At 43.4% G+C, this 59,431-nt stretch overlaps 1 protein-coding gene across 1 annotated transcript; it reads right to left on the bottom strand.

Moving 5' to 3' along the window:
• Positions 1 to 32,871: 32,871 nt before the first annotated feature.
• NDUFA9 (NADH:ubiquinone oxidoreductase subunit A9) lies at positions 32,872 to 50,597 on the bottom strand. Its single transcript, XM_027715342.2, has 11 exons — positions 50,507 to 50,597; positions 47,552 to 47,722; positions 46,613 to 46,710; positions 43,887 to 43,978; positions 41,175 to 41,316; positions 40,201 to 40,303; positions 39,422 to 39,489; positions 39,211 to 39,287; positions 36,802 to 36,897; positions 34,834 to 34,900; positions 32,872 to 33,148 (listed from the first exon to the last, which is right to left on the bottom strand). Exons 1-11 carry the CDS (start codon positions 50,583 to 50,585, stop codon positions 32,981 to 32,983), a joined length of 1,161 nt encoding a protein of 386 aa, XP_027571143.1. The 5' UTR covers positions 50,586 to 50,597; the 3' UTR covers positions 32,872 to 32,980.
• Between the last annotated feature and the right edge of the window lie 8,834 nt (positions 50,598 to 59,431).

The following is a 59,431-nucleotide window of genomic DNA, read 5'->3' as shown; positions in this document are numbered from 1 at the left end:
GTGTTGAAAGGGACCTTAAAGCTCATCCAGTTCCAACCCCCTGCCATGGGCAGGGACACCTTCCACTATCCCAGGCTGCTCAGAGCCCCTTCCAACCTGGCCTTGGACACTGTCCCTATACTACACTTTGAATAGGATGTTTGTGCCACTGTTGACTGATGGAAGACTTGCTCTTCCATGATAAGTTGAAGATGACTGCATCACCCTGGAGTATTACTGGAACTCTGTCTTTTCTGTGCATCGAATAAGGACAGGTTCTTGTACTGGGAAAAGCATACCACGGTGTAACTAAAGATTTTGCCACAATCCTGGAAATAAAGGGAGAAGGGGAAGGGAAAGCAGGTTGTACTAGAAACTTTATTGTACTAGAAACTGTATTTCCTAGCTTTCAAGGACTTACCTCTGTAAAGTGCCTTCAACACTGTGTTTGTCTTGGGTTTTCAAAAAACTAAGATCGAAAAGAAGTTCCCCAAACTTCTATCTACAGTTGAGTAACTTTTAAGCCTTTTTTAAACTTCTATTTAAGTTTCTTAAGTATTTTCCATGTAAATATGTTGGGTTTTTTTAAGATGCCTTTCATAGAGACATCCTCTAGATGTATGTCAGGGACTTCAGGTTTCGATTTATTACAATATGAAAAACTTCCTGGCCTCTCAGACAGGCACAGTTTTTAGGTTCATAGCACACTCCTGTGCTGTATGAGCAAATGAATGAGTGTGAAAGAAAATAACAACAGTATGCAGACCTATCACCAGAAAATGATGGAGGGTTTCACAACTACTTGTCAGGCACCTTAAAATTCCTGAGTTGTACAAACACTGTGTCAAGTCCTGCAGTATCAAACGCAACTGCTTTGAGGTCCCTGTTCACCCTTCAGCTGGACTTTGTCCTCTTTTGGGTCTGTTCAACCCCTTTTGCTCCTGCAGTCTGTCATTCAATATCCATCCTTTGATTTATTTCCATCCTACAGTCCTTGAGCTGGTCCCAAGTGTTTATCCTGCCATCCTGTGCCTTGGCTCCTGCCCATGTCCCATCCTCCTGTTCGCATTTTCTATCTTCTCTCAGCCCTTGCAGTTCACTGTTCCATCCTTCCTCATTTCCCATCCCCTCCTGCTCCTAATCCTTTTGTTTAACCTTGGCTCATCCTGAACCCAAAATATTTCTGCAGAGCCCCACCTGTACACAAGAGAAGGGCATTATTTCCAAAATGAAAAGCAATTATTGAAAACTCTGGCATTTGATCCGTCTGCATTTGTGCACAAGTGACGTTACAACCCTCCCAGTACTTCCAAATGCACAGTGAGGAAAATCATTTCAGCCCAAGTTCAGAAAGCCCTTGCCAGGAGTCCTGGACTGAGATCAGGTTGCACATGCTGCTGGTGGCACCTCTAATATTTTTAACTGGAGGTGTTTGCAACAGGAAATTTTATAGTAGACTTGTGTTTGTGTGTATCTGATGCAATGGAGGTTTGAGAGAGCAGTGTCATACAAAACATCACCATTAGCAGCAAGTATGGAGCTAATATTAACAAAGTGAGGATGTGGAGCTGGATGTTGTGAAATAGAAATAAGTGGCATTGCCTTGTAAGAGACCCTATAACGCTTTCCTAGGTGGTCCAGTTAATGATCCACCTCAGTGCCTTGTATCCTGTGTGAGGGTATGTGGAAGAAGAAAGCATCTGTTTGACTAAAGTAACCCAATCAAGGACCCTTTCAATGCAAAGAGTAGTGACATGTAGTGACAGGAAAAGGGAGAATAGCTTCAAGATGATGTAGAGTAGGTATAGGTTGGATATTAGGAAGAAATTCTATACTGGAGGCACTGGAACAGGTTGCCCAGAGAAGCTGTGGCTGCCCCATCCTGAGAAGTGTTGAAGGCCAGGTTGGTTGGGGCTCTGAACAACCTGGGATAGTGGAAGGTGTCCCTGCCCATGGCAGGGGGTTGGAACGAGGTGATCTTTAAAGTCCCTTCCAACCCCGGCCGTTCTATGATTCTATGAAAGGTCACATGCACTTGCAGCCTGTTTAAAGGTTATTAAAACAAAAAACAAACAAACAAACAAAAAGACCCCAAAAAAACAAACAAAAACCCAAACAACCAGCAGCAACAAAACAAACAAGGAACACCCCAACTGTGGAACTTTGTTACAGTTCAATATTGCTTATTACAAATTATAAGAGGTGAGATGTTGCCTGCATTGTAACAGAACTCCTTTATTTTATGCCACCACTGTATGTCACTATTGAGAGAGAACAAAACAAAAAGGTTTTAATGAGATTTGTGTTGCTCTGATGTAAAGGGACCTCTGTGTCCAAGGTAAGCCCCCACCCCGTGTGTGTGTCATGTGTCCATCCTCCCCCACAGACAGTGCCATTAGGAATATCCTATCTGGAAAACCTTCTCCCCATTCCATGGTTCCACAGAACTCATTTGTCCCCCACACTGCACGTCTGTGTGTCTCTATAAAGGTCACATTTCCATTTTTCTCAGTCATCAGTGTTAGTGTGAGTGTAGGGAGTAGACTGACCAGGTGCACTCAAGAGGGAAAGTAGAAGGGAATACCACTCCTTGGAGCAACACAGCTCTTCCTGCTTGCTCTCCCTGTCCCCCATCCCAACCATGAAGAGGAGGGAAAGAATTTGGCCTTTCTCTAACTTCTAATTGCCCTTTACAGGGATTTCTGTTCATTCCTGGAGTGGGAACCATAAAACTTCTTGAGGTCATGTGGCTAAAATAGGGCCATGTCCCTACCTGTGAAGGCACAGCTGGCAGCATTGTGCTCCTTCTCTCAGGCTGCCCCTCCCTTCATCCCATTCTGTGAACGTCTTCAGCTGACACATTTGGCACCTTCCCACTTCCCCAGTGTCCTGCCTGTGGGCACAAAGAGCCCTGGAGACACAGCTCTCAGGTCTGCCACCTGTTATCCCACCCATCCTGCACAGACAGGAGCAGCAAGGGCTTGGCCAGCCAAGATCCCTCCCACTGATGTGGAAACATCTGGTCTAAGAAATCCTCAGGGATTTCAGTAGTAAATCTCTGACAAGTCTCTAAAGAAATAAATCTTGGAGCAAATTTCTTCAAGGATGCCAAAAAGCAGCACATAATGACGTCAGAACAGCCTCCCTGTCAAAGTCTCTGTCTCTGCTCAAGAAGTAGTAGAGCTCTGTAGCAAAATGAGTGTAATAATTTCTGACAGGCAAAGCAAAACCTTTTCCACCAACTCTGTTTCAGACACAGCCAAATCATTTTCCCCCCTTTGTTTGTTTTAGCAGCAGCTTTCCGAATAAAAACAAACAAGCAAGTTAGCCCTGGGATAGACAAGAAACATGAAAAACATCTTATTTGAACAGTCTTAAGATCAACAAGAAACCTTCCAGCTAGGACAGAGAAGGCTTTACCAGACTCCTTGAGGATAACAGTAGTATCATCACTGAGCTTAGTGACAGTATTTTGGGACTGTCATTACTGAATACAGACCAAACAGACACTAAATTAAATCTCAACAGAGGAGCCTGACATAAAAAACCAGCACACAGACAAATTCCATTCACACAGTCCTCTCGTCTTAATTGCTATAAAGGACAGAAATAACTTCCCCTCTTCTTGACCACTGGAGCAATAAGTCAATCTTGAAATATGAAGCAATAAGGAGAAGATGTAACACAAGCCACCACCTCCTCTGCATTAAAATTGCTGAAAATCAGTGGGGCTTTGCAGAGAAGCTGAATAAAAAGCATGAGGGTCACTGGTAAGGTGAGGATGAAAATGTCTGGCAGGAATTACCCGTGCAAAGTCATCTGTGTTCTCTCCTGGGCTTTTTGAAGACCACTGGAGAGCCACAAGTTCTGATTCTTGCAGTCTGAGTCAGATTTCAGGGCTCCATAAGTAAACAGGCAGAAAATAGAAAGCTAATACATAAATGACCCCATTGCTCAATGAGACAAGGGAGATGGGGACAAAGGACAAGAGAAAGTCTGAGGCGTTCACTGTTGGGGTTTTTTCGGTTGGTTTGGGGGTTTTTTGATAGTTGTTCCCAGCAAAATTGGGACCTCTTAGGACACAAATAGCAGAGTCTGTGAGAGCAAAGCAATATTCACAACAGAGGAGGATCAAGTTAGGGAACATGGAAGTCAACTGGACATGCACAAGGCTCTGGGATCAGCCAAGATGCTTTTTATGGTGCTGATGGAACTGCCAATGCCATTCAAAGGCCAGTTTCTATCATATCTACAGTTCATGGTGAGCAGGGAGACGTTCCTGTTGCCTGAGAGGCAAATCCAGACCCCATTTTCAAGACTGGACATTGAGAAGGCTACAGAGCTAATCCTGCTCAAAGTCATTTCCAGCCACGGAAGGGATAAGAAGGTGGTTGGGAGAAGCCAGCATGAATTTATCAAAGGCAAATCATGTCTGACCAACTTTATTCCCTTTTATGATGAAAAGGCTGGTTTACTGGAAGGGGAGAGAGCAGTGAATGTTGCCTACCTTGTTTTATCAGCAATACAGTGTCCCCTGGTGTATATAATATACATTATATAGGAAACAAAAGCCTTTACACTTCCTAAGTACACAATGTGCTACAACTTAGTGCATTCTGAAACGTATGTTAAACAACAATGGAATAGAGCTATACTGCAGATCTGTCCTCCAATTTTAGGCTTTTTCAAGATCTGGAGCTTGGCAGAGTCACAATTTTAAGTGCTAGATGCAGCCTAAAGCCTTCTGTGTTAATCTGGGAAGCAGATCTGGGAAAACTTTGCTGTAAAACAACTTTGAGAGCAAGGAGCTCCAATGAAAGCATATTTCCTCCAAGCTCCAGCTGCTGCTTGCAGAACACATCTACGGCACTGCTATGTAATTACCTCGCTGGAATATGATCAACCCAAGACACCCAGGAAAGGCTCCTCAAAAGGGGAAGAAGAGTTTCAGCATCAGCAGGAGAAAAGGAAAAAAAAGCCCTCTCTCCTAGTGTCAAACAATAGATATGCAGTTTGGCACCTAGCACCAAATTACGCCAAGTATTGGAGCTCTGCACACAGTTCAAAGCAATGACTCACACTCTTTCCATGACATCTCTACTACAAGAGCTGTCTCGTCCACTTACATCCAACAGTTTCCCAATGGCTGCCAAACCATTTTGTGAGGAGGAACAACAGCAACACCACTCTTATTTTTTTTTAAAAAAACAAACCCTGAACAGCCACGAGCTGCCTGTAAAATAAACCAGGGACACTCCTGAACCACCCTTCAGAATTTAATGAGATATACAAAAAATTAACCTTGTGTAGCCTTGCCAGGTCAAGGCTTGCTGTGAAGATGTCAACACTCAATGGGTTATGATTGTAAGGGACAAATATCACACAATCTTGAGCTCAGGAGAAGCCTTATATAGTAACTTAGGTACTGTTGGAGGGACAAGCATGGGAGCAACTTTCCTTGGCTGGTGGAATCCCTCTTTTGGGATCACTTAGAGGGAGCCTGGCATGCCAGGCTCTAACTCTGCTGAGGGCTTTTCTGATGAACAGTCTTGTAAAATACTGTTCCAGCACAGGGGATGTGCCCATAAAGGTGTCAAACAAAATTCCTTAATTACAATGTTGATGCTTAGTTCTTTAGAAAAAAAGAAAAAAAAAAAGGAGTGGGAACATCTCCTTCAGGCTCTGTTCTGTCTCCCAAGACTGAAGAAATTTTAACTTTTTACTCTAATAACCAGAACTATAAAAGCCTTTTTCCTCTCAGAATATCGAACGTCTTTTTAATAACATGTAATGAAGAGGATGTGGTTGAATAATGCAATTCTTTTGCCCCAGTTCTAATACTTTTTTTTTTATAGTGCTCATCTAAGTCACTAAAAGGAATTAATATTTTATTGCTTTCTATGAAAAATGCATAATGCCTTTCCCATAGCAGGGTTTCAAACTAGTTGCTGCAGTTCAGAATGACATCTCTTTCTGATTTTGCACTAACTGGAGTCAATAAACCTCTGTGGGAAAATACCTAAATTATTTGTTAAAAGATTAAGAGGAGCCTCAAAATTCTCATGGAGATTGGTTTTGAATTTTTACCATTAAGCTACTATCCTGTTTCAGTTTCACAGCCCTGAAAAAACAGAAGTTAAAGTTTCTGCCTGTACACATATATTAACCCTTTCTAGACCTCTGGTTTGAGTAGCCCCTGATGTTAGGAAAGAGGCTTTCTTTGCAAAAAAATATAATCCCCTAACCTTTTCCTGTTATATCCTGTCTGTGCAATAGGCAAGTCAAACCATGAGAACTAAGTATTTGCAAACAAGCCTTTTATCAGCCTAACACTGTCAATTAAACAAGCATAACCAAGCTGACAGGTCTGTGTAATCAGAACTATTGTTGGCATCTTGACGTTGGAGGAAAAATAAGGAACCTCACTTGGTTCTATGAAGAGCTTAAGCATCCCTAAAGCAGCCAGATTCATTGCCAGACATCTAAAAATAATTGATGTATTCTGGGCTCTTAAAAGCAAACAGAACCCCTCTCATTTCCAGTAGGTTCTTGGGAACAGCTTCTCCAGGATTTTTCCCCAAGGGAATCGTTTCACCCCAGGATAGTGGTCCCAATCCTGCAGGTTTTTACCCTGTTGAGAAGTGCTCTTTAGCATAACTAGCACCTAACATGAGGAATGGCTTGGCTAATAATTGGAAAGTGTGGAATTCTGAACTTCATATATTTTGTAGAGACATTGCTATTAATATTTAAGAATAATAATTAAAAAAAAAGATCAACTCAGGACAGAAATAGCATTAACTATACTTCATTTTGTAAGGCATTTTGAGCTGTCATCAGAGCCAGCTATTGGAGTGGAGCCTTAAGGATCCCATCTATTTTCGTGAGCCCAAACTGACCAACAATTCTGAGGTAAATCTGCAAATGCTGAGGTCTTTGCTGCACGTGTAGAGACGATTGTAGCCCAGAAAAATGCTCTGTGTGTGCTCTCTAAACAAGAAAAACATTTCCCAAGCCCTCTGAGGAGGGCTCTTGCACAGATTAGTTCTTCTGCAGTCAACCAGTGCTCTCTCCTGAGCAGGGATACACATCCCACAGGAGCACTGGAAGGATCAGGCTGCTTTCCACTCCAGTGGGCCCATTTGGCAGAGCTCCTGCAAGGTGATGCAAGTATATGTTCTGAAAAAGGTCTGCTGCTCCTGCAGCCTCCTGGGCATCTTCTGTGGGGCAGCATTGAGCTGAGGGTCGTTCCTCTGCCTGTGTTATTAGAAGAGCATTAGTGCTACCAAAAACCCATTTAGTGGATTTGCTTTCAGCATTCCTTCAGTTACATGTAAGCCTATCCAGCTTGTACCGATAGATTCAGAGATATTTTTGGCCACGCATATCCTTCTATGAGGAGATGTCTTATCTGCTGTTTGTCTCTGAGTTCCATGGAAAATTGCAGCGGGATCCAGGTGAGGCAGAACAGATAGCAATGAAGCACTATCGAACCGCATGGCATTCCAGTACCTGAAGGAAGCCTACAAAAAAGATGGAGAAAGACTATATTTACAAGGGCCTGGAGTGACAGGGCAAGAGGGAATGGCTTCACACTGACAGAGAGGAGGTTTAGATTGGATATTAGAAAGAAATTCTTCCCTGGGAGGGTGGGGAGGCCCTGGCACAGGTTGCCCAGAGAAGCTGTGGCTGCCCCATCCCTGGAAGTGTCCAAGGCCAGGTTGGATGGGGCTCTGAGCAACCTGGGATAGTGGGAGGTGTCCCTGCCCATGGCAGGGGGTTGGAATGAGATGATCTTTTTGAGATCCCTTGTAACACAAACCCTTTTATGATTCTATGCCACCTCTTACCTCGTGTCAGATGAATTCACTTGACCTATGACATCCAAGCAAATGACAACCTGAAGGAACACCATGTGTCTGTCTCCCATTTTTTATTATTTTACTGCATCAGAAATATTCTAGTGGAAATTCTGGATGCTTGTCATTAAGGGGTTTGGTGCCTTATCTGTGCATTTACTTCTGCATTTTCCCTGTCTACTTTTAAGGAGAAAGGGAATTCAACAGTAGTTCTGTGTAGGAACCAAAAGTCTGAGCAGCATATTCCTGTGCTTTTCTGCTTCTCCCCTTTCCCAGTGCTTGGCTTCCAAGGATGCTGCTGAGTGGGACAGGCAGGAGGGTGGTTGCTTTTCATCCCCACTTGAGAATTGCTTCTGAGTTTTACTGTTTCTCTGAAGCTGTAACCTTGCGAACAGGTAACCGAGGATTCCTCCTCTAGTCATCCAGGGGGAGAAAGGGAGAAGTAAAAAGCTGTTTTCCTGTAAAATCTTGGTGTCTGATTACATGCATTTCCATCAGAAAACTGTCCCCACAGAGGATTCCCAGTCAGCCCTGGTTACAATGTAATTCCCAAATCCTTGCAAATAAAGAAGGACTGTTGTCTTCAGTGTTTGAAAGAAGGTTTGTCTGATCCCCGATTTTTAATTCACAGCAAAAAAAAGTGAAGGACATTCTAGGAAAGAATCACTGTTTCTGAACCCAAAGTGTTATTGATTCTCCCTGGACATACATGCAGAAATTTCCTGGCAGTCATTGGGATTACATCAGGATAACTGAGGTCCAAGGGACCCACAGGACACTGGGGTTGACTCCTCAGTTCCCAAATGGCAACTGTATGCAGGATTTGATCCTAGATCAGAAGGGAAAATGAATGAACTAGGATCTTTTAACAGACATAGATTTAAATTGAAAATATAAACTTGATAGTTATTTAAAACCTGGCAGGGGGCTTTCTCCAGAGCCCAGCCACAGCAGCTGCTCTTTTGAAGGTAGTACAACAGGTAAAATTCATGGCAAGGTTACCAAAAACCTAAACACTTCTGAGGGCCAGCATTTGTGTGCCCCAAAATCATTGCAGAGGATGTACTGCCCATAAAATCAGAGGCACAGACCAATATCACAGTTATGATAATTGGGTGAGGAACAAAAATTAGAGAAAATAAAATGCATTTCTTTCTCTGCTGTTTCCAAGTGATTACCATTATCTGCAAAAGCAGGACCACACTAGGGAATTCCATAATGAGTTCCAAGCACTACACGTTACTGAAACATCTCATTGATTTGAATCTGGGCCACCAAGATGATCAGAGGGATGGAGCAGCTCTGCTGCAAGGAAAGCTTGAGAGAGTTGGGGTTGTTGAGCCTGGAGAAGAGAAGGCTTTGGGGGGATCTAACTGTGGCCTTCCAGGACCTGAAGGGAGCCCACAAGAAAGATGGAGAGAGACTATTTCCAAGGGCCTGGAGTGACAGGACAAGGGGGAATGGCTTCAGACTGACAGAGAGTAGGGTTAGATTGGATATTAGGGAGAAATTCTTCCCTGTGAGGGTGGTGAGGCCCTGGCACAGGTTGCCCAGAGAAGCTGTGGCTGCCCCATCCCTGGAAGTGTTCAAGGCCAGGTTGGATGGGGCTCTGAGCAACCTGGGATAGTGGAAGGTGTCCCTGCCCATGGCAGAGGGCTTGAGATGAGATAATCTAAGATCCCTTCCAACCAAACTATTCTTTGATTCTATGATTTCTTAGGAAATATACCACTATTTCCACAGGGGAAAAAAAACCAGAACAAAACAAAAAAACCCCAAACAACAACAAAATCCAAGCAAAAACCCAAAAGAGACTTACTTTTTTTCCCTTCTCTTCTTATTACAAAGGCACTACACTTGTTTTCAAATTCAAATTCTTATCCCAGCCACAAAGAATGATGTTTCCAGAGAAGCTTGGACTTAATAATGATGAGCATGTACTCATTATTCTGTTTCCACAAGGAACTGCTGTGTTTGTGTATTTTTGGTATGTGTTGAAAAAAGGAAGCCTGACTTTCCAAATAGCTTCTCACCACTAGTCAGGACCACTGTCAGGTGCCTGACTTTGGACATTCAAAGTTAATGCTCTTCTGAATAATTAATCCTTTTTTAAGAAAAATGGTGCATAAATGTTCCCAAACTGACTTTAAAGGAAACGTTGCGCTGAGTACAAAGATCATCTGATCAAGTTATAAAGGAGGTAAAACACTTCACCAGTAAAGTGACAGGAGGTGAATACCTCAGGCTTCATATAAAACAAAAGGTGTATTAAGCTCGAGTGGTTCAGATGAAAGAATCCTTTTATTCCAGGGTAGTTTGGGTACAAATTATGTGAGTAGGCTCTAAGAACAGAACTATCTTTTCTGTATTATATCCAGTCATGTCAGACTCAGTGCTGAAAGTTTTCTGGAACTGTGTGTAAGTCCCTATTTTTAAGGGTCACCTTAGACATCATAATTCCATATTTCAGTAATGCCTTCCACCCAAACTTTTTGACTCATCTTTAGAATTGCTGTCAGAGTCCCCTTTACTCTGCCCAGACATGTGGGTAGTCATTAAGCCAAATAAGTGCAGGCTTTGTACAAATCTTTAAGTGTATCTGGGCATGTTTACATGGCACACGTTTGGTTGCAAGGCTCTTATTTATAGAAATACATGTCTTTGCAAATTTATGCGTGAAAATGTTCTTGAATCATTTAGCAAGCTTTTGCACAATGCATCTGGAACTGCACCTTAGAAAGTATTGCAATCACTATTCTCTCTTCATGGGTTATTTTCTTGATTTAGTGATTGCAGACAGCAGAGAACAAATGACTGATGCACAGCAAGAACAGGGAAGGGGGCTTATTTTAAGGCAAACAGTTCAGAGACAGACTGTAGAATAACATGAATTTACATCACTGCAAAGTTTCAAATATTTATTTCAAGAGAAATCAGGATCGGATGGCTCCAGAGACTGAGGTAAATTTGTTCTATAATTTACTCACAGAAAACAGCTCAGCGAGCTTTAAATCAAGGCTTTAGAAGATGAGCACTCTTAGTTTTGGTGCAGGGATGCTCAGTATTCTCCATGAGTTATCCCTATTGGAATCTTCTCCAGACAAACTCCTAAACCCTAGATGTTTCCCTAAAAAGCACACAGCCTTGGAACAGGCCAACCTTAGAGATGGGCTCCATTTTGCAGATGGAGAAAAGGCACAAGAGAAGTGCCAAAGGACACCAAGCAGAGCTGAGGTTACCTTTGCTTCAGTCCGATGCTCTAAAACAAGCCCCCCAAGATGGGCATCCCAGATGCCCTTTTCTCTTCCTGGAGATGCCCAACTTGCATCTGTCTTTCAGGAAGGGAGAATGGCAAAATTATGAAACTACAGAAATCTTTCCCACCCATCAGTGTGACCAGGGAAAGAAATTATATGTTAGAAGCGAGGTCTTGCCTTCAGAGAAAGAAGCAGTGTTTTTCTAACATCACAGAGAACACCTGCTCGCTCAGCACCAGTCAGAAGTAATTCACCTGCAGGGAGCAGGGCAGAATAAGTGCTGAACCCACTGAAAACAGGATCAGGCTCTTTAAAGGACGTACACAATATATTCTGGCACTGGGCTCCCATTTCACAACAGGCGGATGGGAGGAAAGCGAAGCCTCCAAGTCTGCCACACTTCTCAGAGCTTCAGAGACACTGAAGGGAGTGTGAGAGCACCAAGTATAGGTTTGTAATTTAATTTATGTTTATTTTGGTCCAAGGTTGAGGTCAATGCACAATGAGGAGGTTATCAGATGACTCATATTAGCCTGAGCTCTGTGCTGGGATAAAGTTAGTACTGTGCCTACTGGGAAGATGTAAGATTGTCAGATGGCCAGGGTACAGCCTTATATAATTCATTTCTATTCCTGAAGTAATTTTCTTGACCAAGTCTGAGAAGGGAAAGAACATTCTTTTGTAGTGGTGTGGCAGGGTGGAAGTCTGGGCTTTACACATAATGTGCTCTGCTACACTGACAGGAAAATTCATCATTAACATGAATTACTTGCCCTTTTTAACACTTACCATGATAAGACACATACAGCATTATCCAGTTCTTTTTTCTACCTGGAAATGCACATATATTCATTTCTAAGAAGCAGTTTCTTGCTGGTTTGCCTAGTTAATGACACAAGCAGTAGGAGTAAGACAAAAACTGAAAGAAACCATTTTTTTTTTCTTCATTTAAGTCCAAGGCAAAACCTCTGTATTTTCCCCATGGGAACAGAATAGGACTCCTGTATGTCATGGGAGAAACACAAAATCACAGATATGGCCCAGAGAGGACGTCAAGGAAACATGAAACACGTGCTCTCCTCATGTACTTGAACGCAGGCCTGAAAAAAAGCCAGTCAGAATGTTTTAGCCATGATTACTCAACCTTTTGGATGAAGCATAAAAAAATCCTCTTAAAGCATAAAGAGGGAATTTTTAGAAGTAATTTAATGTAATCTTGAAAAAATTCTTGCAGCTGAACTGAACTAAATTACCTGCTAAGGGTTGTTTGGCTTTGAAAATGAGCCAGAGGAACCAGTGTCCAATCGACTAAGCAGAGATCAGCAGTGCCCCTTGACAGAGAACAAAATGGGAGACCAAGGCCATGAAAATTTTTTCTTGAAACTGTGCATCCATGGTGGAAAAGAGACTGTTTCCAAGGGCCTGGAGTGACAGGACAAGGGGCAATGGCTTCAAACTGACAGAGAGCAGGTTTAGATTGGATATCAGGTAGAAATTCTTCCCTATGAGGGTGGGGAGGCCCTGGCACAGGTTGCCCAGAGAAGCTGTGGCTGCTTCATCCCTGGAAGTGTTGAAGGCCAGGTTGGATGGGGCTCTGAGCAACCTGGTCTAGTGGAAGGTATCCCTGCCCATTGCAGAGGGTTGGAATAAGATGATCTTTCAGGTCCCTTCCAACCCAAGCCCCTCTATGATTCTATGCAAATCCACATTTTTGGGAAAAACACTTGGGCTTTAAGGCTTTCAAAAGTCAGGGAAAATTCTTAGCCCCTCAGTTTCTAAATAATTAACTCCCCTAACCCATACTGCGTGTCCTGATCTCCAGTTTGAGGCTTCATTATCCTAAGGATCAGTGGAACAAAAGCCTTTTAATCTTTTCTAGAAGTGTAGGTGCTAAATATAGATCTGGCTTAAACTATTAAAGTATAATACTCCAATTCATTTTAAAAGCAACAAAGCAATTAATCTTTATTTCTGCAGTTGTAGACCCAGCCTCTTCTTTAGTCATGGATTCCTGCAGAGCTGCTTCTCCCTACCTTTTGTGGGATGATTAGTTAACACAAATGGCAGGGTATCATTTTCAAGGGCTCCTGTGTCACAGAAACTTCATCTCCAGAAGTCTTGAAGATTTAGAGAGGCAAAGCCAGGACTGATGTGCCCTGGTGTTGGCTGGCTGTTTGCCCTTGCAGGAGGACAGGCTGGGGATTCCAGAGGTGCCCTCCAGACAACACTTCTGTGATTTTCCAAAAGCCCCTCAACATGACTCTGGTAACTCATTGGTCATAGAAAAGTCTCACAGAATGGACCTTCTCAAATCCTCCAACTGCTCCACTCACCATCCTAATGCTAAAAGTCCGTTTCTCCAACACCTGAATTTTCCAAAAGCAACACAGGGAATGGCATGTGCATGGACAAGAGTAAACTCTGGAGAGTCAAAGGACTGATACCTCTTCCTGTTAAAGAGCCAGACAGAAAAATTACTGTGTATGTCAGCTAAAAAACAAAGGTCTTTTTTTGCTAACTTCCCTAACTATACCTCAATGAAAAAAAGAAATATAAAAATTCTCTTGGCTACATCTGTATAAAACAGATTATGCTTCTTTTTCATTAACTTCAGATCAAAGCTCTTCACTTTTTAAGTATGGAACCAAAGGGATCAGGTAAAGCAAATATCATCTTCTCTCCAATTTCATGTACAAACACTGAGTTCTCAGGATGAGAAGACATGATTTAGTAGCATTACTACAAAAGAAAAATCTGTATTCATATCCTGATTTTCACATGGATGGCTGGGCTCTCATTATTTTTTTAGTGTGATGATTATATTTAACTACAGAGGACCTGGCTGACATTGTCCTGGAGATCTCTGCCAGGGACAGGCTGAATAGGAGTGAGGGGAATAAGCTTGTGCCTTGGAGCAGGTCTCATGTGAAGGGGACTAATGGGGGCATAAAGTCCCATCCTCACATGCAGGATGTACTTCTCCCCCTCCATGCAGTCACATGAATAAGTTTCTAAAAGCAGGACCAGATGAAGTGTCTTATCTACCACCATTAGACATGTTGGACTAGATGTACTATTCTATGACATCTGCAAAAATAAAGTGACTAGATACTTCAAATCCATATTAAAACGTGGCCCAAAGGCAACATCCAAGCTATATTGCGCTCCACTGCTGTACAAACACTGACAAAGATTTTTCCTGCCCAACCCAGTCATTCAGATTTAAATCCCACACAGCTGAGGACTGTCAGACTCTTGTTTTGAAACTTGTCTGCTGATGAGAAGTGCACAACCAGCTCTGCTCCCATCAACTGTATTAAAAATAAAAGTTTGATCCTGAGGTTAGACCAACATTTATGTGCCAGCTGCCAAACTTAAATGAACTTTCCTAACCAAGGCAGAAAGGCCAAAGCTTTGTGCTAAGAAACCTATTATGAAATTTTATTCTACAAATGGATGGCACTGTTCCCACCTAAAAGAAGGGAACTGTACAAGTGCATGTTTACATCTCATACCCTCATTTGAACACTATCATATGGAGCTGAATTTATTACTGGGGGTGGGGAAGAAATACATTTCAGACATGTTATCTATTATCCAAGTATCTATTCCTCAGTTTTTTACTATTTTGATAATAATCTGCTAAGGAGAGAGACTATTTACAAGGGCATGTAGTGATAGGACAAGTGGGAATGTCTTCAAACTGAAAGAGGTTTAGATTAGATATTAGAAAGAAATTCTTCCCTGTGAGTTTGGTGAGGCCCTGGCACAGGTTGCCCAGAGAAGCTGTGGCTGCCCCATCCCTGGAAGTGTCCAAGGCCAGGTTGGATGGGGCTCTGAGCAACCTGGGCTAGTGGAAGGTGTCCCTGCCCATGGCAGGGGGTTGGAATGAGATGAGCTTTGTGTCCCTTCTAACCCATGTCATTCTGTGATTCTATGATTTTTTTTCCCCATATATTTGCTTCCAAAATTTTCAAAAACTATCCACAGACAGGATCATGGCCCTGTACACAAGGTAACATACTCCACTGAGAGGCCCTTTGAGTGATTTGGTAAGTGAAATGTGGCAATCCTGGAAGTTACACAGCAAGAGGAAAGCAAAGATGATCCAATAAGCCACAGATTCTTCAAGTTCACTCTACATAGTACAGCTCTGGGAGAAGGCAGGTCCAACCTTCAAACTGGCATGGTTTATGTTAGTATAAACTGGATTTTAAAATAATTGAGCCTATGTTGACATTTTTAGACCAATTCCCCAAAATTACTAGGAGTGAATGCAAAGTTACCATTTGTCTGAGAATCTTGAGGCACCAACCACTTGCTACCAAGCTCCAACAGCTTCTCATATCTGTGGGATGAAAACAACTCCCCAGGAGCACTGGTGCTCCCACATGGGATACAAGGGGCTCCTGTAAGACACTGAACAGCATCGGAACAAAAACAGCCTGAGAAATCCTCATCAGCTTTTTTCCTGGCAGCTCTCACGCCTGCACATCTCCAAACAGGTCATAAAACATGGCCTCAGAGCAAGACCTGTGCTAAAAATGTCCAAGATCTGTGATTTTCTCAAGTGCCACCTGATTTATCTCTGCCCAAACAGCTGCCCTTGTCTCTCTAGCAGTTCCACCACTGCCTAATTTCAACAAAATACAACAGGAAGACATAAATATCTGATACAGCAGGATTCCACAGAGGAGAGAAAGCCTAAAAGTTTCCCTTCTGAAGAAAAAAAAAACCAAACACCTCAATAGTTATTAACAGGGAGAATTCTTCCACAATTCATCCTTGAATGCACGTATAGGAAATAAGATGTGAAATATTCCAGCCCTCAAGTGGCTCCTGATGTGTGCCATGGGGTGTTTGCCCATGTGTTCCATGGGAAAACATAAGGTCTGTAGTGGTTCCACAAGTGGCTGGTGAGCAAGAGAAGCAGCACACAGAGCCTGCATTTTGACCTGTGTTTAAGAAATTCAGCAAAGGGTTTTCCTGCTGGATGGCCACATTTTAAGCCTGCTGTGAGCTTGTGTAGGTGCCCTGTTAACACTTACGAAAGGTAAGGAGACACATTTGGGGCTAAATCCCTGTCTGTCTGTCTCACTGCATGTTCCTAGCTTTAGTCAGTGGTGAATACAGACAGAAGTGGGAGGGGGGAGGAGATATAGTTCAACTATTTAGAAAACAGAACTCTTTTCTGATGAGTTATGCAGCTTCCCTCTATAATTTCAAAAAGTACTTTCAAGGAACAAGTGGGAGTTGCATTTTTCAACCTGAAAAGACCTAAGGCTTTGGGAAGATCTTGTCCCACAAAAAGATGAAAGACAGGGTGAAATCCCCATAGACAGATAGACATTGATTTCAAAGCTGTAGGAATAGCTCCTGAAGCACAGGGATATCACTTGGATGATTTACTTTTTATTAAATTAAATCAGTAGTAGGCTTAGATTTTCATTAAAAATGTTGTTTAAGGAGGGGAATGAGAGGTACCCCCACTTTAAAGTTGTCCAAGTGAGATTTGGAAAAGTTTAACAAAGAAAAAAAACAGATAAACAAAACCCATAAAACTTCATGGGAAATTGGGGGGGGGAGAGGGGAATGGCACTTCTGCATGGAAAAAGAAAACAAGAAAAGCAACTCTACCATCAATAAATTCTGTATTTCTTGACCAAGCATATCTCTTCAGTATCTACAGTAAGGCATAGTGCTGAAACTAAGGAGATTTGTCAGCAAATCCAACCAGGTGCCTTAAACCTCATGGGTAAGGAAGCTATCCAACACAGAGCACTTCAGATCCACAGCTCACAAATCTGAAGACAAGCAGCAGCTGAGGCAGAGAGTCCCAGGATGTTTTATAGTGATTAAACAGGAACACAAACAGCCACAGGAAAAGAAAAATCTCTCCAATTAAAAGGATTAATTAATTAAAAGGATGACTCCTCCTCTGCAGCAGATCTGGTTTTCCTTGGAGGGTGCTGGAGAGCCTGGGCAGAGGGCAGTGGCTGTCCTGGCTTTGGGGTGGCACAGCAGGCACAGGAACTCTATTTCCTGGGTGAATTTCAGCTCCCTCCATCCCAAAGTCAGGTCCTAAAGCTGTCTAAATTGTGGTCTAGAACTATCTCCAGGCTCTGTTTAGACTGCAAACAGCTCTGGGTGATCGCCATCCACATACAGATGGAGATGCAATTGTGTGGTACCCAAATCCCCAATTTCCCAGCAATCACAGTGACCATACCACCACTCAATACATCACAGTGGTTTGATGCAAATTAAGCTTTTTCAAAGGAAGAAACTAAACAGGGTGGTGTACTTTTCCTTCCTGTAAGGCCACACTGTGGGGCAGATCACCACAGTGCCCAGGGAGAGGCCTGAGCAAGAGGCAGTGGCTCTACAACAAAATCATGTAGTACCAACTGTGAGAATTAAGATGAGGAGAGACCTCTGGAGGTCATCTAGAATTCCCTAGGCCATAGACTCAAACTTGGAGAGTAGATTTAGATTGGATATTAGGGAGAAATTCTCTCCTGTGAGGGTGGGGAGGCCCTGGCACAGGTTGCCCAGAGAAGTTGTGGCTGCCCAATCCCTGGAAGTGTTGAAGGCCAGATTGGATGGGGCTCTGAGCAACCTGGTCTAGTGGAAGGTGTCCCTGCCCATGGCAGGGGTTGGAACAAGATGATCTTTCAGGTCCCTTCTATCCCAAACCATTCTATGATACGGTTCTATGAAAAAAACCTGGTTTTGAAACTCCTCAAGGATGGAGATTTCACTGCCTCTTAGAGCTTTGCCAATGCTGAACCACTCTCATGATGAAAACATTTTTCCCTTATATCACATCAGAGAAGATATAGGAGTCACCATTACAGACCTGACATTGCAGGCTCAGAGCTTTTTACTTCCCACACAAGTAGGAATTTAGACTGGAGCTATGCACAGCTGCATATCTATACAGAAATCTAAAATTAGTAATATCTTCTCTAATTTCTAGTCTACCTTATGACCCTCTCCTGCTGCAGATGTCTAAAATATACCAGTTTCTGCCTGAAGACAGCAAGCTAGGATTTGCAGATAAATGTTAAAAATCCCAGAATAATCAAAACTGCTTAATCTCAGTCCATAAAAGGAAGGTGAATATCCACATGTAGTTTCCTTTGCTTACTCCCTCTTAACATCCCTTTCAGTCTGAATAGAATTCCATCAGCTGTTCTTGGTCCTTAAGATAAATATCCTGCATTACTGCTACAGATTCCTGTAACTTTCGAGTGCCCAATGAGAAACATTGTCAGAATTGATACATTTTTTTAAAAAGCTCTGGTAATACTCTTAAGAGAAAAGGCTTTGCACATTTATGAGCAGCAAATGCAAGTATTTACATGTCAAAACTGGATTGCAAGAGTCCTGGGACAGCCCCAACAAGCAGGACCCATGACATAGAGAATTCCCTGTCCTCTCTCTGCCTGACTGAACAGGGTGATTTAAGGGATAGGAGACAATGGTGTGAGTCCCTCACAGGTGCATCTCCTGTGTGACTGCCCCACCTACCCAGGTGCCTTTGTACAATAAGACTGAGGCTCTGCAAGTGGAACTGAATGATGGTCCATGAAGGGCAGAGGTGTTGCTGACATTGTCAGTCTATGCCCTGCATCAAAACTGCTTCCATAAAGAAAAAGAGAGGGGTCATTGCCCTCTGAAGGGAACTAAAGGTCCCATATACAGACCAGACCCACTTCTTAGCGACATCTGTTGCCTCCCTGTTGCTCAGGTTAAAGATGTGAAGAGAAAGCTTCACCCCCTGGTACAGCCTGCAGATTATTATCCATCATTGATATTTCAATATCAATGGTCTGAGGGCAGCACCTTTTCAGAGTCCTGAGCCTCACCCAGCTCTGAAGTGCCTCACATGCTCAAGCACAGATTTTTCTCATCCAAAGCCTACTTTCTCCACAGCAGGAGCCCAAGGAATCAGGAAACCCTTTGCCTTTCCTCTTGAGATGAGCCACAGAGTTTGCCTTGGAGCCATGGGCTGCAGAAACCAGAGGACTTCAAGCCCTGGGGCTGGATAGAAGTGAGGGCAACTTGTTCCTATGTTTTTGCAGGAGTTTTCTGAAAGCAATATGCCACTGGATACTGTATTTTCAAAGCAATTTTCCCATGAAAGCGTAATTCCTTGGAAAATACTAAGGCAGCTTTCTTCTTGCTGTTTCTTCTACAGAGAAAGGTCAGCCTTCCACCCTTCAAGAAACTCCACCCTGGCACAGGGCTGACACACAGTAATGCTGCAGGCACAACCATTTGCATGGATTAAAAAGTAATTTTGCAAAAATCAATAATTCCTTCTCAGGTTTCAGAGCCCTAGTGGCAATAAATTGGAATGTCCTTGCCTGGGAACTCAATAGGAATTTCATTCAACCCAGCAGAAACAAATTCCAAAATACACTTTATACTCCAAAACTGGTTCAGGTATGTTAATTTCTATATTCCTTAGCCTCCCTGCCATCATAACCTTATTTTCAAAGCTGATGACCACCCAATATTCCTACTTCAGATGAAGATAAACTTTTTCTGCCCTTTTTATTCTTTAAGCATTTATGTACCTTTTCTTTTTTTTTTTTTTTACTGACCGTGTCTTGCATAAAACATTATTTCTTCAAGTGGAGAGTACAAGGACATCTGTTTGCTTTGTGGTTTGCTTTGTTTTTTATCCTCACTGCCAAAAATACCTGGAGTTGAAACCAGAAACTGTCACTTCTAGAACACTGCTTATCTGGCTCTGACAATGAAGAGCCATATCATTAATTTGTTAAACAGGCTTCTCCAGAAAAACTGGAAAATCAATGAAAAAATTGGGTGAACTAAAAGACTAGAATCAGAGAAATTAGGTGAAATAAAGTGAGTAAGAGTGTATATTCAGAGATCAATAGGAATTTCTCCTCTCTATTATGTATTCAGAGACTAAAAAAAGAATGGAGATGAGGACTCATACTGCTTGATTACAGGATGATTGCAAGAGATCAATAGGACAAGGCTATGAAGGCAGTTCAGAAAATTCTTTTAATGAAAAGAAGCTAAAGACAATTACTTACTTTATTTTGCCTTAAGAAAATGCAGTTGAAAAGGGGATACAATTGCTTCTTTAGTTTCCCAGGAGGGAAAAAAACACAAGGCAGAGAAACTTCTAAGCCAAAAGACAATGCTGGCAGAAGGACATATGGTCTTGTTTGTTTACACTCCCCAAGGAAGGATGTAGGCTGAAAATTTGGGAGAAGTTTCTAACTATCAGAACTATGAAGTTCTGGAACAGCCTTCCAGCAGCAGGGGACAGAACTGTTTTTGACCAGTTCTTCAATTGCAGAATTTAGGAGACAACTTGCAAGACTTGGAGCACAAACATGATGATTTAAGGAGTCATAGGGGTCTGGTATTTCTGCTCACACTCCTGCTCATAGACACTGCACTGGAATTTAAAAAAGGTGGTGGATGGGGACAGGAGGGAAGAGAGAAGTGGAGAATGAATGCTTTAACTTCCCCAAAATTATGCTCAGCACATCATTACTGTTTCTTAGTGGCAAATCTTTTTGCAACTTCACTTATTAAAGGAGAATGAGTCAAAGTAAAGATCTAGCTTTTTCATTATTGTTAATAGTATGGGCCACGTGTACATTTTCCTATGACTGCAGCTGAGAAAGGTTCAGGCTGCCAAAGAGCAAATAACCAACTAAAACACCTGAAAACAGAAAAAGAAACAAAGACAACCCGCAACAACAAATCTCAAGCATAATCTGATGTGCTTTTTCCATACACTCCTAAGACTGCAAACAGCACTCTGCAATCTAGACGCGGACAGAGATTAGCAGGAGAGGTGAACAACCTTCAATCGGACCCTGGTAAAACTACTGCCATCTTTCTCTTTCCACCTGGTCTCAGTTTTTCCCATGTACTTCTTTTTATCTCTTTCTTCACATTTATGGGCTTGGCCTTTTGGAGTTTCCCTCTTTTGGTCTTCTCCTGCTGCAAAGCTTTTTGGAATAGGGAAAGATGTCAAAAGTCATAGGGAGAAAAGGAGGACCATGGGACTGGAGGGGGTGACCACAGGCCTACAGGCTGCATGGCCTGTGCATATGTGAGAAAGCACCCTAAACAGTATTGTTGGAAACTACTACAGCCCAGAGGCAGGAAGCACTTCCACAGGCTTTTCTGAATTACATTTACCAAAGTTCACTGAATCTTTCCTGTTTCTGCTAATCTTCTTGAGGTGATGAACTCACCAGAGTTAAAAAAGCTAAGCCAGGCCCTTTGCCAGAACTGCTCCCTTTTGATTGAAAACATAGTAGGAAGCAGGTAAAGTCTTTATTTAATCTGCAGTGCAGATTAACATGGTTCTCCCTAATGTGCAAATATTTAACATGTGTGTGACATTTAGTCAGCATTCCATGTAGCACAGCACTTCGAACATGAAAAGCAAGAAGTATTTTACACTACCCCCAGTCCCCACTGACACATTGTGGGCACGCAGAGTAGTCCCTACAGAGAGACACTCCCCAGGGCAGCACAGCACTGATATTATATCACCTGTTGTGGCAGTTTGAGCCACATTAGAAATCCAAAATTCAATTTCCAGGCTCCCCCACCCCTTCCCACATTTTATCCTAACACCGGAGGGAAACTTTCAGGCCAGAGGCTTCTATAGGGGAAGGGGGAAGGATTTACATTTATTTACACAAATAAATACTAGACAAACTAAAGGTAACTATATATATATATATATATATATATATAACATTTCTATTTAAGCCCCTCCCTTTAAGTTTAGTCCAGGAGAAGCCTTTTCAGGCTGCTGGGTAATGCAGTCTCTCTCGTGGGAGTGTTCTGGGCTCCTGAACACTCCATAACCAACCCTCAGCTGTTTGCTGCAGTTTCTCTCCTCACGAAGTCCAAGAAAGTAGCTTTGAGTCCTTTCTCCTCGGTCTGCTGTGTGATCTCTCAGTCTCATACCTCGGTCCGTAGGCTGCTGCAGTGTAGTTCAGTTTATCAAGTGTCCTCCCAGTCAGTTTTCGGCTGCCCCCGGTCAGCTTCGGCAGGGCAACTCCCGAGCTCTTGGCCCGGGATTCTTCTCCCGAGGGCCGAGCTGATTTGTTCTCAGCCCGTCCGCTTGGCTCTGCTTTAATGCTGAGCCTTGCATCCACTCCCACTAAACAGCAAGAGGGAAAAAAGAGCCCCCTTCTGCAGCCTGGCTGCAAAGGAAGGGGGGAGAAGAGGGCCTGGCCGCAAGGCCTGCCTCTCTCTCCTCGCTTACCTCAGGTGCTGTGAATCTCTTCCTTCACAGCACACACTCCAAATCCTGCCTCTAACTCTAGCCTAGGTAGAGTTGGGGGGCCGCAGGGCTCCTCTTCCCCCCTCCCGAAGGGGCAAAGAAGGAGCCCAGCCACCCCCTGGCCTTCTCCACCCACACGCGGCAGACACCAACAGAGAACTGCCAACAGCTTCCAGTGCTGTGTATATATGATTTTTCAGCAGAAGAGAACAACGTGGACGGTGACTGGCTCTCCAGGGAACACTGCCCTGGCACCCAATCACCTCTGAGCCCCCCAGCCTCTCAGGGGGGGCCAATTTCAAACTATGACACCTGTACAAGTGTGGAACATCAGAGAGGCAGCACAAATTGAATAGGACATTTTTTTCCAGAAGCAGGTTTCCTATGAACTTGAATAATTCTTTCTTGGACTAGACAACCCAAAGACTCTTCACGTGAACTTAACCCAAGGGACTGAGAAGGAACAATGCTCAGAAAGCAGTAGGAGTTTCCCAGGAGAAATTAAAACCCTGCTGGCTGTAGAGAAGCTGGCAAGGCTTGTCCAGTCCTCAGCAATTATTAACCCCCTTGCTCTTCCACATGACACTGCTGAGAGAGATCTGAAGCACATCAAGCATGGCCACATGGCTCGGAGGGCAATGATCAAGGGCATGGGACCCAGGTGGGGCTCCCCTTGTTCCTGTCAGTGGGATGGAGGGGCCTGAGGAGGAGTAGATGGATCCTGCAGGTCAGAACTGTTTGTACAGTTGTTTGTGGCTCCTATGACAATGGGACCCTCCCTGAAGATCAATGACAGCTTGGAAGGGGACAAGATTCATGTGATCAAGTGGGAAAAAAGTATCTTTTCCAACAGGTTGTCCAACGTCATGAGAAGAACTTTAATGAAAGAGTGATAAAAGAGGGAGAGAGAGATGACCAGCAATATAGTGAAGAAATGGTGGATTTTTGAGAACACTTGAATAGAAGGAACCTTTCTTGCAGTGAGGGGCCCAAAACTGGACACAGGACTTGAGGTATGGCCTCACCAACGCCCCTTACAGATGGACAATCTGTATTTAGACTCCTAAAAGCTGATATTCCTCAGTGAAATGTACAATAATCAACTTCACAGTATCGTAGCAAGGTCTGTACAAACACACTCTGCCATATTTGCACAGCAAGATGTTGTGAAGGATTCTTCCCTTAGGGGGGGAAACACTGGCTTATGTTTCCGGTGTGTTTAGAACTCTGGACAGTTTGATACAGTCCTTGAAATACTGCTTATTGCGGTGTCAGGCTTTGGGAAACAGCCCATCTGTGGAGCCTTCAAGCAGTCAGACACATCAAAGGTTTCTCTCTAGAAAGGAAGCCGAAGAACAGCATGAGGAAGAAAAATTTTATGCCCAGTTATTCATCTCATTTCACAGGGAAGGATGGAAGGATTTCTCTATGAAGGGTCAAATGACAAAATCATAGAATTGTTTGGGTTGGAAGGGACCTTAAAGATCATCTTGTTCCAACCCCCTGCCGTGGGCAGGGACACCTTCCACTAGACCAGGTTGCTCCAAGTTCCATCCAACCTGGCCTTGAACACTTCCAGGGATGGGGCAGCCACAGCTTCTCTGGGCAACCTGTGCCAGGGCCTCCCCACCCTCACAGGGAAGAAGTTCTCCCTAATATCCGATCTAAACCTACCCTCTGTCAGTTTGAACCCACTTCTCCTTGTTCTGTCACTCCAGGCCCTTGGAAATAGTCTCTCTGTATTTTTCTTGTTGACTCCCTTCAGGTCCTGGAAGGCCACAATTAGATCACCCCAAAGCCTTCTCTTCTCCAGGCTAAACAATCTCAATTCTCTCAGCCTTTCCTCACAGCAGAGCTGCTCCAGCCCTCTGATCACCTTGGCATCCCTCCTCTGGACTCACTCCAACAGGTCTCTGTCCTTGCTGTGCTGAGTCCCCAGAGCTGGAGGCAGCACTGTAGGAAAGGTCTCCCAAGAGCAGGGCAGAGGGGCAGTATAAAGAATAAGAAAAGAATAGAAGGTGGAGGTTGTTTTATGAATCTTGGAGCAGAATCAACTGCCCTGGTTGGAATATTAAGTAGAAGAACAGTGGAACTGGTGGGACATTGTCTGCTGCTGCCTGAAGGACAGGATGCTGGACACAGTGGAAGGCAAAGGCAAGCTATGAATGTTGGATTGGCATCTTTTCCTTTGTGGTACTTCTACCTGTAGCTGCCACAAAGGCACATCTCATTCATTGTTCTAGAGAGCCTTGCCATCCAACGAGCACCAGTGAAAATAATTCTAGTTTCAGGAGTCAATACCTCAATTCCAAAACATACCATTATTTTAAATGAATAATGTTAAATTAAGTCTATTACATGTTTTTTTTACACACACAAGCAGTACCCATCACAGAGAGCTGTAAGGCAAATTTAAGGTGCATAAATAAGATACTTTGAAGTGAGGTATGTTGTAGAACAGCAAGTAACAGCACGTTTAGCTTGTGTGAGGCAATTCATCCCACAAGATAGGAGTTATCAGCCTAATTGTGGCCTTCCAGGACCTGAAGGGAGTCTACAAGAAAATTGAGAGAGACTATTTCCAAGGGCCTGGAGTGACAGGACAAGGGGCAATGGCTTCAAACTGACAGAGAGGAGGTTTAGATTGGATATTAGGAAGACATTCTTCCCTGGGAGGGTGGGGATGCCCTGGCACAGGTTGCCCAGAGAAGCTGTGGCTGCTCCATCCCTGGAAGTGTTCAAGGCCATGTTGGATGGGGCTCTGAGCAACCTGGGATAGTGGAAGGTGTCCCTGCCCATTGCAGGGGGGTTGAACTAGGTGGTCGTAAAGATCCCTTCCAACCCTGGCCATTCTATGACAACCTCACAGCGTGGTACAAGCTCTCACAATCCAACAGCTACCCCAGAACTCACACACTGGAATTTCCTCTCTGTTTATCCCACAGCAGTAAGTGTGTTTGCCATCATCATCTTGTTTCCAGGGCTTTTTTCCTTGCAAGCCCAAAGGCCTCTTTTAATAGGAGGGTGTTCACCACTGACATTTAATAAACAGCAATTACTTGAGCTTTAATCTGTTCTGCAGGTTCTTCTACAAGGAATTCAAACCTTCAGGGAGAAAATCAACTGTTATGATGCTTTTCTGAGTTTTAACCAGAAGCATTTTTTTCCTCTCCCTAAAGAGCAACAAGCCCTGTCACAGTGTGGCATAGGTAACACACTGTGAATCTAATTAAGTGTATAATAAGGCAGCAGATTGCAGCACAGTGTGCTGTTACTTCAGTCTCAGGAACATGGAACTGATGCAGACTGAGCTGAACACATCAGGGACCATTTCCAGTAGGGGTGAAGAAGAATCCAGGCTGGGTTCATCCACACTAACGGCACCTGCACACAGACACACAGAAATTCAAAGTATAAACGAGGCACACAAGCAAATCTGGGCAGTGCTGTGGTTTTGCTCATATGGAGTTCCCTTGCATCATAGGTTTGTAAATATTTGTCTCAGTCTTTTTTGGATGTGGCTGTCAGTGGAGAGCTCTAACACAGCATCTCTTTTCCTTAAAATATGGCAAATTGTCTGTGTAATACAAGTATTCCCCCTTCATCGAACTCCTCTTCCCACAGAAGTAGTAGTTTCAGGATATGTGCCCTTACACCATGTAGTTCCCAGGTTTGAATCCTGACACTTGCACAAATAACAATTCCAGTGAGAATTCCTGTTAAATAATCCACACAGAACTGACCTACATTTGCAAATCTCCTTTGAACCACTGTAACAAGAATACACGTGGCATTAGAAGCGAAGACCTATCCTGTCACTGAATCCAGAGCTCTGTGGGTCCACCATAGCAGGGCTCAAGTAAGTGTGGTTTTTCTTCAAAGCTGATCACTGCTGCTTCAGGCACTTTAAAACAGATGGCACATTTCTGGGGAATTTTGCAGGCGAGCACACACTGTTAGGTACAATTTTGCCTTGTCTGGGAGAGGATTCTGGGAGAACCAGGGACTCCGAAAAAATTCACAGTGAACAGATGGAAAAAACACACCCTGAAGTAACAGCAAGTCTCCCCCCCCCAAAAAAAAAAAAAAATCAGAGAAAACTCAGCTTGAAATCTAATCTGGGATTACAAACATAACTGGTAATCACCATATCTGAGAAGGCAGAATTTACTGGTGTTGGGGAAGTACAAAACAAATGCTGAAATCACATTTGCTGCAGGGAGTGGAGCTGAACACTGAAGTGCTGTTAGTGCTTGGTCTCAAGCACAAAGCTCCATGAAAAGCCCCAGTGCCCAAAATTCCAGGCACGAAGAGTGGGATATGATCCTGACCTACCCTGTGGGGTTGATGGACTCTCCATCTCTTTGGTCTTGCACAGTCTACTGAGGGTTTTGGACTGTGAGCAGCTGTGCCCTTTAGCCCTCTCAGTGCTGGCAATTAGTTGTCAAGCTGGTGGGTGTTCTCACCTCACCTGGATCTCAGCACAACAGAAAAAAGGCTCCCAGGCTGCTGAATATTTAAAAAAAAAACATCAATCATAAGTTATATACCAGAAAAATAAATGCAAAACACTGGAAAACGTGCAGGAAAAGAGGGATACAGCAGCTTAAATAGTGTGAACAAAGCCCAGGAATACCAAATCAAACCAGAGAAAAAAGGCAGATGCTTTTATCTTGTGCAAGAATGGAAAAATTGAGGCATGATATGGACAGGAATAGTGACAAACAGGTGAAAGCAATAGTAAATCATCTAACTTTCTGAAAACTACAGTTTTTCTGCTCTTGCTTTTGACACAAGATAGGTAAAATTCAAATAGCAATCTGGTTAAAGGTTGCCTAGTGATCCTGACTGGACTGCACTTGATGCAAGCAGGGCACTGTACGCTGTTGATAACAAGTACACCTGATGTTTCAACAGGGCTGTAGTTTCACAAAGAGGGAGGAAAATGGAAAGGTAAATATAAATTTTATCTCCCGATTTTAGAAAAGTCAGGAAAAAAAAGCGAATGAAAGTAGTTGGATTTTTTTATAATCTTCTTATTGATTATCACAGTTCCACCACAAGGTTTGGTTAGGACTAAAAAAAAATCCCTCATTGACAGTTTAAATGATTCTGTCTCTTCCCTGATTTAGTTGTCCTGAAAGAGACTGATAATATTCCCTTAAATACCAGTCTCCAGACTGGCTCTTCTCCCCATTCCACCAGACACTAAAGAATAAAAACGTTTTTCTCCTCTTCTAATTATTCCTCCCAATGTGGGTTCCTGTTGCTCATGCAGTAAAGCCAAGCTTGATGAAATGCAAAACCAAGGAGGAAAGCAAGGTGTTCTTCTGCATTTCTTAATTTTCCTCTTTTCAGGTTGTAAGAATTTCTTCACTGAAGGGTTGTCAGGCACTGGAAGAGGCTGCCTACAGAGGTGGTGGAGTCTCCACCACTGGAGGTGTTCAAAAAGTGACTGGATGTGGCACTTAAAGCTGTGGTTTAGTTGACAAGGTGGAGATTGGTCAAAGGTTGGATCCGATCTTAGAGGTGTTTTCCAATGAGTCTGTGATTCTAAAAGGGTAAGTAAAGTGAGGAATTTCAAATAGACATGAACCAGTTTTTGATGACTATAGCATTTTTTAGATGAAAAATTCCAAATATTTAAAGTAAAGATTAATGGGGAAGTGAAGTGGATTGTTGTTTAACTTGTGCTGTGTCATTATATTTTATTTTGTTTCTTTAATATGTATTCAAGAAAACACAAGGATGTGAGAGGTTATTCTTCCTTTGTTAAAGATTTATAAATCCACTGAAGTGCAGGCTGGGAAAATTCTAAAGGTAGGCAAAAAAAGGGAATAAGGTGGTCTGGGTAGTAACAAACAGAGTAATGAGTGGTTGGTCAGTGTGCTTGTCTTCCCATGCCCCACACCTGATCCCTCCTGTGTTCTTTTTAAATTCCATTTCTAGGAATATTCCTGAGTGAGGGACTCTCTATTCCATGTGTATTTGTGTGCTTGGAGGTCTAAGTGCCAGCAACTGGAGATCACAGGTCCAAGGGACCTTGTGTGGGAAAACTGGAGTGGCTAGTGAGGGAAATCAAGCTTGGCAAAGGAACTGGTGACCTGCAGTTTATCACAAACTGAGAGCTAAACACTTCTTTCCTATCCAAACCCAACTCAAAGCTATAAAGCACATGTGAGAAACAGGTAAGGATCATCATGGCAAAACTGGAAAGAGGCAAACACCTTTCGTTTTCATTTTCACTGTCACTATGCCAAGTTACTGCTGTATTTAACACTTCCTTGGAACACAAACCTCTGCTTTGCCAAGGATGCCCTCAGCCTTCAGAACCTCACCAAATGCAGTGGCAGCACCAGCTTCATTTTAATTGGCAGCAATATTAGTTAGAGGTGAACTTTCGAAGAAAATGATATCTAAAGAATGTGTATGTGCTCCTATTTTTCTCCCTTCCCCTAGTAAGTCCCCATCCTGTTGGCCAAAGGCAGTGGGCAACTTCACAGAGAACAAAACCTCCCGTTTATCCACTTGTAGAAAGGCTAGAGCATAAGTTTTAATCTCACATACCAGTTGATTCATCTCCTCCAAGCAGAGGAGGTTGGCAATACTCAGGTTCAGGGATCATCTTAAGACATGTGAACTCAATAGTTTTAAAGCAAGGAACATGCACCTTCTGTTGCCAAAATCATAGATAGAGTCACGGAATGCTTTGGGTTGGAAGGGACCTTAAAGGCCATCCAATTCCAACCCCCCTGCCATGGGCAGGGACACCTTCCACTAGACCAGGTTGCTCAGAGCCCCATCCAACCTGGCCTGGAACACTTCCAGGGATGGGGCAGCCACAGCTTCTCTGGGCAACCTGTGGCAGGGCCTCCCCAACCTCACAAGGAAGAATTTCTTCCTAATATCCAATCTAACCCTACTCTCTGTCACTTTTAAGCCATTCCCACTTGTCCTATCACTCCAGGCTCTTGTAAAAAGTCCCTCTCTGGCTTTCTTGTAAGCCTCCTTCAGGTACTGGAAGGGGCTCCAAGGTCTCCATAGAGCCTTCTCCGGAAGAACCCCAGTTCTTTCAGCCTTTCCTCACAGCAGAGTTGCTCCATCCCTCCGATCACCTTGGTGTCCCCCCTCTGGACTCACTCCAACAGCTCCATGTCCTTCCTGTGCTGGGTCCCAATATGGATCCCTGAGGAACATCACTTGTCACTAATGTCTATCAGGACATTGAGCCTTGACCACTTCTGTCTGGATGTGTATATATGTGTGTGTGTGTGTATATATATACATATATATATATATACATATAGTCCTACACAAAGCAGAAAACGTTGTAGGAAAATATTTAATGCCTTTTTAACCAGCTGTATCGCCCAGAGGGTGAATGTTGGCCAAGGAAGTTACAGAAGAGGTGGAAAAGCTGGAGAAGTATTTGCTGAGCAGCAGCTCCGACTACTGGCCAATTTGATGCAAGTCAAGACTGCGGCGATGAGGGGCAAACCAATGTCCACATGTTACTGTATACGTGCTTCTCAAACTGGGAACTCCATATCCTGCTCCGAATCAGAATCCCAACAACAAAATCCCTGAGGTTCCCTAGTGACAGAGAGAAAGGCAATTTGCATTTTCTATTTTTTGACATGCCCAGATGATGTTACATTTGCAAGCTTTTCCAGGAAGGAATGGTGTTCAGGCTGAGTGAACCCCAGGCTACAACTCCTTGCTAGAAGGAGAGAAAGAAGCCATGGAGCAGCACACCATCACTCTGTTCTCAGCTCTGCCACCAGCTTTCCTGTGCTGTTTTGCCAGCGTCCTCCACCTTCTGCTTCCATAACTCTGCAATAACACCATCATGAATTACCCATAATTTGGGTTACCTTAAATGTAACACTCCTCTGAGCTCCTCATTTCACATAATCCTATCCATGTGTCTCTCTTAGGGCAGAGGGAAAGGAAGAAGAAATAACAGCAGAGAGGTAACTACAGTGTAATTATTGCCAGTGTGAAGGCTCTTCTCAGTCGTTAAAAATCTGCCCTCTAAACAACTGAAGAAACCCTTAAGGCTTCCGAAGTGATCCAAGAAAAAAAAATGAGATCTAAGAATAAGGCAGCAGATAGGAAGGTTTAATTCCACCCAAGTCACCTGTTCCAATCGCAGTGATACACTATCAACAGTGGAAATTAAGTGCTATTGTATTTTCAGCAGAAATATGCACATAATTAGCAGTAAGTCCAAACCACAGTCCGAACTGCTTAGTATACATAACCAGTCTTTGAGGAAACATAAGGTCCAAACCCTTCTCTCCACCCTTAGATGAAGACACTATTCCCACCCTATTTCCTAAAATGCAAGTATCCTTCAGTTCTACTTGCAGGGGCATCTCAAAAGGCAAACTGCATTTTGCCTTCTCCTTCTCGTTCCTCCATACCTTCCTCCTTCCACACTGAAAAATTATAGTAGCAGTTACCTTCCCAGGAAAGGATAAAGGCCGTCAATATTTCCCACATGAACCAGTGAGGCCACACCTTGAGTCTTGTGTCCAGTTCTGGGCCACTCCCTGCAAGAAGGACATTGAGGGGCTTGAGATGTCCAGAGAAGGGCAACCGAGCTGGACACTCCTGGAGCACCAGGAGTGGCTGAGGGAGCTGGGGGGGCTCAGCCTGGAGAAAAGGAGGCTCAGGGGGGACCTTCTCAGTCTCTTCAACTCTCTCACAGGAGGGTGGAGCCGGGGGGGTCAGGTTCTTCTCCCAGGGAACAAGGGACAAGACAAAAAGAAATGGCCTCAAGCTACACAAGGGAAGGTTCAGGTTGGACCTCAGGAAGAATTTCTTCACTGAGTGATTAGACATTGGAAGCGTCTGCCCAGGGAAGTAGTGGAGTCCCCATCCCTGGAGGTGTTCAAGGAACAACTGGACATGGCACTCAGTGCTCTGGTCAGGTTGACAAGGTCACCGGTTGGACTCGATGATCTGGGAGGTGTTTTCCAACCCTGGTGATTCTATGAATTACAGTGATTTTGTACTCTGGGCTGTATTACAAAATAAATTACTTTAAAAAAAAATTTTTAAAAAATCAAGACCTCTAGAGATAAAGTGCTTTGGAAGGGTAACTAAGGAGAAATCACAGTGTGGTTCCTACAAGGTAGGAAGCAAAAGTGATATGTAAGACAAAGTATTGTGACGTGATACTCCCCTTTACCCATATAGCTGTCTGATGTGGAACAGGGTGCTTAAAGCAAACTTCTCCTGGATATTCATCACTTGTCCATTCACTAATAGTTGTCTGAATTAAGATCCTGTAGGAGAGCTCTGTAGCACAGCTGAAGGTACTGGAAAAGCTGTGCTTTGATTGAGGGGGGAAAAAAATAAACAAATTCCTGCACGGTGGTGCATTCCCAGAATTGGCACCTCACATCACAGCATTGCCTTTGGCAGCTCTTACTGCAGCACTCTGCCGTGTGAAAATGGAAACTGCTTGTCAGCCATGCAGGGCTATGTGATAATTGCGTCTCTCTGTACTCCACGAGCACTTGTGAAGGAGTTCAGGAACACGTTTTCACAGCAGGATGGGAACAACATGCAATGATCAGGGCCACACTTATTAGACGAGTGCTAATGAGATTACTCATTTACGGTTAGGGCCTGATAGAGAAGACCTTGCAGTCAGAAAAATAATAGAAGTTAAGGATTAAATTATTAACAACATGCACTTCACTTCCAGTTTGTCCTAGCTTTTGAACTCCCAGATTTATTTTAAAGCCACTAAACTTATGTTATCAAAAGAAAAATAAACACTCCACAAGAGCCAAATTGAATACTTCCTTAGAAGGCAGGATCAAAAACCTCTCACTATCACAAGAGCCCATCTCTTTCTAACAGAGTAAACATTAGCAGCAGCAGGTTTGATGCGGAAGAACAAAATGCAGAAGCTGTTGAAATTTAAGAAACACTTTGCGCTCAGGAGTTTCACAGTAGTTTGGCAACAATACAGGGAGTGAGAGATTTCTGATCTTCAGCAATCAGCTGAGGGAGCTGGGGGTGTTTAATCTGGAGAAAAGGAGGCTCAGGGGAGACCTTATCGCTCTCTACAACTGTCTGAAAGGAGGCTGGCATTTTCTTTAAGAGCTGTGCTCAGGGTGCAGAAGAGTCAAGAACTTAAAACCAGGGCTCTGTCTGAGACCTTATAATCTGAATAGGTGGCAGTGCCAGCAATCCCTATTGGCAAGGATGTGTTTTAGGCAACCCAGTCCTGAACTGTAACATTCTTCACATCACTTGAGCGCTGCTAAAGCTCAGTGATATGTTTGAGAGCCAAGGGAGAAATCGACTAATGTTAAGACACATTCCTTCTAATCCCAACCTTCAAAACGCTGTAATGCTCAGCAGCTAAGCTACAATTCGCTTTGATGACCTTTTAAAGAGAAAATCTGCACTGCAATAACAGTCCCCCACAACCGAGAAGGCAACACTCATGAAATACAGTTTACATGATTAATATATTTTACTCAGTATGTACACAGTTCTCCAAATAAATTGGGTCGTACAAAGGCAGTTTAAGAAGTGTGAAGTATCCTTCTTGCCAGGTGTCACATGGGATGTGTCTTTGGCTTTGCTTCCTCCAGCTCAGCATCCAACCAGCGGAATCCGCGGTGACGGCGCAGGACTTCGATGGCTTTTTGCTCCAGAGGTGTTGGTTGAATACCCAGGTCTTCAAAACCAGGGAGGTCAGGATGTTTCATGTCTGTTGTGTGAAACTTTAACAAGAATGGGGAGGGTAGGGAGAAAAAGAAAAAAAAGATAATTCACTTGATGAAATCAACAGCATCGCACCCAATGCAATCATTCACATACTGGTTTTTTCTCACTACTTTTCCTCGAGAAGAGGAGAAGATTCAATGTGGCCCTACAGAACTATGGCTTAATTACACAAGGTATTGAGTACCAGTGACCTCAACACGAGATACAGGTGTTCTGCAACCAGCAAAAAGCCCTTCAGGCTTCAGGTTTGGATTCAGGACTGAGCAGCAGTGAGACATGCAGAAAGCGTCTTCCTTTTCTCCCCATATATTATCAGGGAGGTTACTGCCTTGCAAGCACAAAATTAAGCCAAACTTGCAAGGGAAGTTCACTCCTGAACTCAAATTATGTACATTCTTCTTTGTCAAGAATATGTGTGTTGAATTGTCACCTCTGGTAGGTTGTTTTGCTCTGCTCGTGGTTTAGAACAGAGTCCCTTGTTCATGGTTTAGAAGAGGGACATATTTAATTTCATTACCACATTTGCAACACCTAAATCTTAGCACATGTAGATTCCTCTTATGCTGTTGTTCCTTGAAAGGTCTTTAGGTCAACCATGTGTAATATTGTATAGACTATTTAAGGATGAAAAGTTGGGAAAGAGGAACAATCAGACACAGAAGTGACATGGAGAAACTCCCCTCTTACATCTATACCCTGGGCCAATAAAGCCAATAGCATTACAACAATTCTCTTCAGTATGGGACAAATCCTCCCTTCCTTTTTTCTACAGTTTTTCACAATGATTTTCAACCAGAACAGGAAACCAGTTTATTTTACAGATGGAGAAATGTGAACACAGAAATTAACTGCTTAGAGCTATTCAGTGAGCAGATCTAAGTAGAGGACTCAGTTCTCCCAGATTCATAGTAGTATCCTGTCTCAAATTAATTTGGGGATAATCTGTTCAAAATAGGCTATTGATACTGTGTTACAACAAAAGGTCTTGAAACTCCAACTCTGAAAAATAGTTGGGAGAGTCCCTCCCCCCTCAGAGAGCAGCAAGCTTAGGGACTGTACATGATTATCTTTGCTAGCCTACACATACGCCAAGTTTTGACATTAATACTTGCTAAATCCTACTTTTTCCTTGCTTGCAGTTGTTTTTCTCCAAGTTACTTCTCCACCCCCAGTGAAACAAACTGAGAAGACAGGAATAAACATGAAGCTGCAACATTTTCATGAGAAATACACTCTAATGTTAAGTGAGAATTTGGGCTGTATCCAGAGTTGTCAGTTCAACTTCAGTTGTTAAAAACACCATTATCTGGATGATATAAGTGACTTTAATGCACCTAGAGGTACATAAATGGACCTAAGAGAGTGGGGAGTATCTCTCCTTTGGCTTTGCTATTTTCAATAGCATGTGTTTTTGGGGAAGGGGGCAGGGACACAGTGAAACAGGCAGCCTTGACCACTTTTTACACTTAAGACATTTTTTAAAATATCCATTTCTGTACCATCCACACAGTCTGAGAGAATTCTTTATACCCAAATTCTGGCCACTGAACTGACTGAATTGCTACACCACCTGATGTACAAACATTTCAGCACTCCTTGAATTCGAACCTACAAGTGCAAGTCACAAATACAAAATGAAACGTTTCCCAAGAAGGATTTGGGGGTTGTCCCACACACTTACCCTGTCCACTTTGTCCCGTGTTGTCCACGGTTCAAATGGATTCATCTCAAAGAATCTTGCAACAAAACTGTAAACAGAAAGAGTATTGCAAAAGTACAGTCATTATTCACGTGCACAGAAGAAAATGAACTGGTAAAAATATTTCACACATAACAGTGAGCAAGAGCTTGTTCTGTAGCTGTTCTTGCAAGCTATGAATTCATTAAAGCACCAGCCACCAAGTTCTTAGTTGTGTTTCTGGTAACTTTAACTGTTTGCTACTGAATTAGAGAGTATTCTATTATTTTACTGTGAAAGGGAATGGAGAAGCAAATATCTAGAAGTAAAAATGAGTGTTAGTGGGTGAGGAAATTAAACCCCCACATCCAATTCCCCACACATCAGAGGCATTCAAGTCCTGCCCCTGGCCTTTCATCCAAACTCTGGTCCCCAGTGGTGTGGGCAGTAATCCAATTAGTCACCAAGTTTCCTTCAGTGCCTCCATGAAAAAACACACTTGCTGACAACTAAATGAGTTATTCAGCCCTAGAAACAAGCTGATGGAATCTGGAGCAATCTATAAAAAGGATGAGGATTAGTACATTTGCACTTTTCAGATATGAAGCTTCCCCTGAAACAAAGAAAATCTGGCAAAGAAAATAAGGCTACAGCTCTTGCTCAGTGTCTCAAGACCAACTTCTTACTGAAGTGCCCACCTGGCAGACTAGGATTTACTAAGTTATTGCACGTAAACAGAACTAGGCTTATCTGCCTTTTAGACTCAGTCTTCTCTCAAAAATATGAAATACCACTTAGTTTAGCCCATAAGTAAAGAAGTGTAATATGGACTGCAGCAGATGTGAATAAACTAATAAGCACCTTTTTAACAAGCTGCTCTGTGTCAGCTGAGCCATGTTAACCTCATGCCTCTTACATGCAACACAGAAACAGTCACCACAGTTTAAGATGTTCTATTATCCATCAGCAGTTCCATGGACCCAGTGGTGAGTCCTACTGGCAGACTGGTAGGAGGGCTCCAACACTGGTGACTGCTTTAGCTTATTAATTGGCATTGTACTAAGAGTAAGGAGGACAACCACCCCAAACATGAACACATCTCAACCATGCTGAGCACTGCTTCTGAAATGGCTTTTATTATTGAGGTGCTCTTCGAAAGGATGTGATTATTCCTTAAGGATCACGCCCAGGCTCAGATTTACACTGCACTTTTCCATGCACTAGTAATATACTCAGTGCACATACAGCTGCAAAACCAGCTCAGAGCATGCAAACAGCCCACTGTGGTCAGCTGAAGTGATGCTACACCTTTCCCTTTTTATCTCCCATCTATTACCATCTTTTAAAGATGTTACTGTCCTCATATCATAGACAAAGAAATGCTTGCTCACAACCACACTGCTCAAATTCATACTGAGGCCAAGGTCTCAGTATGAACTTACCTCTAACACTGGCCCAAATCAATACAAAAGCCAGTTTCTGTCATCCATGTTAAATAACAACTGGCCAGAGCAAATAACCAATGCAACAGGTATTTATGCTTCTGTGTTGCCTCCCAGAGCCCCAGTTTCTTACTGAATCATAGAATGACAGGATGTGTAAGGTTGGAAGGGACCACAGTGGGGCACCAGCTCAAGCAGGGTCATCCCAGAGCACATGACACAGGATTGCATCCAGATGTTTCTGGAATATCCCCAGGGAGGGAGACTCCACACCCTCTCTGGGCAATCTGTTCAGTGCTCGGTCACTGCACAGCAAAGAAGTTCTTCCTCATGTCCAGCTGGAACTTCCTGGGCATCAGTTCCTGCCCATGGCCTCTTGTGCCATTGCTGGGCACCCCCGAGCAGAGCCTGGTCCATCCTCTGCCCCCTCCCTGCAGACACTGACACACATGGATGAGGTCCCCTCTCAGTGTCTCCTCTGGAGGCTGAACAGCCCCAGCTCCCTCAGCCTTATTAGGGTCCCACTTACTGGTAGAGAGGACGTGGGAGCGGGTAGGGAATGAAGGCTCGATAGGAAGTTGCGTAGATGTACTCGACCATGTCGTACAGGAGGTACCGGTGAGGGCTGAGGGAAGAAGCAACAAACATTACAGGTGAGTCAGGTGTGCTTCAATATACTTAAATACTGGCACCAGGCGACAAAAAATGTTAAAGCCTTCCAGCCCCAAGGGCCTGTTTTTTTTCAATCCAAATGATTTGTCCACCCTGCGGCTCATGGGGAGCCCACGGTGGAGCAGGTTTCTCCTGGAGGACTCCAGCCTGTGGAAGGAGCTGGGGAAAAGTATAGAGATGAGGAAGCAGCAGAAAGGCACTGTGGGGAATCTGGCTGCTAGCCAAGGCCAGTCCACCACAATCATACTGGATAAAGCGGATTCTGGGTGCTTTTAAAGCACACCTTTAACGTGCTCCCTCCGTGCTGACTCAAATTCTGAACACAGGACTTCCAGTGCTGGGATAATTTTGCAGCCTGTAATAGAAGGAAGCCAGAAGGCAAACGGAAAATTAAGGATGGTTTATTAACAACACATCCCATCTTTGGTAGCAAATGGCTGCAGGGAAATTGATTCCCTTGCCTTTGCACGACTAAGAATATACTGTTCTCTCCAAAAGCACGAGGAAGAAGCCAAGATAAATTTTCCCAAAAAAATGCATTCTCTCTCTCTCTCAGTATGGAGAGAAGGAAGCAGCCAGTCTCCTGCACACCTGCAGTAGTTTGAGAGAAACATATACCATTGGGAATTCCCATTCCTTTCTTGTTCAGACTTTGACTTGGCATTTTATACTCGATTTTTATAGATGCCTCCAAACTGAGCCATCAGGTATCTCCCTTGGCTTTCAAGGCAATTTGCTGGTATTCCACTCTGATAGGCCCAAGGTCACACAAGATATCAAGGCCTGAGGTTGCATGAAAACTCAGCCTTCAATTGACACGTTCTTCAGAAAAATAACCACAATCAAAAACTGTTGATAAATGCTGGGAAAAAGAAAAAGAATCCCAAATTACTACTACTTTAGCTTGCAAAAGGAAATTAAATATTCTAATGGATATACTTCAAGGTAGGGCAGCATATCTGGGAGAATTCAAAGAATTCTACACTCAAATTTCCTTACGAACTTCATCCAGATTGCTGGATTATAGAACCTGAGAGATATCTGCACTTACAAAGTTACACTAAAGGATTTTTTCTTGACAAATTATCAAACATTAACAATACAACTTCTAAAGCAGCTTCTAAAGCAACCTCAGGTTACTTGATTATTGTTGCTGTTGTTAGTTCTTTCAGACTACTGTTAGCTTCTTTCTCTCACTTTACTAGTTTTGGAGCAGAAGTCCCTCAGCATATTCCAAAGGGAGTTGAAGACCCACTTGCTGCCTGTTCCAGGGCACGTGCCAGGACAACAACTTCCTCAGTAGCTCAGTTAAAGCACAGAACAAACTGGCACGACATGAGTAAGAGCCAAACAGACAATAATCTTTGGATCATGGGAATAAAGATTTCATCACTGCAAGTCTCACAAAATGAGCAGGGAAAAACCAATTTAACCTCAGATTTAATCCTAGTATCTTTGCAAAATCCAGATATGATGCACATTTTTGGTAGGTAGGAGGGGGAGAGAGAGATGTGCATGCAATACAAAAAAAAGAAAGCTGTTCAGCATCATTTATATCTTAATTAGCAACTGTTTTCTTTACCAATGAATCTGATGTTCCTTTTACCACATATTGGAATGAGACCAGTTCCAGTGCTGTGTTATAGGATCAAACATGGACCCATTATCTTCCATTTGCCACAGTTTATTCCCAATGACCCATTGTGACTTGGAGCTTCTGTACACAAAATATTCCAAGAGATCATAGACTCACAGAATGGTTTGGGTTAGAAGGGACCTTAAAGATCATCTCATTCCAACCCCCTGCCATGGGCAGGGACACCTTCCACTAGCCCAGGTTGCTCAGAGCCCCATCCAACCTGGCCCTGGACACTTCCAAGGAAGGGGCATCCACAGCTTCTCTGGGCAACCTGTAAACCCCCTGCCTTTAACAGGAGAACCACTGCCTCTAACTATTCTAATTCCAGGTGTTTTCCACACAGCTTTACCAGAATTTTCTCCAAATCTATGTTGTCCAGCATGCTTCCCAAGATGCCTATTCCTCTGTGTGCACACACAGAACATGAAATGCAATGGGGCCCAAACTGGGATTTTCAGAGTACTCACAGTAACAGCTCGAGTCATTTTTCCTCCCAAAAAGGAGGTGGAATTTATTGCAGCTCAAACTGTGTGCATGGATGGAGAAATTAAATGTACTGTGCAGCATGCCAAAAAATGACACCAAAAAGAAGTACTTCAGTTAATTAGAATCAGAAAAGTGACCTACCCGGCCAAGGCATATGTTTTTCCTTTTGCATCAGGATTCTTAATTGCATTAATAATTGCCTTTGCTACATCAACCACCTGTGAGGAACAAATTCACACCGTTACCAACAGAAAACAGGAATATATGCACATACTAATGTTTCAAAAATTATTTACATGTACCCAATCCACCCAGAGAGGATTTGGGACTGTTTGTTTTATTGAAAACTTACATATACTGGTTGTTTCACTGTTTTTTTGCCCAGAGCAATGAGAGGCACGCCACCAAACCAGCGCATGTCTGCCAGAAAGAGGGAGAAAATCTGTGAATCCTTTCAGGAAGCAAACAACCAAGACACTTTACAACATACTGAGTGTGGAACTCTTCTGAAAACTGACTTAACTTTAAAAAAAAAAAAACAGAATTGGAAACAATTCCCATCCAATTCCAGTAGCATTGTTTTCCACACACAGTTTTCTTATAAACAAGGAGGGGAAGGCTGTATTTACTGTTTAGAGTGGTTCAGAGATATCTCAACTTCGAAAGACAGAAAAACAGGTTCCACTCTATCCTGTGCAGCAATTTGTTGCTCATACATCAGATATTATTGTTGCTTCTGAGCCCAGAACGACTCAGGTTGATTTTCATATTTGAGCATTACCAACTTGACAAACTCCTTTCAGGGTATAAACTACTTTGAGGGTTCAGATGAGCTGAGAATAATCTAAATTAAAAAAAAAAAAAATAACAACACAACAGTACACATCTTCCCTCAAAATAAAATAATTAAAAAAAAATAAAATCAAAGAGCAAAGTCTAACTAGACTCAGAAAGAATTCAGTCAAGAGATAATTCACGATGTTTCTGTGTTTCCCACTACTGACATTCAGTAACAAAGTACATTTCTGATAAAAACACACCTGCTTTTCAGAAGCAATTCCCCCTTTTCCTCTGTTCTCTACAGACAGTTATACAGCTCACACAGGGGTTTATTACTTCAAGAGCACATACTTGCATAATGATTGAGAAATCGGTCTTCTCTCCCAAACATCTCTGAGGGCTTCAAAATGATGGCATCTGGAAATTCTTCCCTCACTACCTTCTCTCCAACAGCCTAGCATTCAATTAAAGTGAACACATTCATTAGATCCACTCTGAACAAACCAGAAGTGGATGTCTGACTACAGAACTGAAAGAAATGACACCATCAGAAGGACAAAAGCTGCCTGTATCTAAGCCATTTGAGATGTTACACTCCAAAAGCCCCCAAAAATCCCACAGATCATTTCTTCTGCTTGAGATAAAATGCAGTCTCACTAGTGAAGTGACACAAATTTAAAGGGACAAGTTCAAAAAGAAGCCTAAATAAATAAATAGATTCATACTAAAGATAATGCAAAGTACAGTGAGACCAAACAAAACAAAAATAGCTGAAAAATTGACAATAGCTGTATTAAAAAAGAAAAAAAAAATCAGTAATAGAAAATTATAGCTCCTAATAAGGAAAAAAATTATAGGATAGCAAACACAGATTTTTTTTTTGTACAAGAGCAGGTAACAATCCCACTCCAAGGGCTCATACCAGATACTCATCTGTTTTTGCAACATTCATTTTGGCATCAACTACTTACTAGGTCATTCCAGCCTTAGATGTTAGGGCTGATATCAGATCCCAAACTGTCGACTCAGTTCTTCTTTCTTAATGACAGTGATTTTAGATGCAAAGATATTCAAGGGTAAAAGAAAGAGTTTTCAGGAATACAACATCTATTTCCCTTCAGAGCACATGGAGCACTAAGGAAGATTTCAAGCTCCAGGTAAGTAAAGTACCTCAAAAATGTCTCAGCTGCAGAAAACATTCCATAGTAAATTCACACACTGATTTCCTTCAAACAGATCCAGTTGGGGAAACAAACAAAATAAAATAAATAATTTTTAAAAAAGTAGGCTCTCAGAAAATATATGCAAAAGGATTCCAGACTTACTTTGCTCCTGAGGTACTTGGAAGGACTCTTCAGGTTGGCATTCAGGTGAGAAATGTGAATGAGCTTTTCCACACCAGCTTCCCTACTTATCTGTGCAATAGTTTGAGGAATATTTACAAATTCATCTTCAAATTTGAAGTTTCTAAAACAAGGCAAAACCCAAATTTTACTTTAAGACCAACCAACCCTGGCTGCCTGCCAACCAGGGAGAAAAGCAATCACTAGGTATTACTTGAATGTATTTCAAAAACCTATCTTGATGCTCTTTCTTACAGATTAAGTTTCCTTTCATGAGGAACTCTTCATATAATAAAAATCAGAGGCAAGTGAATTACAGATTCTCTGTTTTTCACATGTTAAATCAGCAAGAAAAATCCTCTTGCCTACTTGTCAGCAAAAAATAGAAAACTCTGCCTAAGTGAAAACAGGTTATTTTTATTAAGAGAAGCCCTGCTGCATCTTGAGCTCTGAGCAAAGCTGTGTATTTACAAAACCTGTTCAAAATTTGACTTGATTTGATGAACTTATTTTCATTACAAAGGAGCTCAAGAATTCTGAGCAGTGCAAGTCAGGGCAGATGCCTGGCATTGGGGAAGTGGACAGAAACAAACCAAAAATCACAGAGGTGCTCATGCAAATGGAAAAAAAAAAAATAATCAAACTGTCAGAGCATTTAGAGCCATTTCAGAGGAGCCCTAACAAGGGGCCTATATTAGGGGGTTAAACTGTAAACTAGTTTGGCATCTGATCAAGAACAACACAGAAGCTCTGTCTCCAAGCAGAACTGACACTATAGGCTGGCAATTCTTTGCAACTATCCCAAGACTTCTAGAAAGAGAACTGGTCTCTCACATCTTTATATTATCCTTGTAAGCACCCCTCAATCTTGTCCATTTGCTTTGGGTAACAAACATCTTATCCAAACTCTCTCCCTCTGTCCTTATCTACTCCCACAGCTCTTCAGATCCCACTGTACTCCAAAGAAACTCTTCAAAATAAGAAGTTATTTTTGACCCTTCAATAACTAATCTGATCCTGGGAACCATCACTTCTGTTCTACTCACAAAAATAGATTTAGAAACACACAAGAACAAACAACATCCCTCCTGTAACTATGGAGTTTCAAACAACATGGCACACACAGATGAGTCTGTACATGAATACGAGGCAGGGAGGAAAGTATTTCATGGCAGGCTTTCCTTATTTTGACTGATCTCTAAATCTAATCTTTTTTTTTCCTTCCTGCCCAAGTTTTTCAGAGACTTTGGGATGACTACAGTGGTTAGTCTGACCTTGTGTTTAACAGACCACAGAATTTTATCTCACGGTTTCAGCACCACCACTGACACCAACAGGTATAAAATATGTGACAAAAATACTTGTGCAACGCAGTGGTAAGATGTGTAATGTCCAAAAGTCTTTAACTTGTACCAAGACTTGTCTGTTTGAATCTGTTGAAACTGTCCAGAGGACAGCTTGAGGTTTGAGGGGTTTTCAACTAGAATAAAACTTCGTGGTGCTGTCCTCACACTTCCCTTCACTAAAAAAGAAACCCTCCTTTACTCAAATCATACTTTTTACACAAATCCCGAAATTTTGAGTGGGGAAGTAGCCATGAAATACATATCAGAGACAAACAGAGATTACATTGTCCTTGTACAAACTGTACAGACTTTGGTTTTTCCTCTCACTCCCACATTAAAGAAATTTCTTCTGTTTTGACAGGAATAAGTATTTGATCTCTATTCCAGGAAAAATAATTATACCATTTGAGACTACTACTTCCGACCTATTAATACAATTTACCTACTGATTTTACATTTTGAACATCAAATGGTTGTTGATAAAAAAAAGAGCAACAGAGGCATTAGGTTTGAAACACAGATGAAACTGATATCTGCATTTGTTTACCAGGACAGCAAAATTACATACCCCATAAAGGCAAATCACACAATTAGGTTTTTGTCTGGCAGTTCTGCACAAGGCTTTAAATAAAGTGGACAAAATTGCATGCATACAAAAAAAAAAAAGAGGCTATTACAAGTATTCTTAACTTTAAAAAAATATGGGAATTTTTTAATGGATTTCAAAAAGGAACTATTCTTATCTATCATTAAAAAATACTTCTGTAGCTAATATTGTCTGTGCCAAAATTCTATCAAGGAATGATGTCAATAATCATAATCCTAGGGAGTCTCCATTAGCTATTCCTGTATATTAACATTTCCAGAGAGTAGGAAAAGCTTGATCAGAGCTTAGTCTAGTAGGATACAACTCATCACTATGCCCAAGTGAAAGGACAAAATCTCACTTCTGTAATAATGTAAATACCAATATAATGTAAATATAAATATAAATGTCATATAAATACACTGTAAATATAAGAAACTGGTGAGCCTGTGTCATCTGTAGGAAGGCACTCAGGGAACATCTGTGAGGTGTGGGAAAGTAGCACACTGATCTTCCTGACAGAAGCTGGAAAATGATAGAAAGAATGCCCTTTTCCAGAGTGCATCATAACCAGGGTTCTAGGTAATCATTTAAAGAAACAGAAGAAATTTTATATGCACAGTTTTGGCTTTGTCTTTTTGTAGAAGCCAAGAACAGTGAAAGCATCACTGCACACACATGCTAGCCATGTAAAAACATGGCTACAACATCCAACACCTGGTGCAAACCTACCAATATAGGAAAAAAAAAAAGGCAAATTACCTTGTTTCCCACTCCTTTCCAACAAGATTAATGACCACATTGCTGTGTTCCACAGCCCTTCGGATGGAGTCTTTGTCCCTACAGTCCCACTCCTGCAACCAGAGCATCAAACGGGAGAAAGACGAGATAATGTGTAAACAGGCACCATCAGAGAAAGCTCTTTCACACCATTCATGGGTGACTTTAACCTGCCAGATATCTGCTGGGAGCTTCATACTGCAGAGAAGAGGCAGTCAAGGAGGTTCCTGGAGTGTATAGAGGATAATTTCCTTCATCAACTGGTAAATGAGCCTACCAGGGGTAAGGCCCCACTAGACCTACTGTTTACAAACAGAGAGGGGTTGGTGGATGATGTAGTGGTTGGAGGCCGCCTAGGGCATAGTGACCACGAAATAATAGAATTTTCAATCCTCAGGGATGTAAGGAGAGCCATCATTAAAACTTCTACTCTGGACTTCCGGAGGGCAGATTTTGGCCTATTCAAAAAACTAAGTCAGGGCATACCCTGGGAAACAACCCTTAAAGGCAAGGGGGTCCAGGAGGGATGGACATGCTTCAAACAGGCAATTTTGAGCGCACAGGAACAGGCTATTCCAGTGTGCAGAAAGGCCAGCCGGAGGGGAAGACGGCCGGCTTGGTTAAATAGGGAGGTTCTGAAAGAAATCAGGGATAAAAAGAAAGTTTACAGACTGTGGAAAAAAGGGCTGGCTACTTATGAAGAATTTACGAAGAGAGCTAGGTCATGCAGGAAAAAAATTAGGGAAAGAAAGTGGAATTTGAAGTTAATTTGGCTAATTCAGTTAGGGATAACAAAAAGTCCTTTTATAAATACATTAATAGCAAAAGAAGGGGCAAGGAAAACCTCAATTCTCTGTTGGACTTGGAGGGAAATATAGTGAACAAAGATAAGGAGAAGGCTGAGGTACTTAACACCTACTTTGCCTCAGTTTTTAGCAGTAAGACAGGTGGCCCTCAGAACAACTGGCCTCTAGAGCAGATAGACAGAGACAGAGAGCTGAATAGCCCTCCTGTATTCCAGGAGGATGTAGTTAGCAACTTACTGAGCCAGCTGGATCCTAACAAGTCTATGGGACCAGAGGGGATCCATCCCAGGGTGATGAGGGAGCTGGCAGAAGAGCTTGCCAAACCGCTCTCCATCATCTTCCAACAGTCCTGGCTCTCTGGGAAGGTCCCAGATGATTGGAAGTTGGCGAATGTCACCCCAATCCACAAAAAAGGCTGCAAGCAGGACCCTGGCAACTACAGGCCTGTCAGCCTGACCTCGGTGCCTGGCAGGGTTATGGAGCAGATCAGCCTGAGTGCAATCACACAGCACCTTCAGGATGGACAAGGGATTAGACCCAGCCAGCACGGGTTTAGGAGGGGCAGGTCCTGTCTGACCAACCTGATCTCTTTTTACGATCAGGTGACCCAACTGGTGGATGAGGGGAAGGCTGTGGATGTGGTCTATCTAGACTTCAGCAAGGCCTTTGACACTGTCTCCCATAATATACTCCTGGAAAAGCTGGTAGCCCATGGCTTGGACAAGTGTACCCTCTCCTGGATTAGGAGCTGGCTGGAGGGTCGGGCCCAGAGAGTCCTGGTGAATGGAGCTGCATCCAGCTGGCGGCCGGTCACCAGTGGTGTTCCCCAGGGGTCTGTGTTGGGTCCAGTCCTGTTTAATATCTTTATTGATGATTTAGATGAGGGGATTGAGTCCATCATCAGCAAATTTGCTGATGACACCAAATTGGGAGGGAGTGTCGACCTGCTGGAAGGCAGGAGGGCTCTGCAGAGGGATCTGGATAGACTTGAGAGATGGGCTGATTCCAATGGGAGGAAGTTCAATAAAGCCAAGTGCCGGGTCCTGCACTTTGGCCACAACAACCCCCTGCAGCGCTACAGGCTGGGCACAGAGTGGCTGGAAAGCAGCCAGGCAGAAAGGGACCTGGGGGTACTAATTGACAGGAAGCTCAACATGAGCCAACAGTGTGCCCAGGTGGCCAAGAAGGCCAATGGGATCTTGTCCTATATCAAAAATAGCGTGGCCAGCAGGACCAGGGAAGTGATCCTTCCCCTGTACTCTGCGTTGGTGAGGCCACACCTTGAGTATTGTGTTCAGTTCTGGGCCCCTCAGTTCAGAAAGGATATTGAGGTGCTGGAGCGGGTCCAGAGAAGAGCAACAAGGCTGGTGAAGGGACTGGAGCATAAGTCCTATGGGGAGAGGCTGAGGGAGCTTGGGTTGTTTAGCCTGGAGAAGAGGAGGCTCAGAGGTGACCTCATCACCGTCTATAACTACCTGAAGGGAAGTTCTAGCCAGGTGGGGGTTGGTCTCTTCTCTCAGGCACGCAGCAATAGGACAAGGGGGCACGGGCTTAAGCTCCGCCAGGGGAAATTTAAGTTGGATATCAGGAGAAAATTCTTTACAGAGAGAGTAATCAGGCATTGGAATGGGCTGCCCAGAGAGGTGGTGGATTCACCATCCCTGGAGATTTTTAAACGCAGATTGGACGTGTCACTGAGTGCCATGATCTAGTAAATGGACTGGATTTGGACCAAGGGTTGGACTCGATGATCTCGGAGGTCTTTTCCAACCCAACTGATTCTATGATTCTATGATTCCCATTTGGAGTTGTGTCTCTGAGAATGATTAACAGCTTGCTTTGTAGAGCAATGAGTTTGTGTTTGATCTAAAGACAGATCTAAAGCCAGAGCAAGGGACTTACAAGGAAGAGGAGCTGCCCCAGGTCCCCCATGGGCCGCAGGTACATGAGGTCATACTGATCACAGCGATAGGGGATGATCACCTGAGAGCCAATTCGACCTAAGAGCCCAAAAAAAAGACCCAAAAGTTTCATTTATCTCAAGCAAACACATCACTTTAAGTAGATGAACTTCTAAATAAACAAAGCTTCTTTTTTTTTTTCCCCCGGTATTAAAGAACAACATTAGATAAAGGTGTCTTGGATACTTGTCTGCAAAGCTAAAAGTAGAATAGAGGCGAGTCTTTGAACCTAGATATTTGGAATTCTTAAACAAGATTTTTTGGGTTTTTTGAGTATTTAGGCTTGTAAGACAGAATACAGAAGCTTGCTAAAAAACAACAACAAAAAACAACGGTGTGTCCCATAAACATAGTAAAATACCTAAAAGTGTATCACACACAAGGATATTTACATTTTTTTAAGTTGCATGAAAGGGAGAAGGGAGGGAAAAAAAAAAAGCAAAGGCTATTTTCTGAAACTTAAAATACAAAAGGGCAATTTTAAAGAATTCTAACCAAATGCCTGCAAATATTTTAGTGAAATGTCCTAATAAAGCTAAAACCAGAAGAATCAAATATGTGCTGTATCCTCAGATTTTCAGTCTACAGGCTGAAGAGCAATACTTGAAGGAGTATGACTTATTTCAATGACCCTAATCTTTAAAAGCTCTGAAATATCCTAGATTAAAACTATTTAATTAATTAAAACCATAAAACAAATTTTACTAATTGCCACATCCTGGCTTTTTAGGAGACCAAACACTACGAAAGCATCGTGCAGAACACCTGTAAGACCCGAAATGCCAGAGGTTTCTAGATCCCCCTGCAACCTGAAGGAAAATCAGTTTCCTTAAACAGTTTTTATGTGGGTTTTTTTTAATTAGCACTCCCAGTACATCACCTAAACGGTTGACAACATATCTTCCCAGGAAACCTGTGGCCCCAAAGACAGTGGCCACGATGCCACTGACAGAGGATCGTCCGCTCCTTCCATGAGGGATCACGGCGTGATGGACGTGGCGGTGCTGCTGCAGCACGGAGGGGGCTCCAGCCAGGACAGAAATCCCAGGCCCTGCAACACAGAACGGGAGTGTGTGACATTAACTGGCATTTGACACTGCTAACTTACAGCTTATGCTATTTTTCTCATTACAGATCCACTATGGGGTTGGAATTAGATGATCTTTAAGGTCCCTGCCAACCCAAACCAGTCGATGGTTTGATGATAAATTGACAAGTAGAGAGTCTGGAAGGAAGGAACATGTTCCCTCCAACCAAATTAGCCAAAACAGAGAAGATTTTTGAAATTTGAAGTGTTTAGTGCTACTGCATGTCCATGCTCATAAAAAGAAAGGGACAGATGAAACACAAGCTGCATAAACACAAGGCAGACATATGACTGTAAGAGCTGCTGCTGGAAAACCACCTTGGGGATACAACAGAAACCCAGTAAATCACTTCCCAACCTTTATTAAGTCAGGGACATAAGCGTTTTCTGGACAAGAATAAGCAAGTTTAATGTTCTCTGTGTAAATCTAAGTAGCAAAAATCGCAATGAAAATGAGTATTTGATATCAGAACAACAGATGCATTAGGGAAAAACAACACAAATGGTACTTGTACACTGAATTAGGTTATATGTGACCAGGTATTACCAGTTACACAGTGGCACTGACATTGCAGCCCTGATGTTAAGAAGATCAAAAGAATAGGGAATGTTTAGATATAAATTATATTGTTACATCAGCTGACAGAATTCAAATCAGAAAATCCAGCAAGATCTCAGTGCCTGAAGGAGGTTTTTCTCTACCCAAAAGTTTGTCTAACCCTATTCTCTTCATACCCCACAAACTGGAAAAAGATACCACATCTCCAATTTTGTCCTGAAAGACAGTTTGACAGTAAATAAACCAATAACACATACACTTGTACTTTTCAAATTGGTAAACTACGCCTAGAAACTATGCTTCATAACTGGTTGATAGAAACAGGACAAAATAAGATATTTTGTCTTACACCTACTTAAAGCAGATAATATGACTTCCTAAAAAGCACCTTTCCTACAAAATAGGCCCAAGTGTAAACTGGGCATGGATTCTGTCTTTAAGGAGCAGATATACAGGGCCTTTCCACTACTGAAACAGAGACCTTGAGACTTTGAAAAAAAAAGGAAGACACTCCCAGTGTCCTTACCCAAGCTTGGTACAAGTATAAAGGATCCCACTGAGGGATCTTGTTACCTTGTGGTGTTCTAGTAACAAGGGGCTTGTAATTTAATTTATTTTCTAGGAAATGCAGACTCATAGAAAAATGCCTGGGTTCTTTATAATCAGCAGGATTCCTTCAAGTATTTAAAAAAAAAAAAAAAAAAAAAAAAAAAAGCTAGGTGATATGCTGAAGTGGTGAAGAGAAAGCTTGACAAGTCACACTCCCCAATGCTTTGTTCATATGCACTTTTCTTTCTAAAAGTTTACTAAAAAAAATACACATATACTGATACTCATAATATTAAAATTACTTCTGTTACTTTTAGATAGGAAAACATTTCAGGCCTTACAACACAATACCTAAATGTAACAAGATTTCAGTCCACTGTGAGCACCTGCTGAAAAAACATTACTATTAAACAGATCAACCCGTAAGAACGATGTGAAAGGTTAAAAATAAATACAAATGCGTATCTTTCAACTATTTTGTTGGCTTTTTTGCTGCTATTTCTGCAAAAATTATTGGTGACAGGCTCTTCATAATGCTATCACTGGTATATTAACAAATAATTACTGTTTTGTGTTCTCCCACCTTTGCGTGTACACCTGTTGTTGCTTGCCTTGCACTATAAGGAATTTAGTAATGAACATCTTTTCTTGTTCCATAAATCTGCCTGCAATATGGGCCATAAATTATCATCATCTATGGCCATATGCCCAACCACTACTATATTCACTACAAATTCTGTCGCCGAGAGAAGCTGTGGCTGCCCCATCCCTGGAAGTGTCCAAGGCCAGGTTGGACAGGGCCTTGGAGCAACCTGGGATAGTGAAAGGTGTCCTGCCCATGGCAGGAGGTTGGAACGAGATGATCTTTAAGGCCCCTTCCAACCCAAACCATGCCGTGGTTCTGTGAATTAAACCTCAAATATCCACGGTAAACTCGAATCATCTTTTTCTCCACCCAAAAGTTTGTCTATCCCTATCCTCTCCATACCTTACAAACCAGGAGAAGATCCTACATCTCCGATTTTGTCCCGAAAGGCAGTTTGACAGCCACTTAAGTATAAACACACAGTAAAAACCCACAGCTCCCATTAAAAGTTTCTTAAATCCCTCCCTTACTTTTACCAACCAAGCAAAACCTGCCTGTCACCTCCCACCTCACCCAACACAGGAGCGTGCGCGGAACCAACCTAAACAAAGACCGACTCTCTCTTCTGGCCGTAAAGGCCCAAACACAAGCTTTAAATATAATATTGGTAGACGAACGTTACTATAAATCACGGCAAAAAGGTCAAAGTCACCTAAGAAACGGCAAAAGGAATGCAAAAAAAAAAGAGCAGTGACAGTCCCAGCGCGACAACAATGGTTACAGCCTGAGCCCACCCCTGGCGGCCCTTCGGGCTCCAAATCCCACGTCCCTGAGCAGAAGGGAGGCAGAAACCCGATCACTTCTGCCCTAGAAAATGTCATTTTCGCCAGCTGCTCTCCAGCCGCTGCCCTGCGAGCTCCCTCACCCAGCGCTTCTCCGCAGGCTGAGCACTCCCCGACGCCCAGAAGGACATCCTGGGCACCCCCCCGGCTCGGCCGGAGGCCCCAGGACAGTGTGTTTCCCGGCGGGAGCGGTGCCCCGCGCTGACACTCACCTGCCCTTGGCAGCCACAGCCCGCGGGCGCAGCGAGTCGCGGCCGCCATCTTGTGCCTTCCCCGGGCCAGGCGGCGCATGCGCGGGGCCGCGGCCTCACTGCGGCTGCGCTGGACGGGGACCGGGGGGACCCGGGACCGGGGGGACCCGGGACCGGGGGGACCCGGGACCGGGGGGACCCGGGACCGGGGGGACCCGGGACCGGGGGGACCCGGGACCGGGGGGACCGGGGACCGGGGGGACCCGGGACCGGGGGGACCCGGGACCGGGGGGACCCGGGACCGGGGGGACCCGGGACCGGGGGGACCCGGGACCGGGGGGACCCGGGACCGGGGGGACCCGGGACCGGGGGGACCCGGGACCGGGGGGACCCTGAATTACGGAATTAATTGGGCTGGGAGAAAGCTGTGAGGTCACCGAGAGCAACCTGCGAGCGAACACCGCCGTGACAACCGGACCATGGCACTGAGTGCCGCGCCCATTTGTTCCTTGAACACCTCCAGGGACGGTGACTCCACCGCCTCCGTGGGCAGCCCCTTCCAATGCCTAATCACCCTTTCTGGAAAGAAATTGTCCCTGATGTCCAACCTGAACCTCCCCTGGCACAGCTTAAGGGACTATGTGCCCTTGTCCTGTCATTTTTGCCTAGGAGCAGAGCCCGACCCCCACCTGGCTACACCCTCCTTTCAGATAGTTGTAGAGAGCAATAAGGTCCCCCCGAGCCTCCTTTTCTCCCAGGATGAGCCCCCCCCCCCCCCCCCCCCCCCCCAGCTCCCTCAGCTGCTCCTCTTAGGACTGACTCTCCAGACTCTTCCCCAGCTCTGTTGCCCTTCTCTGGACACGCTCCAGTTCCTCACAAAATCACAGAATGGCTCAAGTTGGAAGGGACCACAGTGGGTCAGCTGGTCCCACCTCTCTGCTCCAGCAGGGTCATCCCAGAGCACATGGCACAGGATTGCATCCAGATGGTTCTGGAATATCCCCAGTGAGGGAGACTCCACACCCTCTCTGGGCAATCTCTCCCAGTGCTTGGTCACTGCACAGGAAAAAAGTTCTTCCTCATGTCCAGGTGGAACTTCCTGGGCATCAGTTCCTGCCCGTGGCCTCTTGTGCCATTGCTGGGCACCCCCGAGCAGAGCCTCGGGTCCATCCTCTGTCCCCTCCCTGCAGATATTTATACACATTAATGAGGTCTCCTCAATGACCTTCCTCAACTGAGGGGCCCAGAACTGGACAATATTCAAGGTGTGGCCTCACCAGTGCCAAGTACAGAGGGATAATCACTGCCCTGGTCCTGCTACCACACTATTGCTGATCTAAGCCAGGATGGCACTGGCCTTCTTGCCCACCTGGGCACACCTGGGCTCATGTTGAGGTGTCATATTGTCACTGTCCACCCACAGGAACATCCCTTCACCTATATTAAGCTGAAATATTGATTAATCTCTCTTATGGGATGTGCTGTTTTGCAGGTCCTTGCACCTCGTACCTGTCTTGTGGGAAATGAGACAAGTCCAACAATTGAAACTTTGACCACTGCTGAACTGGACCAATTAAAAACATTTTTACCAACTCATTACTTATGCCTTGAATTACCCAGCCTCATCAAATTAGCCTTAAATGACCCTTAAAAATCTTCTGATTACAGACATACAACCACTAAAATTCCTGTTTCCCTCTATCACCTTCAGTCTTCGACATTTCACTGAGGCTCTTTGCCCTAAGCAAATGCTGCTGTGAATGTCACACCATGATCATATTGGGCACTCTGAATCTGCCACTGGCACTATTGTAGCCTTGTTTTTTCCCTGACTTCCCATTGCTTTTTGGTCTGCATGGAATAAAAATGGCCATTCTTTTGCAACCTGGCTTACACCGCTGTAGCTGGTGCTCATATTCACGAAAAAGTTTTTAAAACATCACAGGAAAATGCAGAAGACACATGGAATATTTCTGACAATTTAGACAGATTCCAAAATACTCAGTTTTACTTCAGCTACTGTTCTGATGCAAATCCAAATAGCAGCCCTGCCAGAACTGTGGCACAGAGAGGTGATTTGGGGTCTGGGGCAAAAATTTGGATGCTCTATGAACTCTGTCTGTAGAATCATAGAATGGTTTGGCTTGGGTAGGACCTTAATGATCATCTCATTCTAAGCCCCTGCCATGGGCAGGGACACCTTCCACTAGCCCAGGTTGCTCAGAGCCCCGTCCAACCTGGCCTTGGACACTTCCAGGGATGGAGCAGACACAGCTTCTCTGGGCAACCTGTGCCAGGGCCTCACCAGCCTCACAGGGAAGAATTTCTTCCTAATATCCAATCTAAACCTCCTCTCTGTCAGTTTGAAGCCATTCTCCTTTGTCCTGTCACTCCAGGCCCTTGGAAATAGTCTCTTCTCATCTTTCTCGTGGGCTCCCTTCAGGTCCTGGAAGGCCACAATTAGGTCCCCCCAAAGCCTTCTCTTCTCCAGGCTGCACAATCCCAATTTCCTTCACACTTTATTCTTTGACTGGTAGTCCAGGTGCACAAAGAATTAACCATGTTCATCTCTTTTTACTGGTAGCCGGGAACCACAGTAGCAAGCACCCTCCACCTCCTACCCCCAAACTTCCTACCCACCACTGCTCTGTCAACCTTCATTGTGCCTGACACTCTCACTGCAGCTTTTCTGAGCAGCCAGGCCTGCCTCAACACCTTCAGGAAAGCCAGATATACTTAGATATGGTACAAAAAAAGCCGATGCTCACAACTGCAAATGTACTGGGTCCTCACGGGAAGCAGTGGGAATTTGCCAATCAGAACTTGGTCCCTGGGCTCATGTCAGGTGTGTAACACAGCTACATGGAAATGTCTGTCCACTTTCTGCATCTCACACAAATATTTTGTTCTTGATCAAAGTCAGAGCCTTTTGCTGTGGAGACTTAACCCTTAGTTGTTCTATGCTGTAACATAAATGTCCATGGGAAGTGACTTAATAACAAATTTTAAGCTTGGACTAAAGGAAAAAAGATGAATTAATGCTAAGGCAAAGGACTATAAATCAGAAGATGTGTCTTCTGCTCCTGGCTTGCCACTCCTGATTTTAGGAGAGATAAAGCAGAGCTTTGTGGTATCCACTTTCCATTTGTAAAAGAATATTTTCCTGTTTCAACAGTGCTGGTTGACCAGATGTACTTATGTCTCATGGTGATGTAATCATTAAAAAAGCGGTAAGATAATGGAAATATCTGACTTGTTACAGCTCCAATTACAAGTTAACTAGGTTAAATGTGCAATTTAGGGGGAGCTGAATTTGATTTTTAAAACAATTTGGAACATCATAATGCTGATTAAGGACTATCTCACTGTGTTTGAATCCCAGGGAACTTAGAGCCCAACATCTAAAAGCAGCCTCAGGGCTACTGATCACCTGAAATGTGTGAGGATTTATTAGAGTCCCATGCTGGGTGTTTCTGGCATCTCTCAGCTCTCCCACACTGGGAACAGCAAATGCTGACTTTAAGGTCTAGCAGCTATGAATGGCATCCCTCAGTTTCCACACAACTCTGCACCCTTGGGCTCCCTGTGGAAATACTGATGTCACTCTGCTTTCTAGATGGAGCAAGATAATCAGGAGACCAAAGGTCCTGCCTACTTAGTTAGAAAACCATCCTTTGAAAGCTCCCTGGGCCCAGCAGTGCTGACGATGTAGCACAGTCCAGTTATCTAGTGCAAGTCAGGGATAAATAAGGACATGAGTTAATGCCTGGAGACCCCATTTGCTTTCTGATTTCACCATTTTTTTAATACTTCGGTATGTCTCAGTGGTTTCAGAAACCTCTGTCTCACTTCTGAGACTTCTCCCTTGTCCCAGGTGTGTCTTTTTTGGGAAGTGTGTGAAGAACAGACAGCAGATACTCTCTTTGCCCTGAAAACCCCTTCTTTCCTTTTCTGCTGAGCTTCTCTGCCCAGGTGTTTGGGTGGCTTAGCCCAGCAGTCAGGAGGGGCTCAGGGAGGAAGGCAGGAAGAACCTCTGCTCTGTACATGCTGTGCTGCATCTGCTTCGTGTTATCTCACATCCGTTTCATGCAAACTCTGTGAGCAGGGTTGGATTTGTCAGATGTTACGGAACTTCCCCGAGGTGTTCCCTCCTCGTGCCACCATCAAAGCACACTTTGAATCAGAGTAAAAGCCATTTCTGAGTACAAGGACAGGCACATGCTGCAGAGACCTTTGTGTAGTGGATTGTTTCCTGGGGATTCTACTTGTGAATTTGGCTTAGATGAGAGCTCTATGCTGTAGATGGCAGAAGGGGATCACAGCATTGCAACTGGACCAAGCTCAGGATTAGCACTCAGGAAACCAATTTTGCTGCTGCTCTGCTCCATGACATAGAAGTTATGTCACATTTTAAGTGGAATAATGATGCCTACTTGGTGAAACACTTAGAGAGATGCTAATGAAAAGCACTATATTAAAGTATTGATCTTATTGTTATTGGTTAACTGTATTTCTTACAGATAGCCTATTTTTAGGTTAATATCTCAATCATTCAGCTTCATCTGATTACAAAATATTACAACTTCTATAATACCTGAGCTTATTAACGGTTTCTTAGTAGTGCAATACGGTTATTGTTTTCTTTACCCTTGTAAGAGTGGCATCCTAAGTTATCCCAGCCTTCACACAAATTGTCTTACTCGTAGTATACCAAAATAACTTTGAGAAAAACAGAGTTGACTATCTCACATTAAGACCTGCATAAACAAATTATTTTAGTGCTGACAATTAAAGGTTTTTCTTTGATAAACTAAAAGCTATAGTGGGTTAAATTCATCCTCAGCTGAAATTGATGTTACACCCACCTGTGGGACCTCTGGGGCAGAAGTGTCACAGGAAGAGGAAGGTGAGGGCTCAAAACGACCACATCTGTTGGACCTCAGAGCAAGGAGCAGAGGAAACAGGGGGTACCCACAGCGCTGTTACAACCCCAGTGGGAATTTGTGTCTAATTTTTGAGCCCAGGGAAAAGAGTGAACACCTACATCATTTGTCCTTCGAGTAATCTTGGATGTAAACTAAGGGGCAGTTGATACTTACACTGCCCTGGATCCCACTTAGCTCATCTGACCCAGTGTCAGCATCCAGTACTCTCTAATTAGGTGCTCTTAGGTATTTCACACTTGGAGAGGTTAACGTTTAATACCGGGTTTATGTACTTCTTTTCATATCCATGTCTTCCTTGGATTTTTGATTTTTTTTTGCTCATTGATATATGATACTATTGACTGGCTGCAGAGCCAGAGAGCTCTGTGAAGCAGCTCCTGAAGGCAGAACAGAATAGGGCAGTTGGAAATGTGTTTCTCTTAACTGTGTGTGTATCATCATCATCATGGCTGGGCTTCGTGAACAAAGATTTGGGAAGGGCTCTACCCACATTTGCTACAAGCACACTGGTGGCTAAAATGGCCAATGCAAGATAAACAGGTCCGGTTGCAAAAGGCACAGCAGAAAGACTCCTTGGATGGTATCAGCAAGACACGATTCTTTCTGCGTTGTCTTTTCTCCTCGAGAGTGACCCTGTGTGCGTTCTCAAAAGAAGCAGCAGCGTTATGGATGGTGTGTCTCCAGACCTCCTGATTGGAGGTCAGAGTAGACCATGATGAAGATCAATGTGGCCAAGGCTGAGATGTTGTTTCAGGGAGTCCTTGTATCTCCTCTTTGGGGCTCCTCTCTTGTGGCAGCCGGTGGCAAGTTCACCATAGAGCAGGATCTTAGGGAGGCGGTGGTTGGTCCTTCATCCTGGAGACGTGCCCTGCCCATCGCAGCTGTGTTCGCATCAGCATGGCCTCAATACTTGTGACTGCTGCTTGCTCTAGAACAGATGTATTGGTCACATAATCTGGCCAGTGGATGTTTAGGATTGTACGGAGACAGCGTTGATGGAAGCGTTCTGGGAGACGCAGGTGGTGACGGTAGATGACCCATGATTTGGACCCATATAAGAGAGTAGACAGCACAATGACTCTGTAAACACTGATCTTTGTACTTTTCTTCAGGTGTTTATTTTGCTAGACTCTTTCATGAAGTTTTCCAAAAGCACTATATGCCTTTGCTAACCTGTTGTCTATCTCTCCGTCAATCTTACCATCCGAGGAGTTGAGGCTGCCTAGGTAATTAAACTGTTGGACTGATTTGAGCTCTGATTGGCCAATGGTGATATGGGGATGATGGAAGACTTCCTGAGGTGCAGGTTGATAGAAGACTTCTGTGTTCTTTAAGCTGATTTCCAGCCCAAAAAGCTCAGCAGCCTCAGCAAAGCAGGATGTTAAACGCTGCAGAGCTGCTTCTGTGTGGGCGGCGAGGGCATCGTCATCAGCATAAAGCAGCTCCCGGACAAGATGGTTTAAGGTCTTAGTGTGGGCCTTCAGTCACCTTAGGTTGAAAAGGCTTCCATCAGTATGATATCGAATGTAGATACCATCCTGATCCTCGAGGTCTGCCGTAACCCTTTGGAGCATCCTGCTGAAAAAGATTGTGAATAGCGTTGATGCAAGAACGCAGCCTTGTTTTACACCATTGATTATTAGAAAGGGCTCAGAAAGTGCATTGCCATATCTGACTTGGCTGTGCTGACTCTCATGAAGTGAGATGATCATTTTAAGGAACTTGGAGGGACATCCTAAACGCTCCAAAATCTGCCACAGACCTTTTCTGCTCACAGTATCGAAAGCCTTGGTGAGATCAACAAAGGTTACATACAGTCCTTTGTTCTGTTCCCTACACTTCTCTTGCAGTTGTCTGAGGACAAATACCATGTCTGTGGTACTCCTGTTGGCTCTGAAACCACGTTGGCTTTCAGGTAGAATTCCTTCTGCTATAGCAGGTATTAGTCTGTTCAGAAGTACTCTTGCCAGGATTTAACCAGCAATGGAGAGCACAGTAATACCACGGTAATTTGAACAGTCTGATTTAACTCCTTTCTTCTTACACAAGGTGATGATGACTGCATCTCGAAGGTCTGATGGTAGTTGCCCGGTTCCCAGCAGCGCACCACGAACTCGTGAAATTTAGCAAGGAGTGCTTGGCCCCCATGCTTCCAGACTTCAGGTGGAATTCCATCAACCCCAGCTGCCTTGCCAGTTTTCACCTGCTGTATGGCCTTAAGAGTTTCTCCCAAAGTAGGAGCAATATCCAATTCATTCTTCACCGGTTGTTGTGTAATGTACTGAATTGCTGAGTCTTGAACTACACGGCTAGTACTGAAAAGAGTCTGAGAAAAAACACCCAAGAAAGAGAATTGAGCGGTTACACATTTTTAAGCAAGTTACACTTTTATCTCATTGTTTGCTAATAAACAAAACACCCTCTGCTACCAAATACCAAATGTTTGTACATGCGCAACACAACTTTTGTTTCCTCTCCCTGCTTAATTTTAGAACTGCCACCTCTTCAGTGCAGGATTGTTGCTTTTATTTTACAGTGGTTACTGCAGCTTTGCAATAAGGACTTTGTTGTCTAAATAAGGGAAAGCAAAATTCCTTAGTTTCTCGTGCTGTAAATTAGGCAAGCATAGGCAGAGAACCGAGACTTAGAATTCCTCACCTGATAGATACACGTTTTCTTATCAGCTGAAGTAAACCATTGCATCATTTCTCAGCCCATGTTCCCTGGTGCTTAGTAACGTTACCCTTGGCACAAGCCAGGAGCATTTGAGCTAAGATTTAGTGTGTAAATCCAAACCAAGTACTTCTGAGTTAAAGCTAGACCTGGGTAAGTCTAGACTAGCACTTTCAGGCTGGTCAGGTTTCTTAGAGGACTTAAAAAGGTGCATTTCCTGTATATGAGAATAAAGATATCAAGGGGGAGTATTTCTAGAAGCTTGTATAGTTCAGGCTGCATTCTCTGTGTAGCAGTCAGATGTTCAAAATTTTGACTGATTATTCTTTGACAGTCTACTAATTTTTTTCTCTCTTCAAATTCATGCAGCCACATACCCTGAGTTTAACCAAATGTTTGGGTTTTGTTTAATTTCCAAATACTGATACAAAGATTGATCAGGAAGAATTGGCAAAACTCTCTGTTGGGGATTGCTTGTAATGGCTTTAGAGAGAAACTATATTCAGGATAACTGGAAAACCCCATTGCTAAGTAGCAATTGAAGAAGAAAGTACAGGTGCAAGGAAGAAGAAGTAGAAGAATAAGGGGCCATGAATAAATAATGTTTTTTCCACTGAACCTTTATGATAATCCCTGGTATTCTGATTTTAAATATATATATATATATAGCTTTCACAAATGACAGAAAAGGTGGTGGAGTTAGTCTGAGGGAGGTAAAGAGGTCACTCTATTCAGGGGATGAGCGTGCCACTGGTAAAATGGCTTATTCCCAATCCTAGGAGGGCTAAACCCAGTCCCTGCTGTTCTGCTGTTAGCTGACTGAGCTACAAAGACATCAGTAAGCTCGTGCCTGTCTCGAGGAGCACACCTGCAGCTATGTCTGCAGTTTTGAAGTCTACCACAAACCTATGCTTATGTCAGTACTAAGGGTAAAAGATATTCTCCAGATCCAAACCCTTCTTATGCTAATGCCATTTTTAGATATTCAGAGGAGATGAGCCCCAGGAGTTCTGACACCAGGATTAGTGCTGTCTGCTGAAGTGGAAGAAGGAGTGGACAGATGACATGTTGTGTCCTCACATTTTTCCCGGTACTCTCTGTGCTGTTTATGGCGACATGTACATAATTTTTTCATTCCATCTTGCTGCAGATGCTGACTCAGGGAGCAGTTCTAGGCAAAAGGACTAGATGTTTCAAATCTCCATACAGGTTCAGAAGCTGAAAAATATTCCAAGATGCCTGTTCATAAATCCCCTAGCTGTTCTAGGCTTCTCCTGCACTCTTTCCTTTGGAAATGTGTGTCTCCTCCATTGTGTGGAAAGGTGGA

This window comes from Pipra filicauda, unplaced genomic scaffold (genome assembly GCF_003945595.2).
Source record: "Pipra filicauda isolate LSUMZ 115617 unplaced genomic scaffold, ASM394559v2 scaffold188_size1440453_pilon, whole genome shotgun sequence".
Lineage (NCBI taxonomy): Eukaryota > Metazoa > Chordata > Aves > Passeriformes > Pipridae > Pipra > Pipra filicauda.
The sequence above is the reverse complement of the archived record's forward strand: the minus strand, read 5'-3'. Positions and strand labels throughout refer to the sequence as shown.

Excerpts from the sequence above, each read along its gene's own strand:
- NDUFA9 (XM_027715342.2), bottom strand. The coding sequence starts at position 50,585 with ATGCGCCGCCTGGCCCGGGGAAGGCACAAGATGGCGGCCGCGACTCGC. Across the intron at positions 47,723-50,506 it reads GCTGTGGCTGCCAAGGGCAG|GGCCTGGGATTTCTGTCCTG; the intron begins GTGAGTGTCAGC and ends TCTGTGTTGCAG. Across the intron at positions 46,711-47,551 it reads ATATGTTGTCAACCGTTTAG|GTCGAATTGGCTCTCAGGTG; the intron begins GTGATGTACTGG and ends TTGGGCTCTTAG.